This window comes from Arachis stenosperma, chromosome 10 (genome assembly GCF_014773155.1).
Source record: "Arachis stenosperma cultivar V10309 chromosome 10, arast.V10309.gnm1.PFL2, whole genome shotgun sequence".
NCBI lineage: Eukaryota > Viridiplantae > Streptophyta > Magnoliopsida > Fabales > Fabaceae > Arachis > Arachis stenosperma.
Window position 1 is genome coordinate 29898769 of NC_080386.1, and position 72089 is coordinate 29970857.

At 38.4% G+C, this 72089-nt stretch overlaps 2 protein-coding genes across 2 annotated transcripts; one reads left to right on the plus strand and one right to left on the minus strand.

Moving 5' to 3' along the window:
* Nucleotides 1–29314: 29314 nt before the first annotated feature.
* Nucleotides 29315–32403, plus strand: LOC130954636 (protein yippee-like). The gene is made up of 6 exons (XM_057881392.1): nucleotides 29315–29463; nucleotides 29537–29647; nucleotides 31228–31271; nucleotides 31439–31547; nucleotides 31642–31697; nucleotides 32017–32403. Exons 1-6 carry the CDS (start codon nucleotides 29380–29382, stop codon nucleotides 32099–32101), a joined length of 489 nt encoding a protein of 162 aa, XP_057737375.1. The 5' UTR covers nucleotides 29315–29379; the 3' UTR covers nucleotides 32102–32403.
* Nucleotides 32404–34412: 2009 nt separating this feature from the next.
* On the minus strand, nucleotides 34413–41244 carry LOC130956051 (arginyl-tRNA--protein transferase 2-like). The gene is made up of 7 exons (XM_057883075.1): nucleotides 40688–41244; nucleotides 38818–39141; nucleotides 38157–38195; nucleotides 37495–37645; nucleotides 35951–37090; nucleotides 35319–35631; nucleotides 34413–34896 (listed from the first exon to the last, which is right to left on the minus strand). The coding sequence occupies exons 2-7, from the start codon at nucleotides 38930–38932 to the stop codon at nucleotides 34780–34782; spliced, it is 1875 nt and encodes a 624-aa protein (XP_057739058.1). The 5' UTR covers nucleotides 38933–39141; nucleotides 40688–41244; the 3' UTR covers nucleotides 34413–34779.
* Between the last annotated feature and the right edge of the window lie 30845 nt (nucleotides 41245–72089).

A 72089-nucleotide genomic window follows, 5' to 3' on the forward strand; every position in this document is an offset into this window, starting at 1 on the left:
AGCTGTCGGTTCTCGGTCAGGCCGGAATAGAATCCAATGATTCTTTTGCGTCTGTCACTAACGCCCCGCCTGCTAGGAGTTTGAAGCACGTCACAGTCATTCAGTCATTGAATCCTACTCAGAATACCACAGACAAGGTTTAGACCTTCCGGATTCTCTTGAATGCCGCCATCAAGTCTAGCTTATACCACGAAGATTCCAATTAAAGAATCCAAGAGATATCTACTTAATCTAAAATAGAACAGAGGTGGTTGTCAGGCACATGTTCATAGTTGAGAATGATGATGAGTGTCACGGATCATCACATTCATCCGGGTTAAGAGCAAGTGATATCTTAGAATGGAGACAAGCATGATTGAATAAGAAACAGTGGTAATTGCATTAATCCATCAAGACACAGCAGAGCTCCTCACCCCCAACCATGGGGTTTAGAGACTCATGCTGTGGAATGTACACAAAGAAACGTGTAAAAATGTCATGAGGTCCAGTTACAATGTCAAAAGATCCTATTAATAGTGAACTAGTAACCTAAGGTTTACAGAAATGAGTAAATGACAGAAAAATCCACTTCCGGGCCCACTTGGTGTGTGCTTGGGCTGAGCATTGAAGCATTTTCGTGTAGAGACCTTTTCTGGAGTTAAACGCCAGCTTTCATGCCAGTTTGGGCGTTTAACTCCAAGTTTTATGCCAGTTCCGGCGTTTAACGCTGGAATTTCTGAGGCCGAATTGCTACGCCGATTTGGGCCATCAAATCTTGGGCAAAGTATGGACTATCATATATTGCTGAAAGGCCCAGGATGTCTACTTTCCAATGCCGTTGAGAGCGCGCCAATTGGGCTTCTGTAGCTCCAGAAAATCCACTTCGAGTGCAGGGAGGTCAGAATCCAACAGCATCTGCAGTCCTTTTCAGTCTCTGAATCAGATTTTTGCTCAGAACCTTCAATTTCAGTCAGAAAATACCTGAAATCACAGAAAAACACACAAACTCATAGTAAAGTCCAGAAAAGTGAATTTTAACTAAAAACTAATAAAAATATACTAAAAACTAACTAAAAGATACTGAAAACATACTAAAAACAATGCCAAAAAGCGTACAAATTATCCGCTCATCAACTTGGTGTGTGCTTGGGCTGAGCTTGATCTATCCACGAGCTGAGGCTTCTCTTGGAGTTGAACGCCAAGTTGTAACGTGTTTTGGGCGTTCAACTTTGGTAACGTGTTTCTGGCGTTTGACTCCAGAATGCAGCATGGAACTGGCGTTGAGGGCCAGTTTACGTCGTCTAATCACGAATAAAGTATGGACTATTATATATTGCTGGAAAGCTCTGGATGTCTACTTTCCAACGCCGTTGAGAGCGCACCATTTGGAGTTCTGTAGCTTCAAAAATCCATTTCGAGTACAGGGAGGTCAGATTCCAACAACATCAGTAGTCCTTTGTCAGCCTTCTATCAGAGTTTTGCTCAGGTCCCTCAATTTCAGTCAGAAAATACCTGAAATCACATAAAAACACACAAACTCATAGTAAAGTCCAGAAATATGAATTTAGCATAAAAAATAATGAAAACATCCCTAAAAGTAACTAGATCATACTAAAAATTACCTAAAAACAATGCCAAAAAGCGTATAAATTATCCGCTCATCAATAAGATGACCTCACTTGAAGATAAGATAAAGATAAGATAAGATAACTAACTTATCTTATCTAAGAATGTCATTTTACGCTATTATAAATACACTGGAGTACCTAGGTATAACTCATACTCTGATTCTACTAAAAACCTGCTTAATACCCTTGCTAACTTAAGCATCGGAGTCTCTTACAGGTACCAGCCCCCTCCGGTGATAAAGGATCAGCAGCATAGCTAGTCAAACAAGTCGGACATAACAGCTCCAGCCACCACCCACCAGCCGGACACGTCAACTCCGACCAGTACAAAAGATCTCGTCCGAGATCGACCTACAGTTTCAGGTAACCCTCGGAACAGTTATCTTACCTTATCTTATTTTTATTTAAATTTAAATTTTATGTTTGGTATTTCTTTTTTGAATTTTAAAAATTTTTAAACCCCTTTCTTTCTCATTTCTTTTAAAATTTTTTGAATTTTCTAGTTACCTTTTTTATTATTATTTTCAAATTTTTATTCTAAATTTTTTATTTTCGAATTCTTATTAAAAAATTATTTTAATTCTTATTTCTTTTGGATATCTTACTGGGAGCTCTCTAAACTTTGACATAGAGACTCCCAGTTTTCTTTGTCTCTTGTTTGTCCAGGAACACTAAAATCACTATGGATCCGAATGGAAGTGCACAACCCAGAAGAACCTTAGGGTCATATATAGCTCTCACTCCTAATTTCTATGGAAGGAGCATTAGTGTGCCTGCTATTGGAGCAGACAATTTCAAGCTCAACCCGCAATTGATCACTTTAGTTCAGTAAAACTGTCTATTTCATGGGCACCCTCAGGAAGACCCCACTAAATTCATCTATGACTGCCTACAAATTTGTGACACTATAAGAACCAATGGAGTAGATCCTGACATCTACAGGCTGATGCTTTTCCTATTTACTGTGAGAAATCAAGCAAAGGACTGGTTAGATATCCAACCCAAGGAAAGCCTGGACACCTAGAGTAAGGTAGTCAACAAGTTTCTGAATAAGTATTTTCCCCCAAGAAGGTTGACTAAACAACGAAAGGATATTTAGGCATTTAGGCAAGAAAAGAGTGAGTCTCTCTACGATGCCTGGGGAAGGTACAAGTCGATGCTCCGGAAATGCCTCATTGAAATGTTCACACATTGGGTAAAGCTAGATATCTTCTATGACGGACTCTCTGACATAGACAAAATGGCCCTAGATCACTCTGTAGGTGGCTCTATTCACATGAAGAAGACATCTGAAGAAGCTTATGAACTTATCAAGATGGGGGCTAACAATCAATATTTATACTCATCTGAAAGAACCTTAGCAAGAAGGAAAGCTAAGGAGAAATCTACCACAGATGTAATTCTAGCCCAGAATAAAGCAATGGCTCAATAGCTAGACCTTATGACACAACAGTTACAAAGCATGTAGGAATTCACAAGGATCTAACGAAGCTTGGTGCAGGAAACCCAAGCTTCCCTCAAGAGCCTGGAAACACAAGTAAGCCAAACAAACCAGAGAATGTCCAAGCAGATTACTGAGGAATGCCAGGCGATTAAATTGAGGAGTGGCAAGATCTTGGATACTCAACCTCAGAGCAATGAAGCACCGAATGAAAACGAGACACCAGAGAGCGAAATTATAGTAACCCAGGCCACCACCAAGGAAGTAGAACACCCAGAAGTGGGCAGAGTTGAATTAGAACACCCAAAAGGGGGCAGAGTTGAAGTAGAATGCCTAAGAAGGAGTAGAATGGACGTTGAACGCCTAGGGAGGGGGGCAATATACATTAACTCAAAAGACATTCCCCCCAGACACCCTGGCAATCCCTTTCTAGTCACTCTGGACACTCATCCTGTATTACCGAAGGTCCCCAAGTACAAAGCCAAGCTACCATACCCTCAGAAACTTCAGAGACCTCCTAACACTCTTCCTAGGGACACAGAGGTGAATCTAAGATAAGAGTGTAAAGCCCTCATCATGACCAAGGAGGCTGAGCCTAAGGTGGTACACACTGTTGAGGAACTAATTAAAAAGAAGGCTCAAGAAGAGGTTGGAAGCACACTGTTGCACGCCCCTCTTATGGGAAAAGAGTCTGAAGTGTCACATCCTCAGGAAGAGCGAAAGGAGACCAAGGATGAGCAACAGTTCTTAGAAATCATTAAGAAGCTACACATCAATATTTCTTTTGTTGAGGTGCTAGAAAAGATGTCTCTCTATATGGCCTTCATGAAAAGCCTATTCTCCGAGAAGAAGGCCTTGAAGGGAGATGAAATTGTGGTCTTGACCAAGGAGTGCAGTGCACTGGTCTAGAGAAATCTACTAAGGAAGATGTCTGATCCTAGAGGCTTTATGATTCCCTGTACTATAGAAACTATCACTTTTGAAAAGGCACTCTATGACCTTGGTTCAAGCATCAATTTGATGCCTCTGTCAATAATGAGAAAGCTGGGGATCCAAGAAGCACAGCCAACTAGGATCATCCTGCAATTGGCTGAGAAATCTTTGAGGCAAGCACACTGGCTAGTGGAGAACATACTAGTAAAGGTTGGAGAGCTCTTCCTCCCTGCAGACTTTGTGATACTTGACATGGGAGAGGATGGGAATGACTCCCTTATTCTAAGAAGACCATTCCTAGCCACTGGAAGAGCCCTAATATATGTTGAGAGAGGTGAATTGATGCTGAGGTTACATGAGGACTACATGGTGTTCAAAGCTTATAAACCTCTACCACCCCCTAACAAAGGAGGTACTTGCATACATAGCTCAATGTTTAAGCCTCCTCCCTTGGTTAGAACCAATTCAATTCCCCCTGACACTAAACCTAAGTTTGGTGTTGGGTGTGCACTCTCTACTAAGGAGGAAGGTCCCAAGAGGAGGATGCCTAGGGGATGGAGAAACAAAAAGATCCATACTGAAGGCTTCTCACCAGTATTCTCTGCAAGCCCATTCCTGTCTCATACTATGAACAGGATCCTGCCTCCTGAGCATATTAAGCTGATCCATAAGAGCACCGGAAAGAAGCTCCCAGTAAAGGGTGAGGATTTAGGCCTCTATGACTATCTTCCTCTTTGAAAGAGCTAACCGTCAAGCTAATGACGGTAAAGAAGCGCTTGTTGGGAGGCAACCCAACCACAAGTATCCCTTAGTTTAATTCTGTTTCGATTTCAGTTTTCTTTAGTTTGAATTTCTTTTAATAAATTTTTATTTGTCATCGATTTTCATAGTTTCATAGTTTTTCTAATGGTTAGGATCTTGCACAGTGCTTAGAACAGGGAGAGAAGAACTCAGAATGGATAGCAGAATACCCTGAAGCAGGAAGGCTCTGGCGCTGAATGCCAAGCTGGGCGTTTAGCGCCAGAAAGAAGGCAAGCAGTCCTGCCGTTTAAACGCCATTAAAGGACCAAGTTTTCTTTGCTTGGGGACAAGAAAATTTTTTAAGTTTGGTGTTTCAAAGCGAGCTTTGGGTTTATATTACCATCAATGGCACCAAAGGAAGGTAAATCATCTTCATGGAAGATCAGCAGGCACCATAACTGAGGTGGTTAAGTTTCACTATCCCTTCCTTTATCTTATTTCCTGTCTCTATTCTAACTTTTGCATGATCACTATTAGGATTACCTTTGCTTTCTAGTCTAGTAGTTCAATTTCGAAAATTTTATGGTTAGAAGATGTCTCATTCATTACCCACTAAAGCTTAAAAAGAAAAATTTATTGAAAAAGAAGTAGTAAGATGCACAAGGTCTCGAGTTATTTTATTGCTTTGATTTGGTGGCCTGATCTCTATTTTCTAAATGTATGAATTAACTGTGCATAATTGATATTGAAGTTGAGCATATTAGCTCTTGAGGAATAGTAAATTTAGAGAAGTTTTATTGATTCTCTGAAAAATAAAAAAGATTGATTATTGAAGCAAAAGAAACAACAAAAAGAAAAAGAAAAAGAAAAATCAAAAGAAAAGGTCCAAGGTTTTGAGCATCAATGGTTAGGAGGGTAAAAATTGGCCTAAAAAGTTCAAAAGAGTTGTTCTCCCTAACATTATACTTGTGGTGTGAAAGTATCAAGTAATCCTTGAGACTGAGCATTTAAAGTCGTGATTCAATACTATTAAAGAGTACACATAAGGCTCTGAGCACCACTCTCTGAAATTAAGCAAAGCTAAATTCAAATCCAAAGGGTTCCCCCAGTTAAGTGCTTGTGGTGTTTATGTATCAAGTGGTAATACCTGAAAACAAAATACTTAGAGTCACAGCTAGGCTCAAAGGTGCAAAGCACCAAAAGAAAAGAAAAGCTGTGTTCAAGAATCAAGAAAAACTTAAAGAAGAGAATCAATAATATCACACGGATTCTAGTTCTAAAGGATGCCAATATTTCTGAACTTCAAAAGAAAGTGAGATGCTAAAGCAATTTAGAGAGAAAGTATTAATAGCCTCATTCAATAGTTAGATTTGAGCTACATTGACAACTCTAACCTGATGTATTTTCCTCTTCCATTTGGTCCTATTTTGGTTTTGGTTTCTTGAGGACAAGCAACAGTTTAAGTTTGTTGTTGTGATGCGTGAGCATCTTATACCCTTTTTCATCGCATTTTCTAGTTGTTTTTAGTTAGATTCTATTAAGTTTTAATGTATTTTAGTGCAAAAATCCTCTTTGAAGGCTACTTTGAGATTTTGTGTTATTTTTATAATTTTAGGTGAATTTTGGGTGAATTTGGCAGAATCTTGTGTAGAGACAAAAGAAAGGATAGCAAATGCTGTCAATCCTAACCTCCTTGCATTCAAATGAGCATAACTTAAGCTTCAAAGGTTCAATTGGTGCGGTCTCAACAGCGTTAGAAAGCTAACTTCCAGAGCTTTCCAGCAATATAAATAGTCTATACTTTTCTTCAGAATCACTGCCAAAACTGGCACTAAACGCCAAGCTTGGGCGCTTGGGCGTTTAGCGCCCAAGAAGGAGTAGGCCCTGGCGTTGAACACCCAAAACTGGCGTTCAACGCCAACCAGGGAGCAGAAACCAGCGAGCTCACCTTCCCTATGGGTGTTCAACGCCCAGAATTGAAGTTGAATGCTAGGAGTAAGCCCAAACACTCACCAAGTGGGCCCAAAAGTGGATTTTAGCACTCCTAAGCTTATCTTATCTTATCCTTGTAACTTTTAAATTTAAATTAACATCTTTTACGTTTAGTCTTAGAGGTTTTTTTTTCATAAATAAGGGACTTCCTTCCTCTTAAGGAGGATGCTCTCGGGAGGGGGGACAAATCTTCTTTACTTTTAAAAATTGTTTTCTCTATAAGTCATGAGCAACTAAACCTTCCGGTTAAGGTTAGGAGCTCTGTTTATTAGTATGGATTAATATTATTACTTTTCTATTTTAATATATATGTTTGATTCCATTCTAAGATGTTACTCGTTCTTTATACTAATGAAACTGGGTGGAACGAAAGTATGACCCTTTTTCTACATGAGTTCTAATGATGCTCGACCAAAGATCACTCGGACTGCAGCTTGAGAACACAACTCCTAGATAGCTAATCCACAACTCGTTGGGAACATGGGAACATTTGTTCAGTCGGGATCTGGGGTGATTAGGGCCTTTGTGGTATAAACTAGAATGCTGAGCTTCATACTCTGATTTGAAAGTAATTGACCTTGTCTGTTGCATTTTAGTAAGATCAGAGGAGATTAACCACTAAGAAATTAGTGTTAATCACTTATAGTAGGCCAGAGAATGAAATATTCGTTGTTAAAATAGTTAGTAAGAAGTATTAATCCGGAAAGATAAACACCTCCGAGACCTTAACTGCTTTCATATATTATATCTTCACCAATCTTTAATTACTTTTCTTTACTTTCTGATTTTATGTTCCTACAACAACAACTCTCTTTATTTTCGCCTGACTAAGTCCAGCACGATAACTATTGCTTGCTCAATCTAACAATCCTCGTGGGATCGACCCTTACTCACTTGAGGTATTACTTGGACGACCCGGTGCACTTGCCAGTGAAGTTGTGCGAGTTCTAAATTTGCGCACTAGGGAGCCACCTACCAGAGGATGATGCTTAAGGTCTTCAAGGACCTCATCGGCAAAACAGTTGAAGTGTACGTCGATGATGTTCTGGTTAAGACAGCCAAGCTAGGCAACCTAGTTGCCGACCTAAAAAACGTCTTCGAGTCACTCCGAAAGCACAACATGAGATTGAACCCTTTGAAGTACACGTTCGCCATGGAGTTAGGAAAATTCCTGGGCTTTATGATCATACAGAGAGGATTTAAAGCCAACCCAGACAAATGTGAAGCCATCTTTCAAATAACAAGTCCGTGGTGTGTTAAGGATGTTCAAAGACTGGCCGGTAGGCTTATGGCTCTGCCCTGTTTTCTCGGAGCATCAGCAACAAAGGCCCTCCCTTTCTTCAATTTAATGAAAAAGATAATAGCCTTTGAGTGAACACCAGCTTGCGAGGAAGCTTTCCATCATTTCAACAAGGTCTTGTCGGAACCACCGGTTCTCGGAAAGCCAAAAGCGGGAGAGACCCTGTACCTTTATCTACTAGTAACGGAGGAGGCCCTGGCGATTGTTCTCATCCAAGAGGAAGATAAACTCTAGCAACCGGTGTATTTCATTAGTAAGGTGCTCCAAGGAGAGGAGCTGAGGTACACTAAACTGGAAAAACTTGCTTATGCCCGATAGCGTTGAGAACCATATGATGACTTGGGCAATAAAGCCATCCGCCAGATTTTGCAGAAATCTTACCTAGCGGGCCATATGATGACTTGGGTGATAAAGCTATCTTATTATGACATCCAATACGAGCCCAAGCATGCACTCAAGGCTTAGGCCATAGCTGATTTTTTGGTAGAAGTGACGGGGGATTCCACCAAGAACCTGGAAATACGGTGGAGGCTCCGTGGACGGAGCATCCAACAAGGCATTGGGGGAGCCAAGATAATCCTAGAGAGCTAGGAAGGTATAACTTATGAACAGTCAATCAAGTTCGAGTTTCCAGTCTCTTGCAATCAGATAGAATACGAGGCCTTGATAGGCGGCTTGACCTTAGCCAAAGAGGTCAAAGCAACTAGAATGGAGGTCAATAGCGACTTCCAGGTCCTGACCTCCTAAGTGAACGAGACCTATCAAGCAAGAGATCCCTTGTTGTAAAAATACTTGGAGAGGACAAAAAAGTTATGCAAGGATTCTGAAGAAGTGGTGGTCCCGCATGTACCCAGAGAGAGGAATGCTAGAGCCGACCTCTTGTCAAAGCTGGCAAGCACAATACCTGAAGCAGGAAACCGATCTCTAATTCAAGGCCTAGTGAAGGAGCCCTCAGTGACTCATTGTATAACTCAAGTTCTGAGCCCTCCCTTCTGGATTGATCCAATCCAACGTTTCCTCGAAGAGAAGACACTCCCTGGGAGGAAAAAGAAGCTAGAGCGATAAGAGGGGAAGCAGCCAAGTACGTGGTAGTACAGGGGCAATTGTACAAACGAGGACTCAACCAACCCCTTCTGAAGTGCCTACGCTCTGACCAGACAGACTATGTTCTAAGCGAAGTCCATGAGGGGTGCTGTGGCCATCACATCAGAGGGAAGGTACTGGCAAGGAAGATCGTGAGAGCCAGGTATTATTGGCTCTCCATGATGACGGATGCACAAGAATTTGTGAAGAGGTACAGGAAATGCCAAGAAAATGCGAACTTTTATAAGGCCCCAACGGGAGAGTTAAGTTCTATGTTGGCCTCTAGGCCTTTCTTACAGTGGAGTGTTGATCTTTTAGACCCATTCCCGATAGGCCCTGGGCAAGTTAAGTACGTCATAGTAGCCATTGACTATTACACCAAATGGGTGGAAGCAGAACCATTGGCCAGTATATTGTTAGCATGTTATTAGAAGTTCTTGTAGAGACAAGTAATCTCCAGGTTTGGAATCCCAAAAAACTGTTATCTCGGATAACGGGACATAATTTTCAGACAAGAAGTTCGGGGAGTTCTTGTCCAGGTTGGGCATCAAGCAAAAGTTCTCCTCAGTAAAGCATCTCCAGAGCAATGGTCATGTAGAAGCAGTGAACAAGGTCATCCTTAAGGGATTAAAAAAGTGGCTTGACTAGAGAAAGGGCTCCTGGGCAAACAAGCTAGCTTCATTCTTATAGTCTTATAGGACAATGCCGCAGTCCTCCACCGGAGAAATGCCTTTTCGACTTACCTATGGAGTTGACGTGGTCATCCCTATGGAGATTGGGGAACCGAGCCCAAGGCTACTCCTCGGTAGTGATGCAAAAGCAGCCGAAAAAATTTTGATTTATGAGACAAGGGAGATGGCCCAGTTGTCGGAGGCTGCACAAAAACAGAGGATAGCTTTAAGATACAATAGCAAAGTATTAAACAGAAACTTTGAGGAAGGGGACTTGGTGTTACGGCGTAACGACATCGGCCCACTGACCCCAGGGGAAGGCAAGCTAGCGGCTAACTAGGAAGGCCCGTACAGAGTGAAGGAAGTCCTCAGGAATGGAGCCTACAAGCTGGAACGCATGAATGGGAGCGATATCCTGAGGACGCGGAATGTGGCGAACTTGAAGAAATTCTTCCTGAAAGGCGACTTCCCGGTTTCGATGGTTTTGTTTCCTTTACTTTTTATTTCAATTGTCATTTTCTTTTTACTCTACCATTCCTATAGTTGAAATACTCTCTCTTTCAAACAAGTGTATACTTTTGCTTATCTATAAAAAATCTTTCAAGTTTTTAATACAAGAGGCGTCATTCCCCCTACCCTCTATACGAGGCCACGGTAAAGGGTTCTAGCGAGGCCTACTATTAAATGGCTTACGCCATTTTTGGTTCAAAATGATCACCGTTTTAACGGCAACCCGATACTGATCACCCCGAAAGCCAAAGCAATTGCAACTAACAAGTATCAAATGCAGAGCGGTGCAGGATTTAATAGCCAAGTAAGAAAACGACAAGTAAAATAACTAAAACATTCCATGAATGAAAATGGTTTAAAGAGAAAAGGTACCACGTCGGCCTGGTAAAAAATTGTTTATACAACAAGCATCATGTCGACAAAACGATAAGGAAAATAAAAATGTTCCAAGTATAAAACTAGGAGCTGTAAGAACCAGAGTTTTCACAAAAAAACCACTTAAATAGAATAGAATAATTTAATTTCCTGGAATAGGTTTGAAAATATAAAAATGATTTTTTTAAATATAAAGCTGAGATTCGGATTCAGTGGATTTTTTCTGTGTGAGAAAATGTTTTCTTTTAAAAATTTTCGCGTAAAAATGCGTACTGGTAGATTAGCCGGTAGTACCGGCTTAAGTCTGTCCATTACTGTGTGAGAGAGAATAAAACAGTAGAAAATCTTAGAAAAGTATTTGAAATAGTAAACTGGGCACCTATCCTAAAGGTTTGGCCCAAAGTTGGGCCAAACGAACCAAAAACGCTACGCATTTGGACCGAACCCAAGTTGGGGCCAAGCCCAATACATATACACCCTTTAATGAGCCTTTTTCAGCTCATAACACCTACACACACACAAAAAGAGGCGCTGGTTATGAGAGAATAGAGAAAGAAGAGCACAATTCACTCTCTCCTTCTTTGAGCCATAACTTGAGCTATGGTGCTCTGATTGACGAGCCGTTTGTGGCCATATGAAGCTCTTGTCGAGATCGTCGTTTCTAGCTAAAAAAAGTGATAAAAACTCACTCTTTCCTTCCCAATTTCTTTGCCCTATGTAATTTTTGAAAATGGCTTTTAGGTTGTTGAGTTTCTTTGTGTTCTTGTTGTTTAGGTGTAATCTAGCTTGGGTGAGTAGTGAGTTTTACCCCAAAACTCGTTGGACAAGATAAGATATCACTAAACCCTTGTGTTTAGTTGAATGTCATAAACCCTAGCTTTGATTCTTGTTGTTTTTCAAGATATAGAGTGTTCTTGGTGTTCTTTGGTGTTGAGTGAAGGCTTGAGCGTTTGTGGTTAAGTGGTTTTGTGCATGGAGGATAATCGGCCAAGGTACAATTTTGGCTTCCTTTATGTAGTATATAATGTTTCGTGAATTTTAGGCTATTGGACCTTAAAATTGGATTGAAATGGTTGTTGAAGATTGTAGATTTAATGATGTATGATGAATTTGAAGATTGTGATTATTTTGATGATTGATATTGATTAATGATATTATTGTGAATTGTTGATGATCATTGAGTTTTGATGAGTATTGAGGAGGATATATATGTGTGTTGGTAAATAATGCTTGTGAGGGATTGAAATTATGGTAATTTTGGAGTTGTATGTTTGATATTGAGATTTATTGAATGTATAGATTTATTGAGTGGAGAAGAGGAAATATTGAGTGAAATGGTTAAAAAGTGATTGAAGGAATTCGGGTCTGGATTGAGTATGTTTTGGTATTGAATTGGTTGAGTTTGGAATGTTTGGGTAAGTTTTGTTTTGGTTTGGTTTTAAAAGTTTTGGAAAACTCGAGAATTATCACTTTTGGTAAAACCTATTTTTGGTGAACTTTGGCAGATTATAACTTGAGCCTTGGTTTTGAAAGTTTTAACACGTGATGCAGGGATTCCTCTCGGGTTAGGAGTCTCGCGTATGCGAGAGAGAAGTCGCATACGCGACCCTCATTTTTTTAACGCGTGTGTACACACAGTAGGGCTGTGCGTAAGCAGGGGTGTGCATACGCACAGCCCCTGTTTTGCTAAAAATCTGTTTTTCTTCACTTTTAAGGGCTCTCTAACTTCCAAACTTCCTTGACTTCTCCTTAAGACTTGTGGCTAGTGATTAGGCCCTAAGGCTAGTGTAGGTGGGTTTATGTTTGAGATTAATGGTTTTATAGACGGGTTTTAGAAGATGGTGACTTAGGCTTGGTATATCAGTTTGGGTGGTTTTGTCTGGTGAACTAATGGGGAGCCGGGTGGATGATGAACTTGAGATGTTGATAATGGATGATGAGATTGGAACTTGAGAATGAAGGATTATTGTTAATGGAATGTATATAAACGGAATTGTGCTACAATCTGTGTTGTATTACTGAGTGGTTATGTTTGGTAAGTTGCTATTCGCTTTAAGCAGGGACTGTGCCAGTCCCCCGCTTGTCGAGGTAGCGGTGCCGGCGTAGGGACCGAGGCTGTCTCCCACCTACGTTGAGATGTACGGACTGAGGCAGCCTCCCGCTCACATAACCTTTCTGCCACAAGAGTAAACTTGGGCACTATAACCCGAAAGAGTGTGCCGGACACTATATCCACGGGTCAATAGTATGCAGGGAACTATATACCTGGCGTGGCAAGTTCTCTGCTGCAAGAGTGTGCAGGGCAATATATCCCTGGCGTGGCAGAAAGGGGACATCCCCGGAGATGTGTCAGGTTGGTATTTTGAACCAACAAGTGATATCACGAGCCAAATAGGATAGACATTCATCATATGCATCTTCTATCTGCTTGTCTGCTTTGATTACTTGATTTATGCCTATTTGAATAATATGTCTATATGCTAGTTGATCTATCTGTTATACATGAATATTAATTGTTCTTTACTTGTGTGCATTAAATGTGTTTTGCTGGCGTTGAGGAGGATCGGGAGGTAGTGATGATGGGATCGCACGGAGGTTAAGTTGGCGAAGGTTGTGTGATACAGCGGTGTGATTAGTATTAGTTAGAAATCTCCTAAGTTTAGATAACCATGTTTATGTCTTATGGTTTAAGTTATTTATTTTGTTAAGCTTGAATCTCTGTGATGTGAAGTTCTAGAATTGCCTTTGGCATCCCGAAACCTTATATCTTATATATTGGACACTGTTACCATATTGAGAACCTCCGATTCTTATACCATATATTGTTGTTGCTTTTCAAATGCAGGTCGTAATCCACCTCGGTGAGTTTGCAGATGGTGACAGAGCGGAGAATCTTTTGTTATCATTGTATTTTGGTTTTTATGTTGTAGTTCTCTCACTTTTGTTATTATACTCTATTGCCTTAGAGGCTTACTTTGAGAGATAAGTTGTATAAGTTGTTCTAACTCAAAAACTCTGTATTTTCTATTTCTAACTAGTCAGCCTAAACTCTGCGAGCTACGACTAGAGTTCTTTTGTTTATCATACTTATATATATCTATCTTGACTATTATTATGTTATGTCTCATGTTGTATCTTGTGCCTTTACGCTTTTAGTTATCGTGTGTGAATGCTTTGCACTTTGTAAATCTGCTTTATGCGATTTTGAGTCGGCTAGAGGTAAGGCTTAAGATAACAGGGTATTACAGGCGTTGCATCGGCCCGACAAAAGCAAATATACAAAGTTTAGTTAATAGAAGCAAAAATGCAAGTTATTTCCTCAGGATATCAATTATCTTGCCATCCTTGATGGTCTTGAAGGCTCCAATCGTCGAGGTATTAAAATCAGGAAACAGCAATTTGATTTGGGCCTTGATTGCTTCCTTCGTACCCTTAATATCCTAGCGAGCATTCTTGATTGTTTCTTTATTCTTTTTCTTGAGATTGGCGGCCTCAACCTTAGCAGCATTGGCCGACGTCACTGCAATAGCCAATTCATTCTCTAGATCAGCTACCTTTGTCTTTGCCGCATTTGCCCAACTCAGAGTGGCGTTAAGCTGGCTCTCCAAGGTGAGCTCCCAGTCAGAAAGGCGAGCAACTGCTTTGTCGGCAACCTTTAGCTTTTTCTCGAACTCCTCCAATGTCCTGCAAGGCCGCCCAATATTTGACATCCAAGACATGACAATGGGCCAGCACGGGTTCTGCCTTCCTCGTAATGGTAGCAGCATGAAGCATGCAACGATACATCCATTTTGCTTGGGAAGCCAAGTCCCAGTCTTGAAAGAAATCCTCCATGCCCGGCAGGAGGTGAGAATCGATAAAGCTCCAGGCATCAAAATTTCATTGCATCACAGTAAACCCTCCGTTAAGGCTGGAGGTGGCTTTCCTCTTTAAGGGGTTCTCGACAATGGTCACCTCAGGACTAGTGTCTTCCACAAATATCTCCTCTACTGGTCCACCCCCACCAGCCACAATAGTCGTAGGATTCACATCAACGGCAGGTTGGGACTGGGCCTCGGCAACTAGAAAATGAAGAGCGTCTGTAGAAGGAGTCTTCGAGCTATCCCTGCTATTTCCAAGAAGGAATTGGGCCATTAAGTTGGTAAAGTCAATCTGTCCGACTACCATGGAAACTGAAACAGAAAAGTGCAATGGTTATACAAGGTATACAAGTCGGAAAAGGAAGAGAAGGTGAAAACAAAGGAACCCAAGCAAACTCACCTACTTGACTTCTACCGGTTTTATGGTCACCCATTAAGAGCTGAGGGTTAAGGTTATTCGCACCAAAAATGGCTGGCAGTATGTCGGCAATGTGCTAGCTTTGCTGGCTCAACCTATCATAAGTAACTTTTATCAAGTAATTAGAGCCGGCACCGAAGCTCCAGTAGGTCGGTATGCGATGTTCCCCCTAGAGTAAGCCAGAAAGGGTGCCGACCTTCGGCGGGCCATACCTTAAAAAAATTTTCATTGAAGTCGTGGAAAGAATCTTCGAAGAGGCCGAAGATTCAAAAAGTGCTAATTACACTATTAAAATATTCACAATCAACCAAAAACATAACACCAATTGCAGCCCCGGCAACGGCGCCAAATTTGATGAAGAGAACTTTTACCGGTTTAGAATCGATCAAAAGCAAGAATCAATCCGTTGGTAGTATAGTCTAAACCAACAATGAACTCTCTTAATCAAATGTCAAAATTCAAAACACAATATAAACCGAGAGCACTTAAACCTCGGGTCGTTCTCCCTAAGACGCAATTGAAGTGTTATTTCTTTGGTTATTAAGGCAAAAGGGGATTTTCAAGCAAGAAACGAAAGATTAAAAGAACTTAAGAAATAAAAGAACTAAGGAATGATCAAAATTGGAATTAATGCAATTAAAGAGAAGGCAAGATCAAAATTAGCGAAAATGCAAGATATGCAATAAAGAGCCTTGACTTGGGAATGAGAATCCAAGGGATCCTATCATCGCCATAACCACAACTATGATAATTATGATGAGTCAATCTCGCCTAGTCAACCCCAACCATCGAGGAGTAAGTCAAGCAAGTATAATTGACCTTAATCCATAAGTCCTAACCAACTTACCAAATTAATTGATAAAAGGCTAGCGTCAATGGAAACAAGAGTCAACTAACTACCCAAGAATTACCACTAAATGTCGGACATTATGACTCTAATATCCTAGGAATTCAACCCACAAGCCAAGGTATGAAAATCTACTCAAAATCTAAGGTTGGCATTTTCACAAACACCTTGTGTGCATAAAAGTAAAACATGGGAAGTTGTAAAGGAAAATGGAAAACTATAACCAACTATCAACAAAACAAAACATAAACAAGCAATCAAACATAAAGATAGCATAAAACAGTAAATTCATTAATCGAAACTTCAAGAACTCAAAATTGCAATTATAAACAAGTAACTTGAACCAAGGCAAATGAAAGTAAATGTGCTATAATTAAAGAGAAAATTGAGAGTACTTACAATTAAAGAGGCAAAATCAAAGATCAAAGCTTGCTACAAAATGCTACAATTGAAATGGAAACTGAAACCCTAAGAGAGCAATGCTACACTACTCCTACTCCTACTCCTAATTACTCTCTAAAACTATCTAAGTGAGCTCTCTTGAATTGTGTTGAATCCCCCTTCATATAGCACTCCAATTCAGCCTTCAAGCCTTCCAAAATGGGCCAAAAGGCCTCAGAAAACATGCTGCACATGTTTCATTAATGAAATCACGTGTTGGGTCCTGTGCAGATGCACAGCCGTGTGCGTCCGCACACTCAGCTGATAATCCTCCTGTGCGTACGCACAGGTGCTCGTGCGCACTCACACATAAAAGTTCTTGCTTGTGCGTACGCATGCAGGGTTGTGAGCACGCACACCTCGCTGTGTGTGCTTTTCCTTGTTTTCTTCATGTTTTCTCTCTTGTACATGCTTCCTTCCACTTTTGGCCATCCATTCTTACCTTCAAGGCCTGAAATCACTCACAAACCATATCACGGCATCGAATGACGTAAAAATGGAATTAATTTGCTCTATTAAAGCACAAAATTGCATGTTTTCACATTTAGGATCAAATTAGGGATCAAACACAAAAGTATGCTATTTTGGTGCTTAAGTGCGAGTTCATATACTAGAATCCATTCAAATCAAGCCAAAATATATCGAAAAATGTGGACTCATCAATTCCCTCACACTTAAACAATAGCATATCCTCATGCTAAACCAATAAGGAAGATAATCAAAGGGGTAATCAACTTATTAAATGCAACTATCTATATGAATGCAAGCATGTATATGCTATATATCTATTTATCTATAATGTCCTATTGATTTGGTAAAAATAAGCAAGCGATCCAATTCCAAGCAAGTATAAACAAGATAGGGCTAAGCAAAGAATTCATTCAATGCAAACAAGATCTAGAGAATTGATTCACTTATCAAAATTAAGTAACTCGCAAGAATGCATGATAAAGAGAGGTGGAAACATAGAATTGAGTAATTGAACCCTCAATATGTGTGTATACACTCTGATCACTCGGTGTTTAGAGTTTCAATCACTCAAGTATCTTCTAATCATGCTTTCAAAGAATTGCTTTTCATCTAACAATCAACAATAAGTGATGCATGAATGTGATGAGCGGATAATTTGTACGCTTTTTGGCATTGTTTTTAGTATGTTTTTAGTATGATTTAGTTAGTTTTTAGTATATTTTTATTAGTTTTTAATTAAAATTCACTTTTCTGGACTTTACTATGAGTTTGTGTGTTTTTCTGTGATTTTAGGTATTTTCTGGCTGAAATTGAGGGACCTGAGCAAAAATCTGATTCAGAGACTGAAAAGGACTGCAGATGCTGTTGGATTCTGACCTCCCTGCACTCGAAGTGGATTTTCTGGAGCTACAAAAGCCCAATTGGCGCGCTCTTAACGGCGTTGGAAAGTAGACATTCTGGGCTTTTCGGCAATATATGATAGTCCATACTTTGCCCAAGATTTGATGGCCCAAACCGGCGTTCAAAGTCACCCTCAGAATTCCCAGCGTTAAACGCCGGAACTGGCACCAAAGTGGGAGTTAAACGCCCAAACTGGCACAAAAGCTGGCGTTTAACTCCAAGAAGAGTCTCTACACGAAAATGCTTCAATGCTCAGCCCAAGCACACACCAAGTGGGCCCGGAAGTGGATTTTTATGTCTTTTACTCATCTTTGTAATTCTTAAGCTACTAGTTCCCTATAAATAGGACCCTTTACTATTGTATTTTTCATCTTGGGATCTTAGATCATCTTTAGGTCTTTGAATCCTTTGATCACTGGGGGCTGGCCTCACGGCCATGCCTAGACCTTGTTCTTATGTATTTTCAACGGTGGAGTTTCTACACACCATAGATTAAGGTGTGGAGCTCTGATGTACCTCGAGTATTAATGCAATTACTATTGTTCTTCTATTCAATTCAGCTTGTTCTTATTCCAAGATATCACTTGTTCTTCAACTTGATGAATGTGATGATCCGTGACACTCATCATCATTCTCACCTATGAACGTGTGACTGACAACCACCTCCGTTCTACCTTAGATTGGGTGGATATCTCTTGGATTTCTGATACATGACGCATGGTTGCTACTCGCCTGACAACCGAGCGCTCGCCTGACAACCGAGCCAGCCATTCCATGAGATCAGAGTCTTCGTGATATAAGCTAGAATTGATGGTGGCATTCAAGAGAATCCGGAAGGTCTAAACCTTGTCTGTGGTATTCTGAGTAGGATTCAATGATTGAATGACTGTGACGAGCTTCAAACTCGCGATTGTGGGGCGTTAGTGACAGACGCAAAAGAATCACTGGATTCTATTCCGACATGATCGAGAACCGACAGCTGGATAGCTGTGCCGTGACAGGGTGCGTTGAACATTTCCACTGAGAGGATGGGAGGTAGCCACTGACAACGGTGAAACCCTTGCATACAGCTTGCCATGGAAAAGAGTAAGAAGGATTGGATGAAGACAGTAGGAAAGTAGAGAGACGGAAGGGACAAAGCATCTTCATACTCTTATCTGAAGTTCTCACCAATGAAATACATAAGTATCTCTATCTTTATCTTTATGTTTTATTCATATATCATCCATAACCATTTGAGTCTGCCTGACTAAGATTTACAAGGTGACCATAGCTTGCTTCATACCAACAATCTCCGTGGGATCGACCCTTACTCGCGTAAGGTTTATTACTTGGACAACCCAGTGCACTTGCTGGTTAGTTGTGCGAAGTTGTGTTTATGCCATGGTATTGAGCACCAAGTCTTTGGGGCCATTACTAGGGATTATTTGAGTTGTGAAAAGTAGTGATCACAATTTCGTGCACCAGAATGCAATTATCATGAGGACTTCATATGGTTGTAATGGGGTTAGGGTAAAGGTGGGATAGGTATGGTTAAGTGGACTAAAATGGTTGAAGTCTTGATTAGTTTAAGCTCCACATCAACCTATATCAACCAATTTGAAACAAAGATGCAATCCTAACCTTCCATCATTTCCAATTCACTAACATTCATGTTTGCTTTTCACAAGGACACTCCATATGCAATTCTTTATTTATTTGTTTACTCTTCAGGGTGACCTTGTATCCCTTTTTAAGATGAAGAGTTTTTTCTTTTTTTGAATGAAAGTAAATTGCATATGGTTAAGTAATTTATATATGAATGTTCTCATTTTCCAAAATTTTTAATAAATACCAAAAGTAATATTTTCAATCACTACTAATGTTTTTCAATATTCCCCCACACTTAAATGTAACACACCCCTTCAACCTAAGCTAATCAAGGATGCAATCCAAGGTTATTCATGGTTTTCTGCTTATGGTTGTGATGTGCTAATATAAAAAACAATGGGGTAAATAAAGCTCAAAGGGGTTTAACAATGGTAGATGCAAAGGGTAAGCTATATGGGTGAGTGAGTTTAATTCAAAAATAGCCTCAATCATGCTAAATGCATTCAAGACATCAAACATTGGACATAAAGAATCAAGCAAAACCAAGATTATAATCATAGAAGGAGCATAGCACACAATGAACAAAAATAGTGGTTAAAATGTGTAACCACTCATTATAGGCTCAACAACTCACAAGGTTGTTTTGTTCTATCTCTCTTCTATATTCCATAAAAAGTCACTCAAGCAAGTTTAAAAATAATTTTCTAATCAATTCAATAGAAAGCCCAAAATTGTTGGAAAGTCATGTTGTTTTTCACCAAAATTATTCCTATATATATATATATGTATGTATGTTGTGATGGATGCAAAATTTTTCAAAACTTCCTAGTTCTTCTCCTAATTTTCAACGAGCAAAAAGTAACATGAACAATTAGGATCAAAATGAGCTAGGCATAAGCTATTCCCAACATCCAATCACAATCCATATCTATACTATGTATACCATGAAAATGCAATATATATATATTAACTAGAGTAGAGATGCAATAATAAAAAAAACTAACAAATATCTACAAGAAACATAATAAAAGAAAAAAAAAATGAAAGTGCAAAGTGTTTGGGAAAAGAAAGTTTACTCCCCAAAATGGCGAATCCTCCCCCACACTTAAGCTTTGCACGGTCCTCCGTGCACAAATACAATCCAGGGGGAATGGCGCTAAAGCGATCCATCTTTAGTTGGCGGATGCGGGGCTCGGGTTGCATGGAAATTGTCAAGTCCTCCTCCTCTCCCGGCTCCTTGCCTTTACGGCTTATCCTAAAAAAGAATGAATAAAGTAAAATTAAGATCATGGGGCAAGTAGCATAAAATGGGAGGGGGGAAAAAGCTAATAAATATCTAATTAAGGAAGTTGAATTGTGGTGTGGTATGAGGAAAATGAGCCATGTGCGTATTCCAATAATACGCGCAGTTGGAACACACACAACGGCCGGTTAAAATGGCATCCACACGATCAAAAAGGTAAACATGAGTTCCTCAACTAAATGGCGTAAGTTTCAAGCAATAAGTAAGCATCAACTAAGGACAAACAAACTTAGGCAACCACCACAAGAGTGAATTGAGTATTTGATATTGGATATTGAAATTGTGCCAGTGAAAGCACAAAATTGGTATAGAATAGCACAATAAACAATAACGAATCCAATAATGAAAAGAAAATTCCTTGTTCATCATGAAACATAATGGAATAGTCACATGGTAAAGGTACTTGTTACAAAAAGTGATAAGCTTGATAAGAATGAAGTTAAGTCACTCAAACAAATGTAAAGCATTAACAAGGAACAAGTACCGGTCATGTGATGAATTTAATATGGACATCATGATGACTAAGTAATTTTCAACTCAAAGCACTTGATTCAATGCACTTACATAATTGTCCTAGTGGTACAATCAAAATATGAGTTATCAAACCCACTAGGTACTTGGATATCAAGGCAAAGTATGAGTGCATTGTATTTAATCAAGAGACAACCCTATCATTAACAAACAAACACTTGCAAGTTATTTAATAACAACTAGAGTAAAACCAATATAATTACTAAAATGAAAATGAGATGCAATGAAAACTAAGTAAAACAAGTAGAGAAACCTGGAAAAAGCAAGAAAAGGGGGGAATGGAAGGGGTGGGAGTGCGTTAGGGCTTAAGGAAAAATGAAAACAAAATTTTGCCCAAAAACAACACTTGTGTGTACGCACACATGTGTGTGCGTACGCACATAAGGCGAAATGGGGAGGTTGAGCGAACGAACAGGGGGTGCGAGCGCTTCGGGCAAAATAGGGATCGAGAAGTGTGCGTGCGCACTTCAGTGTGCGCACGCACAGGTAAATCTTTTTTTTTTGAAAAGAGGGGTTGTGTGCGGATGCACACATTGGTGTGCGGTCGCACAAGAGAAAAAGAGAGGTGTTCCCACGCACACCTCATCCGTGCGCTAGGAACAGAGGGGTGTTTAAGGGTGTGCGAGCGCACATGGCTGTGCGGATGCACAGGAACGGAAAAACAGGGGAGTTGTGTGCACGCACAAGGTCGTGCGGACGCACATGTCTCTGTTCCTGCAATGAAAATTATGCCTTCAAGGCATCAAACTTGACATCCAAAACAGGTTTTCATGTTCCAGAACATCACAAAACTCCCAAAAACACATAAATTCACTAGAATTGCTTAACACACATGAAAATAAATACAACCAACCAAGCATTAAAGCCAATTATTCATAAGGAGGAAAGTAAAAGAGAGAAAGTTAGAAGGATATTTCCATGGTGGGGTGTCTCCCACCTAGCACTTTGGTTTATAGTCCTAAGTTGGACTTGGTAAGGAGATCCTTGTTAGGGCAGTTTACGCTTCCACTCCTCCTTGAATCTCCAACTAAGTTTGCTATTAATTTGACCTCCAGGGTCCCAAATGAATTGCATCAAACTCTTAAGAGACTTCAAGCTAGCTATTAGGATCCTCAAGTGTTGACTCATAAGACCAATGCCTGGATCCCATACTTGAGTTCCTCTATCACCATTGGCGTTCTTGTGCACTCCCCGGAATTCGCTAGATTGATTCTTGCACCAAACTCGAGCTCTAAATGTTAAATTGGCCCTTTTGACAAACTTTCCATTCCAATGCCAATTAACATTCTTCTCATCACCATCCACCACTCTAAGAAGGGTTTGAAATTGGCAATCCGTTTTCAAGACGGCATATTGATGTGGGCCTAGAAAGCTTGTTGAAGAAGTCTCTACCCACTCAATTCGCTCTTGCACACACGCTTTCACTTCTTGGTGACTAAGGTCTTCCTCAGTATCTATTGAATCTTCTTCATCATCACTCAAGTCAAAAATTGGAGGTTGAGTGAAGTCCACATCAACTTCCCCTTCCAAATCTAATAGTGGAGATTCATGAAGGTAATCGGTGGGGTTAACCAAGTCGAACAAAAAATCTTGAAGGATGGAATTCTCTTGATCACTTTCTACCAACTCTTCATTTGTCTCCTTTTTCTGTTCATGTTGTGACTCAATATCATCTTCTTGACCTTGCAATTCTTCTTCCATTCCACATTTTTCACTCGGTTTCGCACATTCATCCACTAAAACTTTTTGCTTGTGGCATGAACGAGATGAAGTTAAATGATCCAAAGCCTTCGCTAAGGTAGACATGACTTGCTCTCGCTTCTCTCGGAACTCTTTTTGTTCTTGAATAAGCACGAGAAATACTTCTTGTGTGGCTTGATCCATATGTGAAGATGAAGATTGAGGTGATGAATGTTGACTATCAAACTCACGAGGATGAGGGTTTTGTATGTACTGAGGCGGGTTGGTGTAAGATTGGTGACTAAAAAGATAAGTGTTTGGGTTCCATTGGGGTGCATTGTGGTGATAGTATGAAAAAGTCATTAAAAAGATATGAACAAAAAACCTACTAACAAAATCAAACAAACAACCAAAAAGTGCTAATTACACTATTAACATATTCACAATAAACCAAAAACATAACACCGATTGCATCCCCGGCAACGGCGCCAAATTTGATGAAGAGAACTTTTGCCAGTTTAGAATCGATCAAAAGCAAGAATCAATCCATTGGTAGTATAGTCTAAACCAACAATGAACTCTCTTAATCAAATGTCAAAATTCAAAACACAATATAAACCGAGAGTACTTAAATCTCGGGTCGTTCTCCCTAGGATGCAATTGAAGTGTTATTTCTTTGGTCGTTAAGGCAAAAGGGGGTTTTCAAGCAAGAAATGAAAGATTAAAAGAACTTAAGAAATAAAAGAACTAAGGAATGATCAAAATTGGAATTAATGCAATTAAAGAGAAGGCAAGATCAAAAATAGCAAAAATACAAGATATGCAATAAAGAGCCTTGACTTGGGAATGAGAATCCAAAGGATCCTATTATCGCCATTACCACAACTATGATAATTATGATGAGTCAATCTCGCCTAGTCAACCCCAACCATCGAAGAGTAAGTCAAGCAAGCATAATTGACCTTAATCCATAAGTCCTAACCAACTTACCAAATTAGTTGATAAAAGGCTAGTGTCAGTGGAAACAAGAGTCAACTAACTACCCAAGAATTACCACTAAATGTCGGACATTATGACTCTAGTATCCTAGGAATTCAACCCACAAGCCAAGGTATGAAAATCTACTCAAAATCTAAGGTTGCCATTTTCACAAATACCTTGTGTGCATAAAAGTAAAACATGGGAAGTTGTAAAGGAAAATGGAAAACTATAACTAACTATCAACAAAACAAAACATAAACAAGCAATCAAACATAAAGAGAGCATAAAACAGTAAATTCATTAATCGAAACTTCAAGAACTCAAAATTATAATTATAAACAAGTAACTTGAACCAAGGCAAATGAAAGTAAATGTGCTATAATTAAAGAGGAAATTGAGAGTACTTACAATTAAAGAGGTAAAATCAAAGATCAAAGCTTGCTATAAAATGCTACAATTGAAATGGAAACTGAAACCCTAAGAGAGCAATGCTACACTACTCCTACTCATACTCCTAATTACTCTCTAAAACTATCTAAGTGAGCTCTCTTGAATTGTGTTGAATCCCCCTTCATATATTCCAATTCAGCCTTCAAGCCTTCCAAAATGGGCCAAAAGGCCTCAGAAAACACGCTGCACGTGTTTCATTAATGAAATCACGTGTTGGGACCTGTGCGGACGCATAGACGTGTGCGTCCACACACTCGGCTGAAAATCCTCCTGTGCGTACGCACAGGTGCTCATGCGCACGCACACCTCGTTGTGTGTACTTTTCCTTGTTTTCTTCATGTTTTCTCCCTTGTACATGCTTCCTTCCACTTTTGGCCATCCATTCTTGCCTTCAAGACCTGAAATCACTCACAAACCATATCACGGCATTGAATGATATAAAAGTGGAATTAATTTGCTCTATTAAAGCACAAAATTGCATGTTTTCACATTTAGGATCAAATTAGGGATCAAACACAAAAGTATGCTATTTTGGTGCTTAAGTGCGAGTTCATATACTAAAATCCATTCAAATCAAGGCAAAATATATCGGAAAATATAGACTCATCAACCGTCAAAAGAAAGCACAAAAAGTCAGAGGTAAAATAGGCTTTTCCCTGGCTTTCGAATCAGTCATAAAGAAGCATTAAATGCTCTGCCTGGAAACCAAAGCGACGCCCCAAGCAGCAGATGGGGGCAACTCGCGCGTTGGAACCACGAACCCCCTCGACGTACTCCCAGACCCAAGAGGACTTGGTCAAAGAAAGCGCAAGTATCTCGAACGTGCCAACCATGAACTCTTGGCTTCACAGTTGACACATTGAGGGCACTGTTCCGGCCCAGCCCAATTATGACCCGGGTCTGGTCACAAGTCACCGACCCATATCAAGAGGCGACCCGCACGTCACTTTTCATTCCACGAGAAACCTGGACAACTAGCAGAAGCTTCCAGGCAGGTGGGCCTAATCACAAGGGGCCCACCCGAGTACAGGGTATAAATGGGGAAGGACCTACTACTCACTGAGGTACGTCAGTCTTCTAACTCTAATTGGCCGCCTATTCGTACAGACTCTGACTTTAACATCGGAGTGTCCTTGTAGGTGGCCCCACTCTCCGACACGCCGACAAATAGGCCGAACACGCCACTCTAACAGCTCACTCCCAGGTCCAGATCCTCTCATTCCCTTGCTCCGTTATCCACCTTACCGATCCACTAAACACCTAGCAACCGAATAGGTGGCAACCCAAAGTTGGTCTGACTTTAAAGTATTTGGTCTTGAAACCATGAAAAGAGCCTTCAAAAGGCCAAAGATACATCTATTTTATACAGTCCGGAAGGAAAGGTAGCCTTTCTTGTGTTTTCCTTCCCAAGAGGGGTTAGTGAGTAAGTAAAGGTATAAAAATACATTCACAGAGGTCGAAATTTCTAGATATTCACAAACCATCTCGAAGGTACGGATGGCCGCCCAACTGTTTGGGTGAAGTTGTGACGCGACGATGTCACAACAGTTTAACAGAAAGATGATGAAAGGAGAGAAGGGAAGACGGAGACCTAATTTGGTGAACATTGGTTTGTACACCCACATCCAATCAACTACCTAGGAAGTCAACATGTTTTTAGTGAAAAATGCGCTCTCGTTCACCCGGAATGAAGACTTGATAGTTCGCCTCCTCCGGGCCCCATCCACACAAGGCCCCAGAATCATGAAGCTCCTGTAGCTCCTCTCAGGTTACCCCAGAATCCATGTCCTTCACATCAGAGGTTATCCAAACGTAGCGATCCACAAACATTGCATGTTGCAAGTTGCTATGCCATACCTACAGTAGGGGCACCACTTAAGTCATCTCAGGAGATCAAAAATTTGGAATAAAATGAGATGGAACTATACTCTGCTATGCTACTAGTCTACACTATTTGCACTAGTTCAAGGGCTAAATCCTAGAAAAGAACGCCTATGGTACCCCCTTAAAAAACTAGCTAACGGAAGTGAATCTAGCTTAGGCAAGCAACAATCACAGAAAACTAGAAAGAAGCCAAATACACCAAAAGCAACAAATGATACATGCGGCAACACAATGGCAAAAGCAAGTATAATAACCAGTACCCAAGAAGAAGAGAAAAGATTGCTTACCAGTGAGTGCAGAATGGAAGGTATGAACGAAGGAAGAATATGGTGGGATTCGCAGAGGGATGTTGACTCGAAAGAGCAATGTTCAGAAAGCAAAGAGAGATAGAGAGAATGTGTGTGGAAAGTGAAGAAGTTACAAAAGAGAGGGCCAAAGAGTATGGAATGGTAACCATTTGGGGGAGCACGAAAAGACAAGGGTAAATTCAAATTTTTTCCTGCTTTCAAATTAAATGTAAAGAGCATTTAATGCTTAGTACGAAAACCAAACCGACATCCCCGGCCACAGTGGGGGGGCAACTCACGCGCATTGGATGTGCGGATTCTACTGACGAACTCTCGAGCACAAGAAGAATCAGCCAAAATGGGCGCAAATAGCTCGAACGCACTTACCACGAGCTTCTGGCTTCACAGTTGGCACATTAGGGGCACTGTTCCGCCCAGCCCATTACGGACCCTGGGTCCAACTACAAGTCACCGACCCACCGGGTCGACCGACCCAAACTCAGAGGCGACCCGCGCGTCACCTCCTGTACCGTAGAAGAAATCTAGACAGCTAGCAGAAGCTTCCAGACAAGTAGGCCTAACCGCAGAGGGCCTGGTGCAGTATTTTACAACCTACAAACTAACCGGCAAGTGCACCGGGTCGTACCAAGTAATACCTTACGTGAGTAAGGGTCGATCCCACGAGGATTGATGGATCAAGCAACAATAGCGTTTGATAGGATTAGTTAGGCAAGCAGAAATTGGTGTTGGGAGTTCAAAGAGCATTAAAAACAGACAAATAAATAAGTTGGGAATAATATAATGAGAAGATAATTAAGGTTTCAGAGTTATCTATTTTCCGGATTAGCTTTATACTAATTAATTTAATCATGCAAGATTTAATTTCATGGCAAACTATATGTGACTAGACCGTAATTCCTTAGACCTTCCTAGTCTCCTCTAAAATTCATTAACTGCCAATTCTTTGGTCAATTAATTCCAATTAGAGGGTGATGATCAATTTCTAGTTTATATGCCAAAAGAATCCTAATTATCCAAAAATAAGGGGATTATATGTCATGTATCCCATTAAATACAAACAATTAGAAATTCAATATAATATGTTTTCAAGCTGTTGTTCAAGTAAAGAGCTTTTCCAAATTTTACAAGAACTCAATTAGAACATGGGTCATACTTCCGTTCCACCCATATTCATAAAATAAAGAACGAAAACAATTATTGAAATATAAATCAAGACATGAATTAAATTAAAAAGATCAAACGAATCAATCCATGAAAATAGATAGAGCTCCTAACCTTAACAATGGAGGATTAGTTGCTCATGGTTCAAAGAGAAAAATAAGAATTGTCAAAATGTACTGTGTCTAAATGTACAGCGTTTTTATCTGATGGCATCTAAATTCCTATTTATAACTAATCCTAATAAATTTAAAATCTAATTATCTAAAATTAAAAATAATATCTTTTCCTAAAAATAAGATTTGAATTTAAATTTGAATTAATTAACAAGTTTTCAGCTGATGGGTGGGGACCACTTGATTTGTCCATTCTGCAGCTTCTAATTTGTGTTTTCTGGGCTGGAAATTGGGTCAAAACATCCCAGAAATCGCTCCCAGCATTTTCCTGTAAATTCTGCAGATCGCGCACGTCACGCGTACGCGTCAGTCACGCGTACGCGTCGCTGGTCTTCTTCGCAAGTCACGCGGACGCGTCGCTGAGCAAATCTTCAATTCACGCGTGCTCGTCAGTCACGTGCACGCGTCGCCATGGATACCTCTAATTCATGCGCACGCGTCAGGCACGCGTGCGCGTTGCTCCTCGCAGCTATCTCCTTTGATTCTTGTGCTGCAGAAACTCCATCAAACTCCGCCGAATGCTACCTAAAATAAACAGTATTGCACAAAACTCAAAATAGCATTCATAGTGGCTAAAATGTAATTAATTCTTTATTAAACTCAACAATTTAAGTGCAAATTCACTATGAAAAGATAGAAAAGATGCTCGCGCATCAGGGCCCACCCGAATACAAAATATAAATGGGGAGAGACATACCCCTCTCCAGAAGTACGTCACGCTACTTGTCCTAATTAGCCGCCTCCTTGTATAGATACTGACTTTGGTATTGGAGTATCCCTGCAGGTGGCCCACCCACCGACCCACCAATGACTCGGACAGCCATCTCACCCTAGAAGTTCGCACCTAGGTCCAGATCCTATCTCACTCGGTTGTACCTACCCCCACCTCACCCGATCCGCCATTTTCCCGAGCAACCAAACACTTTACATATCATTATATTTTAATATCTTATAATTATACTTATTTTAAATAAAGATGTAATTTTGTATAACTTTAATATAAAAAAATTTTATGCTACAAAATATTTTAAATAAAATATCCTTCAAATTTAACATTAATTTACAAAAATTTAAATTAATTTTTAAATAATATAATACTTATTAAAATTTATTATATACTATTGTTGATTTACTATTTTGCAAGTCACTCTAGTTTATTTATAATTAGAGCAAGCTTACTTTATTAATTTATTTACGTGTCCCTTTACATAAAGCAAAAGATACACCTACGCACTATAAATATGATTAAAATATAAAAAATGAAAATTATATCCAATTGAGAGACAAAATAAATAAATAAATAAAGGTTTCTTTAAAAACCTCTTATTTTTATATAATCCACCAATGCATGATCTGAGATTCTGAGTACTTAATTACTTATGGTGGTTTATGTTGATTTTCATTTTTAATTTAATTTTTAAAACATAAAAAGTAAAAAAGAAGTATAATTCGTCTCAACAAATTCATCTTTTTAAAATAAAAAAAAAAATTACAATTTTTTTATTTACCCTTATATTTCTAGAAATCACCTATATTCATATATTGTTCTTTTTCTTTTTTTTTTTTTTTGACATTTCTGATAATTTCAAACCATATACAAAATTTTTTCCCCTTCTTTACCATCATAACTTATTAATAATTCAACCAAACAAATTTTAAAATATATCATTACACATTTAGACAAAAAATAAGAAAAACCAGGAAACCGACAAACACAGGTAGCAGTTTATGTTCTGTTCTGTGTCCACATCTGTTGCAACTTGTTGTGTGTACTGTCAACTGTGTGTACTGTACCAATATCAAGAGGCACAGGTAAATCATCATCTTCAACTTCAAGTTTCAACCATTATTTTCTTCTTCTTAATCATCGTTTCTATGATCTTAGTTATTGAGCAAAGTCATGGGAAGGTTGTTTGTGATCAATCTTGAAGGGAAGATCTATAGCTGCAAACACTGCCGCACCCACCTTGCCATATCTGAAGACATCATCTCCAAGGTTCCATTTTGATCGATTACCCACTTTTTCTCAGTGAAAAACTCTTCTGGGTAGATGCCATTTTTAACAGATTCTTAGTCCCATTTGTTGTTTCACTCTTCTGTTGTTGAATGTTGATTGCTTTGTTATGTTCCATGTAATGTGAATGAGTAGCTATAGTGTCATCACTTGAGGGGCTTGTCTTGATCAATGTTGATTTTGTTCTATGTACGTGTTGGTTTTTAACATGGTATTGTTAGAGATATAACAATTTATCTCTCTCTTTCTATCCGTTTAAGTTTAAGTTTAAGCTTTTGTGAGAAATAATTTTATGGTATGATATCAGAATTTTTATGAGTTAAAATCTAGACTTTGATCTTTGTTGACTCTAAAATAAAAGAAGTTTTAGCATAAGGAAAATAAAAAAGAAAAGAAAAGAAAAAAAAATCTATGCAAAATTTAAATAAATCCAATGTGGTAGTCAGATTTGAGTCCTGAAAAGAACCCTCAATTGGGAGTGATTATTCTTAACATGGTATTCGTAGAGGATAACCATTTATGTACCTATTACTACAAGCTTAAGCTTTTGGGGTAAGTAGTTTCATGACATGATAGTTGAATTTCTATGATCTAAAGGTCTAGAATTCGATTTTTGTTAGTTCCAAAACCAAAAAATTTCGACATAATGCAAATAAAAAAGAAAGGTCTATGCAAAATATACACAAATCCAATGTACTAGTCGGATTTGAGTCATGGAAAAAACCCCTCAATTGGAGACCTCTACTCTCTTTATGAGACTTTTGTTGGATTGGGTCAGGATAGTCGGTTCCTAATAATAGGATTTGGATGCAATGGTTCTATGAGGATAAAAGAACATTGAATTTCAAGCAGCAGATAAGATGGATCTTTGCGTAGTCCATACTTTCGGTTCGAAAGAGACTATCACACTGGAAAGTCTATTAGATATAAAACTATGCATTTGGATGTTTATTTGGAGATTGATTTTTATTTTCCTGTATGATGTATTTTTTGGAGTTTCAGATGTTGTGTATAACTTCTTATATAGAAATCATGAAGGTGTTTTTTAGTTAATTTTTTAATGAGTATGTTTGTATTCCTTGAATCATGTTTACCATTTGTTGTGAATAGAATGGATTGGACTGAAATGCAGACGAACTGCGGAAATCCATGCTATTCTGAATCTGATATCTACATACTTCTGTGAATATAGGATCTGGAAATAAATTGTGATAAAGTGGCACAGTTTCTCAGTTTGAATTTTTAGTATATTCATGATCACATTTGGTGAATTTCAATTGTGTTTAGGGGCATTTTAATTGATCAACTATCAGTTACATTACATGTCAACTTCAAGTTGCATCCACCTTAGCTCCATAGACTTATCTTTGAGTTCTGTTTTCTCTCGTCATGCGAGGGGACTCTCATCTTTCAAAGGAAATATACTGTTAATATTTTCTTGAATTTAGTCATTTAATTACAATGTTTATGGAAATTTCTATTGCTGAAAATCTCTAAAATTGAGTTTTTCCATTAAAACAATCTTACTATCGCCTCCTCTTTTTTCTTGTGTCATTATTCAGGCCTTCCATTCCAGACATGGGAAAGCTTATCTTTTCAACAAGGTGTAAGTTATCCTTAATTTGGGCACTGTATAGCTTGTATAACCAAACTTTTAACCAAAAACAGTTTGAAGTTTGTGATTCATTGCTTTCTTGCCTCTTGGATCCTTGAAGTTGCCACATATTAGGTCTGTTTGCGGATGAGGCTGAAACTTTTTTTATTCTTTGACAGTGTGAATGTTTCTGTTGGAGAAAAAGAGGAGAGGACGATGATAACTGGATTGCATACTGTGGCTGACATATTCTGTGTTGGTTGCGGATCAATCCTCGGTTGGAAATATGTAAGCTTATGAGGCAGTGCTTCAAACATATTGGTTCTGCATGTTCTTATGCTGCTTCTAGTTCATTTTCTTTTATTATTGTTACTATTTACAGGAGATTGCTCATGAGAAAAACCAGAAGTACAAGGAAGGAAAATCGGTGCTCGAGCGGTGAGTCGAAATTTTGTTAGAAAGCATTGTTAACTTTGGCAAGGTTTCTACAGCATACAACTTTCAATTGGCAACTTTTGCAAATAGTTTATAAAAATTATTACTTTTTACATTGACCGTGGAAATGGTTATCTTGGACGATCTTGTAAAACGTTTTACTTTGTTAAGTACATCAAAATTAAACTCTTTGAAAAAGAGAAGAAAAACAAAAGTTGGTATTTGTACTTTTTTTTTTTTTACTTTCAATGTAAGTTGTCCAACAACTTTTAGGTTGTCGACTCGACATAGCAATAATCGCGAGTTGTTTCCTGTTGGGCAGATACAAGATATCAGGTCCTGATGGAAGCAATTACTGGATTACTCATGAAGCTCATGCTGGTGGAAGTGACGCTGATGATGCTTAATCACCCTGACCCTGCCATTCCCATTTGTATATTACTTAACTTGGGAACGTATCATCTCATGTGAAAATTTCATATGACTTGGTTATATGAGATCTTTTAACATGTGTTTTCTGAGTCTCACTTTCTAAACTGATAGTGAAAGATCACATATCATAAAGTTATATGAAGTTTTCGCATGATATGGTTCATATTCTCTTAACCATGTGTTCAACGAATGTGGATTTACACTTGCAATTTAAGTATATCTATCTTATTATTGACTCTAATCTTAAAAAGGAAAAAAAGGAAGATGAAATTTCTAATTCTTGCTCTTCAGTTTTAGTAGTTAATACCATTGTTGGATGAACTATGAAAGTCTTCAAAATGTCTTGTCTAATGGTGTAACTCCTCTTGTGCGATTTTCACACTTTGTCATTTGAATTCTCACGAGTAATTGCCCAAATCAATTCTTTAAATTTGATCTGTCCGTTAGATAGCGTTTGTTTTGAGATACTGAGATAGAGACGAGATATTGAGATTCAGTATCATGTTTGTTGGTCTAGAGATTGGTACTAAAATTTCTGTCTTTGTTTCTGAAATTTCATTATTTCAGTACCTTCAAAAAAGTAGGGACACAGGGGACAAAAATTTTTAGAAATGGAAATTGAAACTTTAATAACATTTTATACTTAAAATACTCTCAATTTAATTAATTAATTTCAATTTTACCTTTTGTGCAAATTAAATTAGAGTTTTATTCTTGTTTCAATTTCTGTCTCCTATTTTGCACCAAACAGAATACTGAAATTTATTTCAATCGCTGTTTCTTAGTTTCTGTCTCTCAATCTCAGTCTTTTCGTCTCTGTCTTTCCACCAAAACGCTATTTCCAGCTAAGATTGACATTTTTTTGGTGGGATCTCGATGTCTTTTGGGGTAATTATTACGGCTCTTTAGGATTTTTTTTATATATATACACTAACTTAAATTTACTAGTTAAAAATTGATAAATATTAGTAATTTTAATTTTTTTTATTATAGACATTGAATAAAGAATACATGTATTAATAAGAATGACATTGTGATTGTTGTTACTAGTCTTATCTATTTATTACTAGTTATTTCAAAATGTTCAATTTTGAATCGTTGATGTTATATCTACTTAGTTAGTTAACATAAATACACTCAGTGGTTATGTTTATTTTAGATAAAATAGTGTCAATTTTTGCATTATATATTATAAAATAGAATATACATTTCTTTTAATAATAATGAGTTTATGTGAATTATTATAGTTAATTTAAATTGAGTACACCTAAAATTTAACATAATCTTAATAATATAATATCTTGATAACTTTTTTAAACATCAGTGAAAAGAGTAAAAAATATATCCTTCATTCAATTTCTAGAAATAAAAAAATTTTTAAAATTATTAGTATTTCTCAGTTCTTACACAATAAATTTAGCCAATTATATATGAAAAAGGTAATGAAAAATAGAGAAAATTTTTAAAATGTTCCTAACAATTACCCCAAAAGACAAGACTACCAACAAAAAAGATATGTCAATCCTAGTTGGCATTTAATGGACAAATTAGTAATTTAATATGTCATGTAAGAGTGTTCCGTTTACCCAAAGAAAAATATTGACGGAAGAGCTAACTAGTCTCACGAAGATAAAGATCAAGAAACAGAAAGTTTTTTTTGAAGACCTATTATAAAGGTCGTTTAAGATTTTTTTTTTTCTCTTAAATGAATGGCTGAAGGATCACACATGACAAAATCACTTAAAATTTAAATGAAGGAATTTACTACTCTTATTTAATTTGGATACATTGACACAATTCTCGTATTAACCAAGGAATGAGTAGGTAGGTTGCAATTGGTTGGAAAGTTACTTTCTCCATTCATTGTAGAGCTATTAATTTTCTTCATTTGAGTTCAAATTGCTCGATGGTGGATACGTAGGATGTAGACCAAGTATGGATTCTTATTTCTTTATGTGCAAGAAAGAAAGAATAGATTATTACTCCTTTTAGGCTTTTAGCAAAGAATCTGTCAAATATCCAGTAGTCGAATTGAATTAATTAATCATCATAATTAATGACCATAGGTAAATCTTATAACATACCCGTTCCTCTAAAGCATAAATTTGATATGAAATTTGAAACTCATTAGTGTAAAGTAGTGCATTAGTCTTATTAGATATTCAACTGAAAGCACTATGCATTGCATTGCATTCCACATTTGGCAATTAATGCTGCCAAAGAAATATTCCATTCAATTTCATATGTGCAAAATGCTTGAGAAATTTGAATGGGCAACAACAAATCTTCAACAAAAACAATCTATTAGCCCCAAATCAGGGTTCCAACAGTTGATTTTTTGTTACCAATACCACTCCTAGAGACAAAACAAGGGCCTAAATTCAACTACACCTGTTGTTTGCTCCCAGAGCAGTTGAGCACCACATAAATATGGTCACAACCAATACGAGAATCAAGATTTTGAATTATGGTTCACTCACGAACTTAAACTATAACCTTAAATAGTATTCTTATTGGTACTATCGTCTTGTCGAAAACACGGCACTATACGAGCACCCAAAACACATGGAACTTATTTGGAGAGGATATTTCTTTCTTTTCCTTGGGATATTGGCACTATCGTCTTGTCAAAACTCATGAGCTGAGATTCATATTATCCAATAGAATAGACCATTCTCTCAGATAACTCTGGACCCACGACGTTCTTGTATTTCTGCAGCTGGGTCTCCAAATACTGCCTCCCCTCAGGACCAAAGGCATTTCGCAGATCCTTCAGATATAAGGTTCGGTATGCACAAGAAAGAACACCAAGAGCAAGTCAGATAGTATAAAACACAAATCATGCAGTAGTTTCTGTTGTTAAAACACAAGTATCTTACCTTAACAAAAAAAAAATATGAATAGTTTACCCTACAAATATCAGTTTTTTTGCTCCCTTTCTACATTGCTCCAACTTGAGCAATCTCATTTCATGAAGGGTGATTCATCATGAACCCATATTTATTCAAGGGGACCTAAGGACTAGGGTGAGCTTTTCAACCATTTATTGAATTCTGGTTATGTTATATGAATTTTGAAACACTTATCACAAACCTAGACTCATTGAAGCTTTATTTATTTATTTCTTTTTGGCATTTTCTTCAATTTGTCATAGCTAAAAATATGTATGTGCCAAAGAATTAACAAGCATACCCTGTATCTCAAACAAGTTCCCTCTACCCCAACCAAAACTCTGCTGACATCACAATTTTCCACGTTGCCATATGCAGTGGTTTCAAGTTCAGGTTCATCGTCAGAGCTTTCTTCAGAGTCTACGGTTTGTTCATCCTCATCCATTCGGACATCATTTGCATCTTCTTGGTCAATGTCATCAAGGTGCCTTTCTGTTGAATCTTCGGTAGCTTGATGGAGGGAAGAATCGCCATTTTTTAAAATGGAGGAATCTGATAAGACAACATAAGGCCTTTTGTCAAGCAAGGGCCTTGCAATGTCAAATGAGACCCACCTGGAGATTAGCATGCTGTCAGTCATGATAAATAAAATTAACGCACAATGAGATCAAAGTTTACGATAGGTAAGCCAGATAACGCCCATATTTATACATGGCAAGACTACGATGGTGCAACTTGGTCATTTCACATCATCAAGCCAAAATGCATAGACATTGGCAGATTGCACCAAATTGCTTATCAGAGTGAAATATCAAAAAAGACTAGAAAGAAAAGCAAAGAGATTGAGGCAAAGTAAAAAGCTGAAAAAATTTAATTTATAAACAGCAGCATGACAAAGTGGCTTCATTTACATGCAAAAATGAATTAACTTACTGATAACGAAGTGGGCATAAAAGCTCCGATGGACGATAGGAAGCTTTGTATCTCATCTTGTTGCAAGAGTGAATATAGTAGCCAAGATAATAGTACTGAAGACTAGGGCAATGAGCCTGGTTTTCTTTCACCCAACCTATTTCTTGAAGTGCTGAGTACTTGCCAAGTGATAGGAAGGCAAAGTCTGGATCCCAGAATAAATATTTGCTTGACAAACATTTGGGAAGGACATCTATAACACCAACTGCCACTAATTTGCCATCTATTAAATATTGTTGATGGAAAGAGCCAAAGCCACATGGTGGAACAGTGCTATCACCGGTGGGTGAAACAAATAATAATGGAGTATCAACCAGAAACCTGCGATATGAGGTCTCTGTGACATGGTCTGGTTTATCATTATGTACTTTGAGCTGATATCGCCTATACAAAGCAAATTCTTCTGGATCAAAACTGGATCTATTCATTCTGATCTCAAACTTTCGCTTTTTCACCTGACAATGTTGAGGACTACTCAGACAATTTCCACCAATATCACGCTTCATTCCAGATTTTTTAGAAGTTTCAGCACTTTGAACACACTCACTCTGGCAAACTTGCTCTGTAGGAGCATAGAAATTGATATGCCCATTGCAAGCCCTGACAGACAACCCAGAACTTTTCATCATCGGATCTAAAGGCACTACTAACTTTTCTGCAATAATTTTGGGAGATGATGCATTTTCCTTTTCACCATTTTGTGATGGTTGGGAATTATTACTATTCTTGTCACCTGAATGAGTTCTTTTTATAGAGGCTGCAATTTGAAATGCTATATTGCTGCTATATAACATATCTTCTGATCCACTGGCTAGTAATTTTTTCTTCCCTTGTGAAACCTTTCTGACTAAAGGCTTTGGTAACACAATATGAGAAGGAAATTCCCCTTTCTCAATCAACATCTGTACTATTTTATTAATTTGATCTGATAAATGGTGCAAAATGTTTTCAACCTCATTCTGCTCTTCCTTGCTGGCAGATAGAGATTCTTCTGACTTGGGGGTTGAGACCTTGTGACGGACACAGCTTTCTGATTTCTTTGAAGTAGTTGCATCCTCAGATGTATTAGCTCTTTTGGCATCCAAGGATCCATCTAAATACCTATACAGATGAAGGTTTAAGGGGAGAAAAAGAAACACGATATTTCCAGACTGCAGATATCTAAGGATCTGAAATACTTATACTAGAAAATACTAACATCCAATATATTCAACCCCTATGAAGACCCCACTTAAGTGTTGAAAAAGGGAAAGAAGCAGCAGACCATAACTTATTAAGGTAATATATTGATGCAATTCAAATTTTCAGCCATCTCACATCCCAACAACCATAGAAAATAGTGACTTATAAACTAATAAATAAATAAGTAAAGGTTTTCAGTTTGTTAAAAGAATAGGTTACATTGTATTTGCCTCAAGAAAAATATACAATGGGAATTTCTAATTTCAATGATTAGTTTGTTACAATGTGTTTGCCTCAAGAAATATCACATTATGCAAGCATACCTTTGCAATCTTCTAGATACACGAACCTGCTCCTTGGAAGGAACAAAGTCGCTTGCTTTCAAACGAATTGTATAAGAAGGGCAGCATGTCCTTTCCATCTCTGGCTTATAAAGAAAACATCCAGATCTTCTCCAACCCCGATCAAGAAGTCCTAGCAAAAGATATCAAAATGAAACTGGGTTCATATGAGAAATTTATGCATGCAAGCATTGTTTTACCATAAAACTAATGGAAAAAGGCAAGAATATTTCCAAATGTCAGAAGTAATTTATAACTTTACACAATAAAGAAGGAAGCAAGAGGTAGATCATCATGCAAAGATTACTACTTCAATATAAAAATAATAGCATCACACAACCCATTTTATTCAAAAATAAACACTTTAAAAGAGTAAAACATTGGACAAACCAGAACCACTTTTGTCTTCAATCGAGAATGAACACATTGTTCCAAACCTAAAGACAGCTAGAACCACCTCACAATGTAAATATCAAGCTTGTTATCCACTTACAAACAAAAGCATACTACCAAAAAGAAAAAAAAAACTATTAAAGCATAAAAAGCACTAAATATTTTCTTTATTTAGAAAAAAGGAAAGTGAGTAGGTGCATATACGAACTGAGAAACATATCAAGGACAAACAATGTACAAGTTGCACGTACCTTGGTAGTCATCCACAGTAAGGCTATGCGCCCACAAGCCTGCAACAAGAATAATACAAAAAAGAAACTAGTTAGAAAATTGTTATGTTAATAGCATCATAAACGGGAGTCCATAGAAATCCAAAGAAAAAGAGACAAGGGAAAAACTTCTTCAATCAAATTTATCAACAAAATTTTAACTACATAAATGAATTTTCCAAATTGGAAATTACACCCCTATAAGACTCTAAAAACTAGAAGTTATCTACCAATTTTCATGCCAAAGTTCAATAATACACCATCAAATGAAGTAATGAACATTGTTCTTAGTTTGTTACACCAAACAACAAACTGTGGTAAACCGAAACTTAATAATTCTTTCTTACGCACACCAACAAAACAAACATGGCAAAATCAAACCAAATTAGAAGTGAATCTCATAGCTGCTAGCTCTCTCTATAGCACAAGTACAATTCAGACACTGTAAGAATTTCAATTTTATTACATAACTTCTTTAAAAATTTTCCCATAAGAATAGTTCGAACACCGATAATCATCCAGAATCAACATCGAGAAATCGAAGAGAGTTTTCTTAATAGAAAAACGATAAATCGTGAAGCAATTGAATAAATGAACACTATATATTAAAAAAGGGAAAATTGAGAGAAAGGGAAGGGGGTACCGTGAGAGATGCTAGAGCGGCGGGGCGATCTGCAATAGCCGCAAGTGGTTCGGCGGCGACCACAATCGACGACGACGCTTTCCTTTCGCGGGTTAGTTCTGCTGCTGCTTGCCATTCCTTCTTCTTCTTCTTCTTCAAGAGATGGTGGTTTTGACCAAAACGACGACGTACATGTGGATGTGGATTCCTCCTTGGATTACTTGTGTTGTAGCGGCCACAGCAATCAGAAGCTTCTTTCAGTCTTCACAGACACGCACACGCACACTACTTCCAGTTTGCTTCCTCTGCACTGTCCTCTCTTTTGTTTTTTTTCAGTTTTCCTTTCTATTTTTTATGTTTTCGTAAAAGAACATGTCAATGCGAAAAAAATATAAAGTTTAGTAAACACCTAATTCGATTTTTGTTAGATGTGATAAAAAAAAAAAGATAACCACATACCACGTCAAATATTAATAAAAATTAATTTAATAACAATTTTATTTATAATAAATGAAAATTTTAAATTCATACAACAAAAAGACTAACCACCATCACCAATACTATCAGCTTTTTCATTTAGAGGTGATAATGCAATTTGTACTTGCAGATATTCGCTCTGTCCATATCCAGTTGAAGCAGGTAATTACTTACCCACTACGGGTTTTGGGCGGAGTGTTTTTTTTGTTTGGAGTGAGACGGGATCAAATTATGGGCATACATATCCCGTTATATATAGACCAAGGTTGCGAGAACCAAATCGGTCATTAAATGGTCCAACCAAAGTCGAACCGATTTAATTAAATATACAATAAAATTATAAAAAAATTCAATATATAATTTCAAATATTTAAATTCCATGTTTCTAGGCTAACAAATTCAAAATTTCACACTTTCACACAATAAATTGTTCATAATTTATCATTAAAGTTTAAAAACAACTTCAAACATCATAATTTATAACTAAAGAAAATTAAAACCCACATAAATGACAAACACAAAATGTTCTACTCAAGGTTCTGAAAACCGGACCGGTCATTAAACCACTCTATTACTGGTTTACTGATTCAACCGGTTCAACCGTGATCAACCGACAAAACAATTTAAAATAATAAATAAAATATAAATAAACACACTAAAACATAATTATAGTTTAATATAAACCTTCAAATGTCATCCAAATTAAAAGTATTACATCAACCACAATATTATAATTTCATCCAAATACAAACTCAAAAGTCAAATAACAAAAGAAACAACCAAACATGAAATGGGCATCAAAGTTTGTCAGCAATCATCAAATTTGCAAAAAGGAGGACAATCTCTAAATACTTCTTGATTGATACTATTATTCATTCCTAAAAATTATCAGCACAATAACAAGAAACAAAGACAATTCCAATTCCAATCGTAAGGATCATAACAACAACAAATTAACAAGAACAAGACCCGAATAGAAAAACCAGCAACCCGATAACAAGAAACAATGACCATCTCGATCTCAAAAATCACAATAACAACAATTTAGCAAATTATCAATTTGAGAAGAACACAACAACCCAATAATCTCAAGGACAACAATAGATACAAAACAACAATTTAGCAAATAATCATGAACAACACTCGAGTGGAAAATTCGGCAAATTAAATCGCAACAACCTAACAATTTAGCAAATTAAAACAGCAGCCGCCCAACAATTTAACAAATTATAACTTAACAAGTTCAAGAACAAAAAATCACAATGAAACAAATATAATTGAAGACAACAGAACAACAGAATCAAAAACATGATCAACAATCTTAAACCACATTAACAACAACAATAATTGAAGAAGAAAAATCACAGATTAACCATCCTAAACCAATCAAAACAACAATTACAGTAAACAATACCTTCTAGAGCACAGAGGTGAGGGAGCAGGGAGGGCTGGACGCGGCAGAGCTGGAGAAGTGGCCTGGACCGCCGCGGAACTGGAGAAGGGGTGGCCTGGACCGCCGAAGAACTGGAGTCGGGGAGCGTGGATCGCAGCAGAACTGGAGCAGAGGAGGGTGGGGCGTGGCGGAACTGAAGCAGAGGAGGATGGAGCGCGGTGAAACAGAGCCCACGCGGCGGAACAGCGGCTGCGCGACGTCGGAACGACGCGAGACGAGTTGCAGTGGGGACGGCGGCTTCGAGGGAGTGAGGGATGAGAAGTGGAGATCTCGAGAAGAAGGAGATGCAGCTTAGGGGAAATTAGGTTTACCGTAAACGAAGGAGTTGGAGGGGCAGACGCGCGACAGAGACGGAGGCCGGCGACGAGTACGACGGTAGTGGATTGGAAGAAGCTGCGGCTGAGCAAACAAATAGCAGACTCAGCTCCTTGCGGCGGCAGCGGCGCTGTAAACCAGGGGTGTGTTCTGGGGAATGAGAGACCAAGGAAATGAGGGAGGAATGGGAATGGCTCAAGGGAGAAGAGAACTGGAGAACCTGGCTTTCTCATTTTACCTAAACGCAAAACGACAACATTTTATGAGAACTGGCCGGATCCTGGTTTGATCCGACCGGTCGGTTCTCCGCCGATTTAACGGTTCTCGAGCGATTTTTAAACTGACGGTTCTGGTATTAAACCGAACCATATTAGCATACGGTTTGCAGTTGGCCGATCCGCTGCGCCGGTCAGATCCAGTTTTTGAACCATAGTTCTACCACCAAAAGAAATAACATTAAACAAAGAGTAATTATTCAAATCAGTTCTCAAGAATTTTAAAAGCGGGTATTTTAGTCTTTAAAAAAAATTCACACATTAATCCCCCAAAGTTTTATTCTAGCTGACAAATCAGTCTCCAGTTTATTTTTCAATAGAATAATTATCCAGATTAGTCCCCAAAGATTTTAAAAGCGGACATTTTAGTCCCCAAGAAAAATTAATGCACAGATCAATTCACAATATTTTTCTCTATCAGACATAACAATCCCCCCATCCATTTTACTTTCCATATATGTGGACCTTTATTATTATTAACTTAGCTTTGTGCATGTGACAACGACACTAGCATATTAATACACTCTTTTCGTTAAAAACAAGTAAGGTGAATAATGATGTTTTGAAATCCAAATTAAAATATTTTTTTAATACAAACATATTTTTTAAAATATACATTTTTTGATTATATTAAATACAGAAATATCAAATGGTTTCAACTTTGAATTTTTTGTAGAATAATCTCTAATAATTTTATTTAAGAATATTATTATTATTATTATTATTATTATTATTATTATTATTATTGAGTGACTATGTATGTATATATATACTTTTTATATTATAAATACATACATAAAAATCTAATGAATAAATTTATCATTATTTTTGTTCAAAAATATAAAAAAAGTATGGTTATGTATTATTATGCAATTAATAATAATAATATTTTTTGTTCACAGAGGACTGTTATGTTTGACAGTAAAAAATGTTGGGAATTGATCTGTATATTAATTTTTTTGAGGGACTAAAATATCCGTTTATAAAATTCTTAGGAACTGATCTGGGTAATTACTTTGCCAAAAATTGAACTGGGAACTGATTTGTCTGATAGAGTAAAACTTGGGGATTGATCTGTGTATTAATTTTTTTTTTGGGGACTAAAATGTCCGCTTTTAAAATTCTTGGAGACTGATTTGGGTAATTACTCTTAAACAAATAAGTTTTCAACTAAACAAAAAAATCATAATCATCCTTAAGTATTCAAAAGTCTCCATCATAAACAGATAACCCAAAACCACCATCTTCAGAAGTACCACCAAAAGAAGCCGTATTTGAGAATTCAATTATAACATCAGGCATAACTAGGGGTGTACATGGGCTGGGGTGAAATCGGATTCGCCTTGACTCGGACCCGACCCTAAATAATGAGCGGGTCTATTTTTGAGATCTTTACCCGACCCTAGATCCGATGAAATCTTACTACTTTCGGGTCACACTAAAACTGGGTTTAAACTGGTAAAGTCCAGGTCTTGATAAATTTTGTCAAAAAATTATGATGCACTTATTTATAAAGGAAAAAATACTTGTTATGGAGAAGTTGATATCCATATTTGAACCTCAATTTATCCATAAATTCTAATTTCATACTTCTTTAATCTATTTTCTAATTTAACAAGTGTGATTAAAAACATAACAATAAGCTTATAATGAATAACATAATATTGGAATTAATTTAAAACATAATACCTTTTTTAGTCCCCTTAGAGTGCACATAGGTTAGGTGAAGCCAGGTTCGCCTTGACCCGGACCCAACCCTAAATAATGATCGGGTCTATTTTTAAGACCCTTACCCAGCCCTACACTTGGTGAAATCATACCAAATTAGCCCCCAAAATGTTCGGATTTGGGTCAGGCCAGATGATGAGCGGATAATTTATACGCTTTTTGGCATTGATTTTAGGTAGTTTTTAATAAGATTGAGCTACTTTTAGGGATGTTTTCATTAGTTTTTATGTTAAATTCACATTTCTGGACTTTACTATGAGTTTGTGTGTTTTTCTGTGATTTCAGGTAAATTCTGACTGAAATTGAGGGATTTGAGCAAAACTCTGAAAAAAGCTGACAAAAGGACTGCTGATGCTGTTGGAATCTGACCTCCCTGCACTCGAAATAGATTTTCTGGAGCTACAGAACACCAATTGGCGCGCTCTCAACGGCGTTGGAAAGTAGACATCCAGAGCTTTCCAGCAATATATAATAGTCCATACTTTATTCGAAGAATGACGACGTAACTTGGCGTTGAACGCCAAGTACATGCTGCTATCTGGAGTTAAACGCCAGAAAAACGTCATGATCCGGAGTTGAACGCCCAAAACACGTCATAACTCGGAGTTCAACTCCAAGAGGAGCCTCAGCTCGTGGATTAATCAAGCTCAGCCCAAGCATACACCAAGTGGGCCCCGGAAGTGAATTTATGCATCAATTACTTACTCATGTAAACCCTAGGAGCTAGTTTATTATAAATAGAACATTTAACTATTGTATTAGACATCTTTTGACCACTTTAAGTCTTTAATAATTCGATCACTTGATCATGGAAAGGGCTGGCCATTCGGCCATGCCTGAACCTTTTACTTATGTATTTTCAACGGTGGAGTTTCTGCACACCAAAGATTAAGGGTGTGGAGCTCTGCTGTACCTTGAGTATTAATGCAATTCTAGTTTCTTTTATTCAAAATCTCTCTTATTCTTATTCCAAGATATTCATTCGTACCCAAGAACATGATGAATGTGATGAGTCAATAACCCTCATTATCATTCTCACTTATGAATGCGCGTGATTGACAACCACTTCCGTTCTACATGTAACAGAGCTTGAATGTGTATCTCTTAGATTCCCCAACAGAATCTTCGTGGTATAAGCTAGATAGATGGCGGCATTTATGAGGATCCGGAAAGTCTCACCTTGTCTGTGGTATTCCGAGTAGGATTCCGGTAATGAATGACTGTGACGTGCTTCAGACTTGCAAGTGCTGGGCGTGATGACAAGCGCAAAAGAATCAATGGATTCTATTCCAGTAGGCGCAGGAACCAACCAGTGATTAGCCGTGCTGTGACAGAGTGCGTGAGCGTAGTTTTCACTGCGAGGATGGGATGTAGCCATCAACCATGGGTGATGCCTCCAGACGATTAGCCATGCGAGTGACAGCCGCAGAGGACCATTTTCCCGAGAGGATTGAAAGTAGCCACCGCTGATGGTGAACCCCTATACACAGCTTGCCATGGAAAGGAGTAAGAAGGACTGAGTTGAAGCAGTAGGAGAGCAGGCGTTCTTGAGTCATACAGCATCTTCATATACTTAACTGAAATTCCTACCAATGAATCTGCATAAGTATTCTATCCATTTTTATTATATCATCTATTTTATTATTTCTATTTTCGAACCCATAAACAATTTTAATCTGCCTAACTGAGATTTGCAAGGTGACCATAGCTTGCTTCATACCAACAATCTCTGTGGGATCGACCCTTACTCACGTAAGGTTTATTACTTGAACGACCCAGTACACTTGCTGGTTAGTTGAACGGAGTTGTGAATTCAGCTGTTGCCCCTTAGAAGCCTTCATCTCAAAATAATTAGAACATGGATCACAATTTCGTCCACCAAGTTTTTGGCGCCGTTGCCGGGGATTGTTCGAGTATGGACAACTGACGGTTCATCTTGTTGCTCAGATTAGGTAATTTTCTTTTCAAAAATCTTTTTCAAAATTTTTCTTTTCTTTTTCGTTTTTCCTAAACTTTATTTTCGAAAAATATTAATAAAAATCCAAAAAAAATAGAAAATCATAAAAATTAAAAATATTTTGTGTTTCTTGTTTGAATCTTGAGTCAATTTTTAAGTTTGGTGTCAATTGCATGCTTTAAAAATTTTTTCTTGCATTTTTTCGAAAATCCCATGCATTCATAGTGTTCTTCATGATCTTCAAGTTGTTCTTGATAAGTCCTCTTGTTTGATCTTGATGATTTCTTGTTTTGTGTTGTTTCTTGTTTTTCATGTGCATCTTGGCATTCATATTTTCCATGCATTAAAGATTTCTAAGTTTGGTGTCTTGCATGTTTTCTTTGCATCAAAAATTTTTCAAAATTATGTTCTTGATGTTCATCATGATCTTCAAAGTGTTCTTGGTGTTCATCTTGACATTCATAGCATTCTTGCATGCATTCATGGTTTTGATCTAAAAATCTCATGCATTAAGTATTTTTGTTGTTTTTCTCTCTCATAATTAAAAATTCAAAAATTCAAAAAAATATCTTTTCCTTATTTCCCTCCAAATTTTCGAAATTTTGGGTTGACTTGGTTAAAAATTTTCAAAATTAGTTGTTTCTTACAAGTCAAGTCAAAATTTCAATTTTAAAAAAAAAAACTTATCTTTTCAAAATCTTTTTCAAAAATCATACCTTTTTCAATTTTTTTTATTTTTCGAAAATTTCAAAAATCTTTTTCAAAATGTTTTCAAAATCTTTTTCTTATCTTTACATCCAATTTTCGAAAATTCACTAACAATTAATATGATTGGTTCAAAAATTTGAAGTTTGTTACTTTCTTGTTAAGAAAGGTTCAATCTTTAAGTTCTAGAATCTTATCTTGTAGTTTCTTGTTAGTGAAGTAAATAATTTTAAAATTTTTGAATTAAATCTTTTTATCTTTTATTTGATCTTTTTCAAAAATTTTATCTTTTTCAAAATTTGATTTCAAAATATCTTATCTAACTTACTATCTTCTTATCTTTTTCAAATTTGATTTCAAAGCTTTTTCAATCAACTAACTAGCTTTTTGTTTGTTTCTTATCTTTTTCAAAAAACAACTAACTACTTTTCCCTCTCTAATTTTCAAAAATATCTCTTCCCTTTTTCAAAAGTTCTTTTTAATTAATTAATTGTTTCATGTTTAATTTTAATTACATTTTACCTCTAATTTTCGAAAATTACTAACCTCTTTTTCAAAAATTAATTTCGAAAATTCCCTTCTCTTTTCTTCTTCTATTTAATTATTTAATTACTAACACTTCTCTCCACCTCTCTTCCTCCAAGAATCCGAATCCCCCTCTTCATTCTTCTACCCCTTTCTTTTTCTACTAACATAAAGGAATCTCTATACTGTGACATAGAGGATTTCTCTTTCTTTTCTTGTTTTCTTCTCTTTCATATGAGCAGGAACAAGGATAAAGGCACTCTTGTTGAAATTGATCCAGAACCTGAAAGGACTCTGAAGAGAAAATTAAGAGAAGCTAAATTAAATTATTCTAAAGGTAACCTTTCAGAAACATTAGAACAAGAGAAGGAGATGGCCGAAAATAATAATAATGCAAGGAGAATGCTTGGTGACTTCACAAAGCCAACGTCCAAGTTTGATGGAAGAAGCATCTCCATTCCTGCCATTGGAGCCAATAACTTTGAGCTTAAGCCTCAACTAGTTGCTTTAATGCAACAAAACTGCAAGTTTTATGGACTCCCATCTGAAGATCTTTATCAGTTTTTAACTGAGTTCTTGCAGATCTGTGAGACTGTAAAGACGAATGGAGTTGATCCTGAAGTCTACAGACTCATGCTGTTCCCTTTTGCTGTAAGAGACAGAGCTAGAGTATGGTTGGATTCACAATCCAAGGATAGCCTGGACTCATGGGATAAGCTTGTCACTGCATTCTTGGATAAATTCTTTCCTCCTCAAAAGCTGAGCAAGCTGAGAGTGGATGTTCAAACCTTCAAACAAAAAGATGGTGAATCCCTCTATGAAGCTTGGGAAAGATATAAGCAGCTGACCAAAAGATGTCCATCTGACATGTTTTTAGAATGGACCATATTAGATATATTCTATTATGGTCTCTCTGAATTTTCGAAAATGTCATTGGACCATTCTGCAGGTGGATCTATTCACCTGAAGAAAACGCCTGAAGAGGCTCAAGAACTCATTGACATGGTTGCAAACAACCAGTTCATGTATACTTCTGAGAGGAATTCCGTGAATAATGGGGTACCTCAGAAGAAATGAGTTCTTGAAATTGATGCTCTGAATGCCATATTGGCTCAGAACAAAGTGTTGACTCAACAGGTCAGCATGATCTCTCAAAATCTGAATGGATTGCAACATGCATCCAACAGTACTAGAGAGGCAGCTTCTGAAGAAGCTTATGATCCTGAGAACCCTGCCATGGCAGAGGTTAATTACTTGGGTGAACCTTATGGAAACACCTATAACTCATCATGGAGAAATCATCCAAATTTCTCATGGAAGGATCAACAAAAACCTCAACAAGGTTTTAACAATGGTGGACGTACTAGGCTGGGCAATAGCAAGCCATATCCATCATCTTCTCAGCAGCAGACAGAGAATTCTGAACAAAATACTTCTAATTTAGCCAATATAGTCTCTGATCTGTCAAAAGCCACTTTCAGTTTCATGAATGAAACAAGATCCTCCATTAGAAATCTGGAGGCACAAGTGGGCCAGCTGAGTAAAGAAAGTCATTGAAACTCCTCCTAGTACTCTCCCAAGCAATACAGAAGAGAATCCAAAAGGAGAGTGCAAAGCCATTGACATAGTCAATATGGCCGAATGCACAAGGAAGGAGGAGGACGAAAATCCTAGTGAGAAAGACCTCCTGGGACGTCCCTCAAGCAAGAAGGAATCTCCTGTTAAGGATCAAAGAGAATCTGAGGCTCATACAGAGATCATAGAGATTCCATTGAACCTCCTTCTGCCATTCATGAGCTCTGAGGACTATTCATCCTCTGAAGAGGATGAAGATGTAACTGGAGAGCAAGTTGCTCAATATTTAGGAGCTATCATGAAGCTGAATGCCAAATTGTTTGGTAATGAGACTTGGGAAAGTGAACCTCCCTTGCTCATTAGTGAACTAGATACTTGGATTCAGAAAATTCTACCTCAAAAGAGACAAGATCCTGGCAAGTTTCTAATACCTTGTACCATAGGCACCATGAGCTTTGAAAAAGCTCTATGTGATCTGGGGTCAGGGATAAACCTTATGCCACTCTCTGTAATGGAGAAGCTGGGGATCATTGAGGTACAACCTGCCTTGTTCTCAGTACAACTGGCAGACAAGTCATTGAGACAAGCTTATGGATTAGTAGAGGACGTGCTAGTAAAGGTTGAAGGCCTTTACATCCCTGCTGATTTCATAATCCTAGATACTAGGAAGGAAGATGATGAATGCATCATCCTAGGAAGATCTTTCCTAGCCACAGCAGGAGCTGTGATAGATGTCAACAGGGGTGAGTTAGTCCTTCAATTGAATGGGGACTACCTTGTGTTTAAGGCACATGGCCATCCCTCTGTGACAAAAGAGAGTAAGCATGAAGAACTTCTCTCAGTTCAGAGTCAAGAAGAGCCCACACAGTCAAACTCTAAGTTTGGTGTTGTGAGGCCACAACCAAACTCTAAGTTTGGTGTTCAAATTCCATATCCAAACTCTAAGTTTGGTGTTGGGACCACACTTAAATTGACCTGATCACCTAGTGGCTCCATGAGAGCCACTGTCAAGCTATTGACATTAAAGAAGCGCTTATTGGGAGGCAACCCAATTTTATTTATCTAATTTTATTTTATTTCATTGTTATTTTTGTGTTTTATTAGGTACATGATCATGAGGAGTCACGAAAAAAATCAAAAAAAAAATCAAAAAAATTAAAAACAGAGTCAAAAACAGAAGAAAAAAATTTTTCACCCTGGAGGTAGCGCAGACTGGCGTTCAACGCCAGTAAGGTGCATCTGGCCGGCGTTCAACGCCAGAACAGAGCACCATTCTGGCGCTGAACGCCAGAAACAAGCAACAACCTGGCGTTAAACGCCAGGAACATGCACAGAGAGGACAAACTGGCGTTGAACGCCAGGAACAAGCATGAAACTGGCGTTCAACGCCAGAAACATGCATTACATGGGCGTTGAACGCCCAGAACATGCACCAATGGGCGTTTGAACGCCAGAATGATGCATGAAGGCATTTTACATGCCTATATGGTGAAGGAATGGTATTTGTTTTCACCTCAGGACCTATGGACCCCACAGGATCCTCACCTCAGGATCTGTGGACCCCACAGGATCCCCACCTACCATATTCCCATCTTACCTTTTAATCCTAATCACACTCTCCTAATCCAAATCTCAATTCACCCTTCCCCATATCACACTGCCCAAAAACCTTCACCAATCACCTCAAGTCCTCTTCCCAATTACTCCATTCACCATTCACATCAACCTCCTCTTCCCCATACACCCCACCTACCCTCATAAAATTCAAAGTCAATTTACCACCCACTCCCACCCAAATGGCCGAACTCCCACCCTCCCTCTCCCTATAAATAACCTTCCATTCTTCTTCATTTTCACACAACACAAATCCCTCCTTCACCTATATAGCCGAACCTACTTCTCTCCCTCTCTACCATCTTCTCTTCTTCTTCTTCTACTATTCTTTTCTTTCTTGCTCGAGGACGAGCAAATTTTAAGTTTGGTGTGGTAAAAGCATAAGCTTTTTTTTGTTTTTCCATTACCAATGGCACCTAAGGCCGGAGTTTCCTCAAGAAAAGGGAAAGGGAAAGCAAAAGCTTCCACCTCCGAGTCATGGGAGATGGAAAGATTCATCTCCAAGAGCCATCAAGACCACTTCTATGATGTTGTGGCAAAGAAGAAGGTGATCCCTGAGGTCCCTTTCAAGCTCAAGAAGAATGAGTATCCGGAGATCCGACATGAAGTTCAAAGAAGAGGTTGGGAAGTCATAACCAACCCCATGCAACAAGTCGGAATATTAATGGTTCAAGAGTTCTATGCCAATGCATGGATCACTAGGAACCATGACCAAGGTATGAACCCAAGTCCAAAGAATTATCTCACAATGGTTAGGGGGAAATACTTGGATTTCAGTCCGGAAAATGTGAGGTTGGCGTTTCACTTACCCATGATGCAAGGTGATGAACGCCCCTACACAAGAAGGGTCAACTTTAATCAAAGGTTGGACCAAGTCCTAATGGACATATGTATGGAAGGCGCTCAATGGAGAATAGACTCCAAAGGCAAACCAGTCCAACTAAGAAGACTGGACCTCAAGCCTGTAGCTAGAGGATGGTTGGAGTTCATCCAAAGATCCATCATCCCTACAAGCAACCGATCTGAAGTTACTGTGGATCGGGCCATCATGATCCATAGCATCATGATTGGAGAGGAAGTAGAGGTTCATGAGGTCATCTCCAATGAACTCTACAAAATAGCTGACAAGTCCTCACCTATGGCACGGCTAGCCTTCCCTCACCTTATTTGCCATCTATGTTACTCAGCTGGAGTTATCATAGAGGGAGATGTTTCCATTGAAGAAGACAAGCCCATCACCAAGAAGAGGATGGAGCAAGCAAGAGAAGCTCCTCACGGCCCTCAAGAAGCACATGAGGAAGCCCATCATCAACAAATTCCTGAGATACCTCAAGGAATGCACTTTCCTCCCAACAACTATTGGGAGCAACTCAACACCTCCTTAGAAGATCTAAGCCATAATGTGGAACAATTAAGGGTGGAACATCATGAGCACTCCATCATTCACCAAGAAATAAGAGAAGATCAAAGAGTAATGAGGGAGGAGCAACAAAGGCAAGGAAGGGACATAGAAGAGTTGAAGAACATCACTGGTCCTTCAAGAAGAAGACGCCACTAGAGGTGGATTCATTCCTTGTTCTTATTTCTTTCTGTTTTCGGTTTTTAATTATTGTGTTTATCTATGTTTAGTGTCTTTATTTCATGATCATTAGTATGTAACCATGCCTTAAAGCTATGAATAAAATCCATTACTCCTTCACCTTTCTTAAAAGAAAAATGTTTTAATTCAAAAGAACAAGAAGTACATAAATTTCGAATTTATTATTGAATTTAATTTAATTATATTGATGTGGTGTGGTGGACGAAATTGTATCTCTTTATAGAATATGATAATAGAATATGGTCCAAGATCAACTTCGTTCAACTAACCAGCAAGTGCACTGGGTCGTCCAAGTAATACCTTACGTGAGTAAGGGTCGATCCCACGGAGATTATTGGCTTGAAGCAATCAATATTTATTCTATTTGTCTTAGTCAGGATGTCAAAGAAAATTGTTTGGATTACTTGAACAATAGAGTTACTTGTTTATAAAGGATTGTGGAATATGTTGGAGTTTTGGAGATGCTTTGTCCTTTGACTTCAACTTTTCCTTGGAATCCTCTTCTCACACGCAGGTTCCTTCCATGGCAAGCTCTCTGTAGGGTGTCACCGTTGTCAATGGCTACCTCCCATCCTCTCAGTGAAAACGTTCCTATGCTCTGTCACAGCACGGCTAATCATCTGTCGGTTCTCAATCAGGTTGGAATAGAATCCCTTGATTCTTTTGCGTCTGTCACTAACGCCCAGCCCTCAGGAGTTTGAAGCACGTCACAGTCATTCAATCCTGGAATCCTACTTGGAATACCACAGACAAGGTTTAGACTTTCCGGATTCTCATGAATGCCGCCATCAATCCAGCTTATGCCACGAAGATTCTGATTAGGGAAGCTAAGAGACATTCATTCAATCTGATGTAGAACGGAGGTGGTTGTCAAGCACACGTTCATGGGTTGAGGAAGGTGATGAGTGTCACGGATCATCACCTTCTTCACAATTAAGCGCGAATAAACATCTTAGATAAGAACAAGCGTGTTTGAATGGAAAACAAAGGAATTGTATTAAATCATCGAGACGCTGCAGAGCTCCTCACCCCCAACAATGGAGTTTAGAGACTCATGCCGTCACAAAGTATGTAATTCAGATCTGAAAATGTCATGAGGTACAAGGAATGTCTGTAAAAGTTGTTTAAATAGTAAACTAGTAACCTAGGTTTACAGAAAAATGAATAAACTAAGATAATTGGTGCAGAAATCCACTTCTGGAGCCCACTTGGTGTGTGCTGGGGCTGAGACTAAAGCTTTCCACGTGTAAAGGCCTTTCTTGGCGTCAAACTTCAGATTATGACGTGTTTTGGGCGTTCAACTCCGGATCATGACGTTTTTCTGGCGTTTAACTCCAGACAGCAGCATGAACTTGGCGTTTAACGCCAAGTTACGTCGTCTATCCTCGCGCAAAGTATGGACTATTATATATTGCTGGAAAGCCCTGGATGTCTACTTTCCAACGCCGTTGAGAGCGCGCCAATTGGACTCCTGTAGCTCCAGAAAATCCACTTCGAGTGCAGGGAGGTCAGGATCCAACAGCATCAGCAGTCTTTTTTCAGCCTAAGTCAGATTTTTGCTCAGCTCCCTCAATTTCAGCCAGAAAATACCTGAAATCACAGAAAAATACACACACTCATAGTAAAGTCCAGAAATATGATTTTTGCTTAAAAACTAATAATATTTAACTAAAAACTAATTAAAACATGCTAAAATCTACATGAAATTACCCCCAAAAAGCGTATAAAATATCCGCTCATCATGGTGACAATACTCTTTGTTTTCTGAATGAATGATTGAACAGTGCATATGTCTTTGGATATTGTTGTTTGTGAGTGTTAAAATTGTTGGTTCTTGAAAGAATGATGAACAAAGAGAAATGTTATTGATGATCTGAAAAATTCTTGAAATTGATTCTTGAAGCAAGAAAAAGCAGTGAAAAAAAAAAAAGCCATGAGCCCTAGGCAAGAGTAAAAAGGATCCAAGGCTTTGAGCATCAATGGATAGGAGGGCCCAAGGAAATTAAATCCAGGCCTAAGCGGCTAAATCAAGCTGTCCCTAACCATGTGCTTGTGTCATGAAGGTCCAAGCAAAAAAGCTTGAGACTAAGTGGTTAAAGTCGTGATCCAAGGCAAAAGAGTGTGCTTAAGAGCTCTGGACACCACTAACTGGGGACTTTAGCAAAGCTAAGTCACAATCTGAAAAGGTTCACCCAGTTATGTGTCTGTGGCATTTATGTATCCGGTGGTAATACTGGAAAACAAAGTGCTTAGGGCCACGGCCAAGACTCATTAGTAGCTGTGTTCAAGAATCAACATGCTTAACTAGGAAAGTCAATAACACTATCCCAAATTCTAAGTTCTCCAGAGACGCCAATCCCTCTAAACTACAAAGGAAAAAGTGAGATGCCAAAACTGTTCAGAAGCAAAAAGCTACAAGTCCCGCTCATTTAATTTTGATTAATATTCATTGATATTTCTGAATTTATAGTATATTCTCTTCTTTTTATCCTATTTGATTTTCAGTTGCTTGGGGACAAGCAACAATTTAAGTTTGGTGTTGTGATGAGCGGATAATTTATACGCTTTTTGGCATTGATTTTAGGTAGTTTTTAATAAGATTGAGCTACTTTTAGGGATGTTTTCATTAGTTTTTATGTTAAATTCACATTTCTGGACTTTACTATGAGTTTGTGTGTTTTTCTGTGATTTCAGGTAAATTCTGACTGAAATTGAGGGATTTGAGCAAAACTCTGAAAAAAGCTGACAAAAGGACTGCTGATGCTGTTGGAATCTGACCTCCCTGCACTCGAAATGGATTTTCTGGAGCTACAGAACTCCAATTGGCGCGCTCTCAACGGCGTTGGAAAGTAGACATCCAGAGCTTTCCAGCAATATATAATAGTCCATACTTTATTCGAAGAATGACGACGTAACTTGGCGTTGAACGCCAAGTACATGCTGCTATCTGGAGTTAAACGCCAGAAAAACGTCATGATCCGGAGTTGAACGCCCAAAACACGTCATAACTCGGAGTTCAACTCCAAGAGGAGCCTCAGCTCGTGGATTAATCAAGCTCAGCCCAAGCATACACCAAGTGGGCCCCGGAAGTGAATTTATGCATCAATTACTTACTCATGTAAACCCTAGGAGCTAGTTTATTATAAATAGAACATTTAACTATTGTATTAGACATCTTTTGACCACTTTAAGTCTTTAATAATTCGGTCACTTGATCATGGAAAGGGCTGGCCATTCGGCCATGCCTGAACCTTTTACTTATGTATTTTCAACGGTGGAGTTTCTGCACACCATAGATTAAGGGTGTGGAGCTCTGCTGTACCTTGAGTATTAATGCAATTCTAGTTTCTTTTATTCAAAATCTCTCTTATTCTTATTCCAAGATATTCATTCGTACCCAAGAACATGATGAATGTGATGAGTCAATAACCCTCATTATCATTCTCACTTATGAATGCGCGTGATTGACAACCACTTCCGTTCTACATGTAACAGAGCTTGAATGTGTATCTCTTAGATTCCCCAACAGAATCTTCGTGGTATAAGCTAGATAGATGGCGGCATTTATGAGGATCCGGAAAGTCTCACCTTGTCTGTGGTATTCCGAGTAGGATTCCGGTAATGAATGACTGTGACGTGCTTCAGACTTGCAAGTGCTGGGCGTGATGACAAGCGCAAAAGAATCAATGGATTCTATTCCAGTAGGCGCAGGAACCAACCAGTGATTAGCCGTGCTGTGACAGAGTGCGTGAGCGTAGTTTTCACTGCGAGGATGGGATGTAGCCATCAACCATGGGTGATGCCTCCAGACGATTAGCCATGCGAGTGACAGCCGCAGAGGACCATTTTCCCGAGAGGATTGAAAGTAGCCACCGCTGATGGTGAACCCCTATACACAGCTTGCCATGGAAAGGAGTAAGAAGGACTGAGTTGAAGCAGTAGGAGAGCAGGCGTTCTTGAGTCATACAGCATCTTCATATACTTAACTGAAATTCCTACCAATGAATCTGCATAAGTATTCTATCCCTTTTTATTATATCATCTATTTTATTATTTCTATTTTCGAACCCATAAACAATTTTAATCTGCCTAACTGAGATTTGCAAGGTGACCATAGCTTGCTTCATACCAACAATCTCTGTGGGATCGACCCTTACTCACGTAAGGTTTATTACTTGGACGACCCAGTACACTTGCTGGTTAGTTGAACGGAGTTGTGAATTCAGCTGTTGCCCCTTAGAAGCCTTCATCTCAAAATAATTAGAACATGGATCACAATTTCGTCCACCACTAGACCATGTACACCCCTAGGTATAACCAATACAAAATAAAACCAGAATTCAAATTACATACAGCAAAATAAATCAGAATCCAAAATCCAGAAAAAAAACCTCAGCCATGATAATCAAACAACAATACAAGTTACATACAGTCAAATAAAATCTCATCCATCAAAATCCAGAATCCAAAATTGAACTTATCACTATTTTTTACAATTATATTAACTAGAATTTATTCCATTCAGCAACCAAAGACAAAAATCCAAAATAGTAAAATACAACAATTCTTGCCATTTATCTAAATGGAGCGCTCTTAACGGCTATGGAAAGATGACTTCTAGAGCTTTCCAACAATATATAATAGCCTATATTTTTCTTCAGATTAGAAGGCCTAAAACTGACGTCCAACGCTAGCTTCCTGCCCCCTTCCAGGCGTCCAGCACCCAAAGAGTAGAGCCCAGCGTCCAAAGGCCCAAAGTGGACCCCCTAGCTGGCGTTCCACGCCCAAGGAGCCTCATAGCACGTGGATCTCATCAAAGCTCAGCCCAAACACTCACCAAGTGGGCCCCAGAAGTGGATTTTAGCACTAAATAGACTGTTTTACCCTTTCTGTGTAATCCTTAGTCATTAACCTAGTATTTAAAGAACTTTTAGGCTATGTTTGGTTGGAAGGAAAGAAATATAAAGGAAAGAAATAGAAATAAAAAAAAAAGAAAGAAAAGAAATTGAGTGGATTTTTATTTTCCTTAGATGTGTTTGGATGAAAGGAAAATAAGAAGGAAAGAAATGTTATAAAAAGACAATTTTATCCTTGTATTATAAAATATATTGAAAAAAGTGAACGGTTAATATTGGAAGTGGTGAGAGAAAATAAGTTTTCCCTCCCTTTTCTTTCCTCTCCAATTTCTCCTCACAACCAAATAATGAAAAATAATAATTTTCCTTCCTCTTTTCTTTCCTTCCATTTTCTCTTCAAACAAACATAGACTTACACCTCTCACTGAAGGAGGTCTGCCATATTTTCATTTTTCACTTTATTTTTACTTCAGTATGAGTTTCTAAACCTCCTAGGTTAAAGGGAGGACACTGCTGAGTCCTATGAATTAATAAAAGTACTACTGTTTCTCTTAGATCCATGTTTGATTAATTCTAAGATGTATATTCGTACTTCATCGTGGCAAATAGGATGATCTAACCAATTAGCTCTGTTCATCACATTAAGACGAATGTGCCTAACAAACACCCACGTCTATTTGGGTCAAAATGCGTCTTTCACCGGACAAGGATGACCACCAGCTTGAATATACATCTCTCAGACGGCTAATCCACGACTTCGTTGGGGACTTCTTGCAACATCTGTTCAGCCAATTTCTGGGGAGATTAGGGTCTCTGTAGTAGAGGATAGAACCTAAAGATGCAGCATTCTCTGATTCGGAAGATCCGACCTTGTCTGTGGCGTTTGAGTAGGATCATTAAGGAGAATAGCGTGCAAGAACTTCACCCTCAAATAGAGATGGATCCACACAAACCCTGGAGTTCAGATCCGGAGGAGTATTGGCAGCTGCTCAAACTAGTGTCAATCACATACAGCTTGCCATTAAAGAAATCACTCATAAGTAAAGAAGACAGTAGTACCAGAGTTAATTCAAAAATACAAAGCAACTCTGACTCTCCACTCTATTCCATCATATAATTCTTATTATTTTATCCAAGCATTTATGACATATAATTATTCAAGGTTTACATAATATTCCAACTCTTTCTGATTCTGTCTGGCTAAAACCTGCAAGACAACCATAGCTTGCTTCAAGCCACAATCCTCGTGGGATCGAACCTGACTCGCTTAGGTATTACTTAGATGACCTAGTGCGCTTGCTGGTACTGCCCGTACGGAAGTGTGGGGTTTGCGTACGCACACCAAGTTTTTGGTACCGTTGCCGGGGATTGTTGAACGCCAGCTAGGGTATCCCTACTGGGCGTTCAATGCCCCAAGAGGGGAGCATTGCTGGCGTTGAACGCCAGCCAGGGAGCATCCCCTGGGCGTTCAAACGCCAGTGCAGAAAAGCAGGGAATCTGGAATTTTCTAGCCTCTCAAGACCAAGAGGTCCCACAGAAACTCCATCTACCCCACCTTCTTCTTCCCCATTGATCATATTTGCTCAAGGACAAGCAAAACTCTTAAGTTTGGTGTTGTAAAAGCTTTGCTTTATGACTTCTACCACTCTTAAGTATAGAAGAAGAGGATGGAGCAAACTAGAGAGTATGCACATGAACCTATGCAGCCGCCTCAACAAAGACAAAGGAGGGACATAGAAGAAATCAAGCACTACATGGGATCCTCAAGGAGGAGCACTGGCCACCATCATTCAGGTGGATTCGTCCTTTTTTACTCCTTTCCTGTTATTTTTCTATTTTCTGTCTGTTTATTTATCTGTTCTCTTGTTCTAGTTGCATGATCATTTGCATTGATGTCTTTAAGTTGTAAAATATTCCATATATCTCTCACCTTGCTTAAATAAAAATTTTTATTGAAAAGAATTGAGAGATGTATGAATTTCAAATTTAAAATAAGATTAGTTTAATTAGTTTGACATGGTGTCATTTACTTTTGTTTTCTGAATGTATGAAATAAATAGTGCATATTTGAAGTTGAAATTTATGAATGTTGGCTTTTGAAAGAATAAGAAAAAAGGAAAAATATTATTGATAATATGAAAAATCTAAAAGTTGATTTTTGAATCAAGAAAAAGCAACAAAAAGAAAAAGAAAAAGCTTGCATGCGAAAAAAAAGTGGCAAAAAAAAAGAAAAAAAAGCAAGCAGCAAAAGCCAATAACCCTTTAAACCAAAAGGCAAGGGTAAAAGGGCACAAGGCTTTGAGCATTAGTGCTTAGGAGGGCCCAAAGGAATAAAATCCTGGCCTAAGCGGCTAAACCAAGTTGTCCCTAAACATGTGCTTGTGGCGTGAAGGTGTCAAGTGAAGAGCTTGAGACTGAGCGGTTAAACTCGTGGTCCAAAGCAAAAAGAGTGTGTTTAAGAATTCTGGACATCTCTATTTGGGGACTCTAGCAAAGCTGAGTCACAATTTGAAAAGGTTCACCCAGTTAAAGTGTCTGTGGCATGAATGTATCCGGTGGTAATATTGGAAAACAGAGTGCTTAGGGTCACGGCCAAGACTCAAAAAGCTGTGTTCAAGAATAAAGATAAGCTTAACTAGGATAGTCAATAATATCATCTGGATTCTAAGTTCCTAAAGATGCCAACATCTCTGAGTTTCAATGGATAGTAAAATGCCAAAACTATTCAGAAGCAAAAAGCTACTATGTCCCGCTCAACTTATTGTAACTAAGCTTCATTTGAAACTTAGAAATTTATTGTATCTTAATTTTCTTTTTTATTCTACTGTGTTTTTAGTTGTTTGGGGACAAGTAACGATTTAAGTTTGGTGTTGTGATGAGCGGATATTTTATACGCTTTTTGACATCATTTTCATATAGTTTTTAGTAGATTTTATTTAGTTTTTATTAAGTTTTTATAGGTTTTAGTGTCAAATTCACATTTTTGGATTCTACTATGAATTTTTGTATTTTTGTACAATTTCAGGTAATTCCTAGCTGAAATTGAGGAGTTGGAGCAGAATTCTGATTCAGAGACAGAGAAAGCATTGCATATGCTATCCAAATCTAACCTGCCTGCATTCGAAAGAGCTTTTCTGGAGCTACAGAAGTCCAAATGGAGCGTTCTCAACGGCTATAGATAGCTGACTTCTAGAGATTTTCAGCAATATATAATAATTTATACTTTGCTTCGGATTAGAAGACCCAAAACTGGCGTTCAACACCAGCTTCCTGCACCCTTCCAGATGTCCAGCGCCCAAAGAGCAGAGTCCAGGGTCCAAAGGCCCAGAGAGGACCCACTGGCTGGTGTTCCATGCCCAAGAAGCCTCGTAGCATGTGGATTTCATCAAAGCTCAGCCCAAATACTCACTAAGTGGGTTTCAGAAGTGGATTTTAGCACTAAAGAGATTGTTTTACCCTTTCTGTGTAATCCTTAGTCATTAACCTAGTATTTAAAGAACTTTTACACCTCTCACTGAAAGGAGGTCTGTCATATTTTCGTTTTTCACTTTGTTTTTACTTCAGTATGAGTTTCTAAACCTCTTAGGTTGAGGGGAGGATCCCTGCTGAGTCCTATGAATTAATTAAAGTACTACTGTTTCTATTCGATCCGTGTTTGATTAATTCTAAGATGTATATTCGTACTTTATCATGGTGACTAGGATGATCTAACCAATTAGCTCTGTTTATCAAATTAAGATGAACGTGCCTGACAAACACCCGCGTCTACTTGGGTCAGAATGCGTCTTTCACCGGACAATGACGACCAACAGCTTGAATATACATCTCTCAGACGGCTAATCTACGACTTCGTTGGGTACTTCTCGCGACATCAGTTTAGCCGATTTCTGATGAACCCCATTTGTACGGTTTATCTTGTATTGATTTTAGGGGATTTTACCACCTTTTACCCACATTTATTCAATGAATTAGCATGGTTTTGTGATTGTCTCCTAATTTGTGCTTAGATGTGAAAACATGCTTTTAGACCTTTAATTTGATAATTTTTAAATCTCCCTTTGATTCCACTAGAAACCTTGATGTGTTTGTTAGTGATTTCAGATTGAAAAGGCTAGGAATGGATCAAAGGAGTGAAGAGGAAAGCATGCAAAGTGGAGAAATCATGAAAAGTCAAAGAAGTTGAACTCGCCCATGGACGCTCGCGCGCGCCTGGCGCTTACGCGCACCTTGCGAATCACCCCATGGACGCGTACGCGTGCTGTGCGCGTACGCGTCGGTGCTGGTTTATGATTTTTTAATGAAAACGCACCCAACGAACTCTCAAGGGTTGTGGGGCCCAATTCCAACCAACTTTGGCGCCTAAACTGCTATTTAAAGCCAAGGATTGAAGAGCAAAGGGAGAGACACACACATTAGTTCATTTTCACTCATTAGGATTAGGATTAGGTTTAGTTCTTAGATCTAGGTTTTAATTCATGCATTCATCTTCTTCTTCTTCTCAATTCTTTGTTGTTACATTCATTCTTCTTCCATTCTTTTGTTGTAATTTCCTTTATGTTGTTCTTATGTTTTTTTTGTAGATCTATTATTGTTCCTTCTATTTTCTTTCAATTCAATAAGAGGTAATTCATGTAGATCTTGTTTCCTTTAATTGTTATTGTTAATTCTTTACATTTGATTGTTGTTAGAATTAATTCTTGTTGTTGATTTACTATGATTTTCTTTTGTGCCTTCCAAGTGTTTGAGAAAATGCTTGGTTGGATTTTAGAGTAGAGTTTTATGTTCTTGGCTTGGAAAGGTAACTTAGGAACTCTTGAGTTACTAATGTCCAAGTAATTGATGATTGGGATCCATTGACTCTAGTTCTCACTAATTGAATTAGTGGAGAGTTAGGACTTATGGACTAGGATTGATATAGCTCATATGACTTTCCTTTACTACTAGTTAGAGGATGATTTAATGAGATTAATCCTTGCCAATTCTCATATTGTGGTTAGTGATTAGGATAGAGATCCTTGACCACCAACCCTTGCCAAGTATTTTTTAGGCCTTAGTTTACTTTCTTGCCATTTATCTTTCATGTTTCTTATTAAAACCCCAAAAATAACTCACAACCCATAACAAAACACTTCATTACAATTCCTAGGGAGAACGACCCGAGGTTTGAATACTTTGGTTATTAATTTTAGGGGTTTGTTACTTGTGACAAACAATCTTTTGTATGAAAGGATTATTGTTGGTAATACTGGAAAACAAAATGCTTAGGGCCACGGACAAGACTCATAAGTAGCTGTGTTCAAGAATCAACAAACTTAACTAGGAGAATCAATAACACTATCCGAAATTCTAAGTTCCTAGAGAAGCCAATCATTCTAAACTTCAAAGGAAAAAGTGAGATGCCAAAACTGTTCAGAAGCAAAAGCTACAAGTCCCGCTCATCTAATTAGAATTAATATTCATTGATATTTTGGAATTTATAGTATATTCTCTTCTTTTTATCCTAATTGATTTTCAGTTGCTTGGGGACAAGCAACAATTTAAGTTTGGTGTTGTGATGAGCGGAAAATTTATACGCTTTTTTGCATTGTTTTTAGGTAGTTTTCAGTAAGTTCAATCTACTTTTAGGGATGTTTTCATTAGTTTTTATGATAAATTCACATTTCTGGACTTTACTATGAGTTTTTGTGTTTTTCTATAATTTCAGGTAATTTCTAGCTGAAATTGAGGGACTTGAGCAAAACTCTGAAAAAGGCTGACAAAAGGACTGCTGATGCTGTTGGAATCTGACCTCCCTGCACTCAAAATGGATTTTCTGGAGCTACAGAACTCCAAATGGCGCGCTCTCAACGGCTTTGGAAAGTAGACATTCAGAGCTTTCCAGCAATATATAATAGTTCATACTTTATTTGGGAATTGATGACGTAAAGTGGCGCTCAACACCAAGTACATGCTGCTGTCTGGAGTCAAACGCCAGAAACACGTCACAACCCGGAGTTGAACGCCAGAAACACGCTATAACTCGGCGTTCAACTCCAATAAAAGCCTCAGCTCGTGGATAGATCAAGCTCAGCCCAAAAATACACCAAGTGGGCCCCGGAAGTGGATTTATGCATCAATTACTTACTTCTGTAAACCCTAGTAGCTAGTCTAGTATATATAGGACATTTAACTATTGTATTAGACGTCTTTTAGACCACGTTTCATCTTTGGTCTCAGTTTTATTTTATTTTTCATCTGAGGAGACTATTGATCACGTTTTGGGGGGCTGGCCATTCGGCCATGCCTGAACCTTTCACTTATGTATTTTCAACGGTGGAGTTTCTACACACCATAGATTAAGGGTGTGGAGCTCTGCTGTACCTCAAGTTTTAATGCAATTACTATTATTTTCTACCCAATTCAATTTATTCCTGTTCTAAGATATTCGTTGCACTTCAACTTGATGAATGTGATGATCCGTGACACTCATCATCATTCTCACCTATGAACGCGCGTGACTGACAACCACTTCCATTCTACCTTAGACCGGGTGCATATCTCTTGGATTCCTTAATCAGAATCTTCGTGGTATAAGCTAGAATTGATGGCGGCATCCGGAAAGTCTAACCTTGTCTGTGGTATTCCGGGATTGAATGACTGTGACGAGCTTCAAACTCCTGAAGGCTGGGCATTAGTGACAGACGCAAAAGAATCATTGGATTCTATTCCAACCTGATTGAGAACCGACAGATGATTAGCCGTGCTGTGATAGACTATTTGGACTTTTTTCACTGAGAGGATGGGATGTAGCCATTGACAACGGTGATGCCCTACATACAGCTTGCCATGGAAAGGAGTAAGAAGGATTGGATGAAGCAGTAGGAAAGCAGAGATTCAAGAGGAGCACAGTAACTCCATACACCTATCTGAAATTCCCACCATGGAATTACATGAGTAACTTTATCTTTATTTTACGTTTATTCACTATTATTTGATTTTCCAAATTCCATAATTTATTTAAATCTGCCTGACTGAGATTTACAAGATGACCATAGCTTGCTTCATACCAACAATCTCTGTGGAATCGACCCTTACTCACATAAGGTTTATTACTTGGACGACCCAGTACACTTGCTGGTAAGTTGAACGGAGTTGTGGAAAGAAAGTACTGAGTTAATAAATGCACATAGCAAAGAGCCAATATTGTTGATCACAATTTCGTCCACCAGCCATCAACATGGTATGCTCAATTGCAATCTCAACTCTTTATCACAACTTCGCACAACTAACCAGCAAGTGCACTGGGTCGTCCAAGTAATAAACTTTACGCGAGTAAGGGTCGATCCCACGGAGATTGTTGGTATGAAGCAAGCTATGGTCATCTTGTAAATCTCATTCAGGCAGATTCAAATGGTTATGGATGATATATGTATAAAAGATAAATAAAACATAAAATAAGGATAGAGATACTTATGTAATTCATTGGTGAGAGCTTCAGATAAGCGTATGAAGATGCTTTGTCCCTTCTGTCTCTCTGCTTTCCTACTGTCTTCATCCAATCCTTCTTACTCCTTTCCATGGCAAGCTATATGTTGGGCATCACCGTTGTCAATGGGTACAGTCCCGTCCTCTCAGTGAAAATGTTCAACGCGCTCTGTCACAGCACGGCTATTCAGCTGTCGGTTCTCGATCATGTCGGAATAGAATCCAGTGATTCTTTTGCGTCTGTCACTAACGCCCCACAATCGCGAGTTTGAAGCTCGTCACAGTCATTCAATCTTTGAATCCTACTCAGAATAGCACATACAAGGTTTAGACCTTCAGGATTCTCTTGAATGCCGCCATCAATTCTAGCTTATACCACGAAGATTCTGATTAAGGAATCCAAGAGATAAACATTCAAGCCTTGTTTGCTTGTAGAACGGGAGTGGTTGTCAGGCACGCGTTCATAACTGAGAATGATGATGAGCGTCACATAATCATCACATTCATCATGTTCTTGGGTGCGAATGAATATATTAGAACAAGAATAAGCTGAATTGAATAAAAGAACAATAGTAATTGCATTGATACTCGAGGTACAGCAGAGCTCCACACCTTAATCTATGGTGTGTAGAAACTCCACCATTGAAAATACATAAGAACAAGGTCTAGGCATGGCCGAATGGCTAGCCTCCCAAAGAGGGTTCAATCATAAAAACATGATCAAAAGATATCAAATACAATAGCAAAAGGTCCTATTTCTAGAAAACTAGTAGCCTAGGGTTTACAAAGATGAGTAAATGACATAAAAATCCACTTCTGGGCCCACTTGGTGTGTGCTTGGGCTGAGCATTGAAGATTTCATGTGTTGAGACTTTTCTTGGAGTTAAACGCCAGCTTTTGTGCCAGTTTGGGCGTTTAACTCCCATTCTTGTGCCAGTTCCGGCGTTTTACGCCAGAATTCTTGAGCTGACTTGGAACGCCTGTTTGGGCCATCAAATCTCAAGCAAAGTATGAACTATTATACATTGCTGGAAAGCACAGGATGTCTACTTTCCAACGCAATTGAGAACGCGCCAATTGGGCTTTTGTAGCTCCAGAAAATCCACTTCGAGTGCAGGGAGGTCAGAATCCAACAGCATCTGCAGTCCTTTTCAACCTCTGAATCAGATTTTTGCTCAGGTCCCTCAATTTCAGCCAGAAAATACCTGAAATTACAGAAAAACATACAAACTCATAGTAAAGTCTAGAAAAGTGAATTTTAACTAAAAACTAATAAAAATATAATAAAAACTAACTAAAACATACTAAAAACAATGCCAAAAAGCGTATAAATTATCCGCTCATCACAACACCAAACTTAAATTGTTGCTTGTCCCCAAGCAACTGAAAATCAAATAAGATAAAAAGAAGAGAATATGCAATGAATTCCAAAAACATCTATGAAGATCAGTATTAATTAGATGAGCGGTGCTTTTAGCTTTTTGCCTCTGAATAGTTTTGACTTCTCACTCTATCCTTTGAAATTCAGAATGATTGGCTTCTATAGGAACTCAGAATCCAGATAATGTTATTGATTCTCCTAGTTAAGTATGATGATTCTTGAACACAGCTACTTTATGAGTCTTGGCCGTGGCCCAAAGCACTCTGTCTTCCAGTATTACCACCGGATACATACATGCCACAGACACATAACTGGGTGAACCTTTTCAGATTGTGACTCAGCTTTGCTAGAGTCCCCAATTAGAGGTGTCCAGGGTTCTTAAGCACACTCTTTTTGCCTTGGATCACAACTTTATATATTTTTCTTTTTTTTTTTCGCATATACTCTTTTTTTTTTAAATTCACTGCTTTTTCTTGCTTCAAGAATCATTTTTTATGATTTTTCAGATCCTCAGTAACATGTCTCCTTTTTTCATCATTCTTTCAAGAGCCAACATTCATGAACAACAATTTCAAAAGACATATGTACTGTTCAAGCATACATTCAGAAACCAAAAGTATTACCACCACATCAAAATCATTAATCTGTTATAAAATTCAAAATTCATGCAATTCTTCTCTTTTTCAATTAAGAACATTTTTCATTTAAGAAAGGTGATGGATTCATAGGACATTCATAACTTTAAGGCATAGACACTAAGACACTAATGATCATAAGACACAAACATAGATAAACATAAGCATGAAAATTCGAAAAAACAGAAAAATAAAGAACAAGGAGATTAAAGAATGGGTCCACCTTAGTGATGGCGGCTTGTTCTTTCTCTTGAAGATCTTATGGAGTGCTTGAGCTCCTCAATGTCTCTTCCTTGCCTTTGTTGCTCCTCTCTCATGATTCTTTGATATTCTCTAATTTCATGGAGGAGGATGGAATGTTCTTGGTGCTCCACCCTCAGTTGTCCCATGTTGGAACTCAATTCTCCTAGGGAGGTGTTGATTTGCTCCCAATAATTTTGTGGAGGAAAGTGCATCCCTTGAGGCATCTCAGGGATTTCATGATGAGTGGGATCTCTTGTTTGCTCTATCCTTTTCTTAGTGATGGGCTTGTCCTCATCAATGAGGATGTCTCCCTCTATGTCAATTCCAACTGAATAACAGAGGTGACAAATGAGATGAGGGAAGGCTAACCTTGCCAAGGTAGAGGACTTGTCCGCCACCTTATAAAGTTCTTGGGATATAACGTCATGAACTTCTACTTCCTCTCCAATCATGATGCTATGAATAATGATAGCCCGGTCTATAGTAACTTCGGACCGGTTGCTAGTGGGAATGATTGAGCGTTGGATAAACTCCAACCATCCCCTAGCCACGGGTTTGAGGTCATGCCTTCTTAGTTGAACCGGCTTCCCTCTTGAATCTCTCTTCCATTGAGCGCCCTCTTCACAAATGTCTATGAGGACTTGGTCCAACCTTTGATCAAAGTTGACCCTTCTAGTGTAGGGGTGTTCATCTCCTTGCATCATGGGCAAGTTGAATGCCAACCTTACATTTTCCGCACTAAAATCTAAGCATTTCCCCCGAACCATTGTAAGCCAATTCTTTGGGTCCGGGTTCACGCTTTGATCATGGTTCTTGGTGATCCATGCATTGGCATAGAACTCTTGAACCATTAAGATTCTGACTTGTTGAATGGGGTTGGTAAGAACTTCCCAACCTCTTCTTCGAGTCTCATGTCGGATCTCCGGATATTCACTCTTTTTGAGTTTAAAAGGGACCTCGGGGATCACCTTCTTCATGGCCACAACTTCATAGAAGTGGTCTTGATGCACCCTTGAGATGAATCTCTCCATCTCCCATGACTCAGAGGTGGAAGCTTTTGCCTTCCCTTTCCTCTTTCTAGAGGTTTCTCCGGCCTTAGATGCCATAAATTGTTATGGAAAAATAAAAAGCAATGCTTTTACCACTCCAAACTTAGAAGGTTTGCTCGTCCTCGAGCAAAAGAAAAAAGAAGAGAGTAGAAGAAGAGGAAATATATGAGATGGAGGTGGCTTTGTTTTTCGGCCAAGGGGGAGAAGTAATGTGTAGATTGTGTGAAAATGAAGGAGTGAAGATGGGTTTATATAGGGGTGGAGAGAGGGGTAACGTTCGGCCATTATGGGTGGGTTTGGGAGGGAAAGTGGTTTGAATTTGGATGGTGGGGTAGGTGGGATTTTATGAAGGATGGATGTGAGTGGTGAAGAGAATAATAGGATTTGATAGGTGAGGGATTTTGGGGGAAGAGGTATTGAGGTGATTGGTGAATAGGTGAAGAAGAGAGAGAGTGGTGGGGTAGGTGGGGATCCTGTGGGGTCCACAGATCCTGAGGTGTCAAGGATAAGTCATCCCTGCACCAAGTGGCGAGCAAAAATGCTCTTTCTGCCAATTCTGGCGTTAAACGCCGGGCTGGTGCCCATTTCTGGCGTTTAACGCCAACTTCTTGCCCATTCCTGGCGTTAAACGCCAGTCTGGTGCCCCTTTCTAGCGTTAAACGCCCAAAATGGTGCCAGACTGGGCGTTAAACGCCCATTTGCTGCCCTTACTGGCGTTTAAACGCCAGCAAGGTTTTCCTCCAGGGTGTGCTATTTTTCTTTCTATTTTTCATTCTATTTTTGCTTTTTCAATTGATTTTGTGACTTCACATGATCATCAACCTACAGAAAATATAAAATAACAAAGGAAAATAGATAAATATAACATTGGGTTGCCTCCCAACAAGCGCTTCTTTAATGTCAGTAGCTTGACAGTGGGCTCTCATGGAGCCTCACAGATACTCAGAGCAATGTTGGAACCTCTCCAACACCAAACTTAGAGTTTGAATGTGGGGGTTCAATACCAAACTTAGAAGTTGGTTGTGGCCTCCCAACACCAAACTTAGAGTTTGACTGTGGGGGCTCTGTTTGACTCTGTTTTGAGAGAAGCTCTTCATGCTTCTTCTCCATGGTTACAGAGGGATATCCTTGAGCTTTAAACACAAAGGATTCTTCATTCACTTGAATGATCAATTCTCCTCTGTCAACATCAATCACAGCCTTTGCTGTGGCTAGGAAGGGTCTGCCAAGGATGATGGATTCATCCATGCACTTCCCAGTCTCTAGGACTATAAAATCAGCAAGGATGTAATGGTCTTCAATCTTTACCAGAACATCCTCTACAAGTCCATAAGCTTGTTTTCTTGAATTGGCTGCCATCTCTAGTGAGATTCTTGCAGCTTGCACCTCAAAGATCCCTAACTTCTCCATTACAAAGAGAGGCATGAGGTTTATGCTTGACCCTAGGTCACACAAGGCCTTCTCAAAGGTCATGGTGCCTATGGTACAAGGTTTTGAGAACTTCACAGGGTCCTGTCTCTTTTGAGGTAATCTCTGCCTAGTCAAGTTAGTCAGTTCTTTGGTGAGTAAAGGGTGTTCATCCTCCCAAGTCTCATTACCAAATAACTTGTCATTTAACTTCATGATTGCTCCAAGGTACTTGGCAACTTGCTCTTTAGTGACATCTCCGAACTCTTCAGCGGAAGAATACTCATCAGAGCTCATGAATGGCAGAAGTAAATCCAATGGAATCTCTATGGTCTCAGTGTGAGCCTCAGATTCCCATGGTTCCTCACTAGGAAACTCATTGGAGGTTAGTGGACATCCATTGAGGTCTTCCTCAGTGGCGCTCACTGCCTCTTCCTCCTCTCCAAGTTCGGCCATGTGGGTCATGTTAATGGCCTTGCATTCTCCTTTTGGATTCTCTTCTGTATTGCTTGGAAGAGTACTAGGAGGGAGTTCAGTAACTTTCTTACTCAACTGACCCACTTGTGCCTCTAAATTCCTAATGGAAGACCTTGTTTCAATCATGAAACTTTGAGTGGTTTTGATTAAATCAGAGACCATGGTTGCTAAGTCAGAGTGGCCCTACTTAGAATTCTCTGTCTGTTGCTGAGAAGATGATGGAAAAGGCTTGCCATTGCTAAACCTGTTTCTTCCACCATTATTGTTGTTGAAACCTTGTTGAGGTCTCTGTTGATCCTTCCATGAGAGATTTGGGTGATTTCTCCATGAAGGATTATAGGTGTTTCCATAGGGTTCTCCCATGTAATTCACATCTTCCATTGAAGGGTTTTCAGGATCATAAGCTTCTTCTTCAGATGAAGCGTCCTTAGTACTGCCTGGTGCAGCTTGCATTCCAGACAGACTTTGAGAAATCATATTGACTTGCTGAGTCAATATTTTGTTCTGAGCCAGTATGGCATTCAGAGTATCAATCTCAAGAACTCCTTTCTTCTGATTCGTCCCATTGTTCACAAGATTCCTTTCAGAAGTGTACATGAATTGGTTATTTGCAACCATTTCAATGAGTTCTTGAGCTTCTGCAGGCGTCTTCTTTAGATGAAGAGATCCTCCAGCAGAGCTATCCAATGACATCTTGGACAGTTCAAACTGACCATCATAAAAGATACCTATGATGCTCCATTCAGAAAGCATGTCAGAAGGACACTTTCTGATCAACTGTTTGTATCTTTTCCAAGCTTCATAGAGGGATTCACCTTCCTTCTGTCTGAAGGTTTGGACTTCCACTCTAAGCTTACTCAATTTTTGAGGTGGAAAGAACTTTGCCAAGAAGGCATTGACTAGCTTTTCCCAAGAGTTCAGGCTTTCTTTAGGTTGTGAGTCCAACCATATCCTAGCTCTGTCTCTTACAGCAAAAGGGAATAGTATAAGTCTGTAGACCTCAGGGTCAACCCCATTAGTCTTGACAGTGTCACAAATTTGCAAGAATTCAGCTAAAAACTGATGAAGATCTTCCAATGGAAGTCCATGAAACTTGCAATTCTATTGCATTAGAGAAACTAATTGAGGCTTAAGCTCAAAGTTGTTTGCTCCAATGGCAGGGATAGAGATGCTTCTCCCATAGAAGTCGGGAGTAGGTGCAGTAAAGTCACCCAGCACCTTCCTTGCATTGTTGGCATTGTTGTTGTTTTCGGCTGGCATGGGTTCTTTTTCTTTGAAGATTTCTGTTAGGTCCTCTACAGAGTGTTGTGCTTTAGCTTCTCTTAGCTTTTGCTTCAAGGTCCTTTCAGGTTTAGGGTTAGCCTCAACAAGAATGCTTTTGTCTTTGTTCCTGCTCATATGAAAGAAAAGAGAACAAGAAAATATGGAATCCTCTATGTCACACTATAGAGATTCCTTGAGGTGTCAGAGGAAAAGAAAAATAGAACAATGAGATAGAAGAATTCGAACTTATCAAGAAAGATAGAGTTCAAATTGTGCATTGAGGCGGAGTGTTAGTCCATAAATAGAAGGATGTTAGAAGAGGGGAAGAAATTTTCGAAAATTAAAGTAAAAGATTTTAAAAGAAATTTTGAAAATTTGATTGATGATTTTCGAAAATTAAGAGTGGGAAAGAAATTAAGTGATTTTTGAAAGAGATTTTGAAATTAGAAATAAAAAAGATATGATTGAAAACTATTTTGAAAAAGATGTGATTAGTAAGATATGATTGGAAAGTTATGGTTTTAAAAAGATATGATTGAAAAGATGTGATTGAAAAGATATGATTGAGAAACAATTTAAAAAGATTTGATTTTTTTTAAAATTAATGACTTGGCTAACAAGAAAAGATATGATTCAAACATTAAACCTTTCTCAACAGAAAAGGCAACATACTTGAAATGTTGAATCAAATCATTAATTGTTAGCAAGTATTTTTGAAAATGGAAAGAAATTGATTTTGAAAATATATGATTGAAAAGATATGATTTGAAAAAGATTTGATTTTGAAAAATTATGAAAACTTGAAAAAAATTGAATTAAAAACAAAATCTTCCCTCTTGTGCCATCCTGGCGTTAAACGCCCAGAATGGTATCCATTCTGGCGTTTAACGCCCAAAACTCACCCCTTTTGGGCGTTAAACGCCCAGCCAGGTACCCTGGCTGGCGTTTAAATGCCAGTTTTCCTTCTTCACTGGGCGTTTTGAACGCCCCACTTTTTCTGTGTAATTCCTCTGCTGTATGTTCTGAATCTTCAATTCTCTGTATTATTGACTTGAGAAGACATAAATTAAAAAATTTTTGGATTTTTATTAATGAGGAATAATCAAAATGCAACTAAAATCAAATTAACAATGCATGCAAGACACCAAACTTAGAAGTTTGTATACTACTGACACTAACAAATTGAGAATGCATATGAGAAACAACAAAACACTCAAGATAAGAGAATTTAAAGATCAGAATAAGGAAATCATCAAGAACAACTTGAAGATTAATGAAGACACATGCATGAATTCGAAAAATGCAAGAAGAAAAGAAACATGCAATTGACACCAAACTTAAAATGAGACACTAGACTCAATAAGAAACATAAAATATTTTTGGTTTTTATGATTTTGTAAATTTTTTTGGATTTTTCGAAAATTGAGTGAAAAAGAAAATAAGGATATCAAAGTTCTTAATGAGAATTCCAGGAATCATGCAATGTTAGTCTAAAGCTTTAGTCTAAAGAAATTAGACATGGCAAGCCAAGTTTCAGCAGGACATTGCATTCAAGAGCTAAATTGATGAGAATCAATTAGCTTTGGTGATGATAAGAACATCACCTTGAAACACTAGAATTCATTCTTAAGAACTCTGAAGAAAAATACCTAATCTAAGCAACAAGATGAACCGTCAGTTGTCCAAACTCGAACAATCCCCGGCAACGGCGCCAAAAACTTGGTGCACGAAATTGTGATCCTCAATGGCGCCATCAACATGGTACGCTCAATTGCAATTTCAACTCTTTATCACAACTTCGCACAACTAACCAGCAAGTGCACTGGGTCGTCCAAGTAATAAACCTTACGCGAGTAAGGGTCGATCCCACGGAGATTGTTGGTATGAAGCAAGCTATGGTCATCTTGTAAATCTCATTCAGGCAGATTCAAATGGTTATGGATGATTTATGAATAAAAGATAAATAAAACATAAAATAAGGATAGAGATACTTATGTAATTCATTGGTGAGAGCTTCAGATAAGCGTATGAAGATGCTTTGTCCCTTCTGTCTCTCTGCTTTCCTACTGTCTTCATCGAATCCTTCTTACTCCTTTCCATGGCAAGCTGTATGTTGGGCATCGCCGTTGTCAATGGGTACAGTCCCGTCCTCTCAGTGAAAATGTTCAACGCGCTCTGTCACAGCACGGCTATTCAGCTGTCGGTTCTCGATTATGTCGGAATAGAATCCAGTGATTCTTTTGCGTCTGTCACTAACGCCCCACAATCGCGAGTTTGAAGCTCGTCACAGTCAT

Bases quoted from the DNA above. Each gene is read 5' to 3' on its own strand.
- LOC130954636 (XM_057881392.1), top strand. From the start codon at position 29,380: ATGTTCTGTTCTGTGTCCACATCTGTTGCAACTTGTTGTGTGTACTGT. The intron at 29,648-31,227 runs GTTCCATTTTGA...GTCATTATTCAG, and splicing joins CTGAAGACATCATCTCCAAG to GCCTTCCATTCCAGACATGG. The intron at 31,272-31,438 runs GTAAGTTATCCT...ATTCTTTGACAG, and splicing joins GCTTATCTTTTCAACAAGGT to TGTGAATGTTTCTGTTGGAG.
- LOC130956051 (XM_057883075.1), bottom strand. From the start codon at position 38,932: ATGGCAAGCAGCAGCAGAACTAACCCGCGAAAGGAAAGCGTCGTCGTC. The intron at 37,091-37,494 runs GTATGCTTGCAT...TCATCTGTATAG, and splicing joins GTATCTAGAAGATTGCAAAG to GTATTTAGATGGATCCTTGG. The intron at 34,897-35,318 runs GTATGCTTGTTA...TTATATCTGAAG, and splicing joins GAACTTGTTTGAGATACAGG to GATCTGCGAAATGCCTTTGG.